This window comes from Trachypithecus francoisi, unplaced genomic scaffold (assembly GCF_009764315.1).
Source record: "Trachypithecus francoisi isolate TF-2019V2 unplaced genomic scaffold, Tfra_2.0 Lachesis_group5, whole genome shotgun sequence".
Classification (NCBI taxonomy): domain Eukaryota; kingdom Metazoa; phylum Chordata; class Mammalia; order Primates; family Cercopithecidae; genus Trachypithecus; species Trachypithecus francoisi.
Window position 1 is genome coordinate 17,851,425 of NW_022681470.1, and position 72,089 is coordinate 17,923,513.

The 72,089-nt window shown below is 41.3% G+C and overlaps 1 protein-coding gene across 2 annotated transcripts; it reads right to left on the minus strand.

Moving 5' to 3' along the window:
* Positions 1 to 4,058: 4,058 nt before the first annotated feature.
* COG2 (component of oligomeric golgi complex 2) lies at positions 4,059 to 56,333 on the minus strand. Of its 2 annotated transcripts, XM_033195681.1 has the most exons (19): positions 56,105 to 56,318; positions 54,624 to 54,732; positions 38,932 to 39,093; positions 37,735 to 37,800; positions 35,318 to 35,398; positions 33,965 to 34,068; positions 29,866 to 29,974; positions 29,114 to 29,293; positions 26,974 to 27,098; positions 23,527 to 23,653; positions 19,593 to 19,732; positions 14,701 to 14,762; positions 13,078 to 13,229; positions 11,191 to 11,388; positions 10,184 to 10,256; positions 9,759 to 9,901; positions 8,138 to 8,277; positions 6,803 to 6,983; positions 4,059 to 4,748 (listed from the first exon to the last, which is right to left on the minus strand). In XM_033195681.1, exons 3-19 carry the CDS (start codon positions 38,986 to 38,988, stop codon positions 4,647 to 4,649), a joined length of 2,040 nt encoding a protein of 679 aa, XP_033051572.1. In that variant the 5' UTR covers positions 38,989 to 39,093; positions 54,624 to 54,732; positions 56,105 to 56,318; the 3' UTR covers positions 4,059 to 4,646. The 2 variants fall into 2 exon arrangements, with proteins under 2 accessions (XP_033051572.1, XP_033051571.1); XM_033195680.1 differs by lacking the exon at positions 54,624 to 54,732 and having other exon boundaries at positions 56,105 to 56,333.
* Between the last annotated feature and the right edge of the window lie 15,756 nt (positions 56,334 to 72,089).

Sequence of the window (72,089 nt, forward strand, 5' to 3'; positions counted from 1 at the left end):
TCGCAATCAAATGAAGGTAACCCTTCCTTCACTGAACAATTCACAGATGTTGACAGCCATCCAACACGAAGCTTAGTGGCTGATCAAAAGTAGCAGGATATTTTCAGGGCAAACACTGAGACTCACAGGCAGCACCAAGACTGTTTGCACATCTCAAAAGACAAGCAGCGTTTCCCTTAGGGCGCTGAGGCTGAGGTCTTACGTGGAGAGAGGATTGCCAACTGGCAAAGGCCTGCTTTTCACAAACTGCTGGAACTGACTGGATTGTCTGGCTGCCGATAGGGAGGGAAAGATCCACCAGATGTATTCAGATGCCATGAACAGAGAAAATAACACTGCCTTCAAACGTGGACCCCTAACAGATCTTGTTTAAGAATCTAACAGTTCAGCATCTGCAGTTGATCACTGCTTTTGAGTTCTGAGACATCAACATACTATAGAGATGTCCACGTTGTCAATGACTCAGCCATGCTGGCTCCAATTACTGTACCACCAGAGCTGTTGTTGCTGCTGGAGTGACATCTAGACCCGAGTACCAGAGAGCTTCATGGTTATTTCAAAAGGGCCCCGCAAAGGAAAATCAGCCCTTACCTCCTGCACCACAGTTCCTGAGTGACGGTGCTTTTATTCCATTGCTGGGATCATTAAGCCATGGGCAGCACTGTTTGGTGCCTGTGGGGTTCCCATATGGGCAACTCCATATAGCAGTGCTAGGGAGCTGCAAGGATTACCTTTATTGATCCCAGATCAGAGATTGGGGAGTTTGTCTGCAGAAGTTCCAAATCCTTTTTTTCTTTCTCTCCTTTCTGGATACACAACTGAAACTACAGTTCCAGGCCCCACATGCCTGAGCTCCACACACTGGAGTGAGGGGGAAGGATTTTTTTTTTTTTTTTTTTTGAGACGGAGTCTCGCTCGGTCGCCCAGGCTGGAGTGCAGTGGCCGGATCTCAGCTCACTGCAAGCTCCACCTCTCGGGTTCACACCATTCTCCTGCCTCAGCCTCCCGGGTAACTGGGACTACAGGCGCCACCACCTCGCCCGGCTAGTTTTTTATAGTTTTTAAATAGAGACGGGGTTTCACCGTGTTAGCCAGGATGGTCTTGATCTGCCCGTCTTGGCCTCCCAAAGTGCTGGGATTACAGGCTTGAGCCACTGCGCCCGGCCGAGGGGGAAGGATTTTGTGCTCATCCAAACTGGGGCCACAGCCACACCCTGGGCGTCTCCGTCATACTCTTCTCTTTCTGGTAGGCTGCAGTGGAGGGGAGTGGGCTGAACGGTGGCCTCCAAAAAGATATGTCCACCTCCCACCCCCGGAGCCTGTGAATGTGAACATATTTGGAAAAGGGTCCTTACAGGTGTAATGAAGCGTGGGATCTCAAGATGCGATCATCCCGGATTAACTGGGTGGCTCCTGAATCTGATGACAGTGTCCCTATCCGTCAGAAGGGGAGAAGGCCACGTGAAGACAGAGGCAGAGACTGGGGTGATGCTGCCATAACCAAGGAACCTCGAGCCACAAGACGCTGGAGGAGGCCAGGAATCTCCCCTAGAGCCTGCGGGGGGAGACACCATGAGCTTAGACTTCGGCCTCCAGAACTGTGAGAGAATACGCTTCTGTTGTTTTAAGCCACCACACTTGTGGGAATTTGTTACAGCAGCCCTGGAAATGAATGCAGGAGGTTCCCCCAGGGTGAACTTGGAAGCCATAGGATGGAGATGGTTGACTTCCAGTCAGCCTGGGTCCCCGAATGACCTACTCACGGCCACCCCAGCAGCATTATAGTAGAACGAAAAAACTTCTCCTGTGGCTAGCACCCTCTTTTAAGTCTATATGTTAGAAAAATTGAAACTAATTACAGGTTTATAGTATATAAGTATTATTTCATCTTTAAGCTTTATTCAATAGTAATTTCTCCAAAGCAAAGCAAATAAAACATGTATCAAAGAAAGGAGAGATGTTCTGGGGGAACCACGGACAAAGGCTCTGAAGTCTTTCGCTTTTTACACAAAGATTCTCGTTTCTTTTTCTTTTTGTTTTTTGAGACGGAGTCTCACACTGTTGCCCAGGCTGGGTGCAGTGGCGCGATCTTGGCTCACTGCAACCTCCGCCTCCCGGGTTCAAGTGATTCTCCTGCCTCAGCCTCCTGAGTAGCTGGGACTACAGGTGCGTGCTGCCATGCCCAGCTAATTTTTTATTTTTAGTAGAGACGGGGTTTCACCATGTTGGCCAGGCTGGTCTTAAATTTCTGACCTCAGGTGATCCACCCACCTTGACCTCCCAAAGTGCTGGGATTACAGGCATGTTTCTTAGAAGCAGGAGTTATGGCATCAAGGCTGTCATTGAGCAAGGCAGTGTGCTGAGTCCAGGGCCAGCGTGGGGCTTGACAGGGTCAAAGAAATTAACAACTTACATTCCAATTCTTGACTGTCAACTTCTTTATTGTAGTGCTGATTTTAGGGATGGAGAATTACCTAACAATTAGTAAACCAGGCTCTGGAATTATCTTGCTTGGGTTTCAACCCTACTTATTAGTTATCTTGATGATCTAAGCTCCGTCTCCTCATCTGTAAAATGGGAATAATAATGCTGGAGTTGGAGGGGCTGTTCAGTCATAACCCTCTCCTTCTATGTTCTAAAACAAATGAGAAGGGCAGAGCACTCAGGGAGATGGGGACAAACATTTGGGGTCTATCAATGAAGGCTGGGGTGGAGGAAGTAGCTTACCTCCATGTGGTTACTGAGGTAGCTTTGCACTGGATCAGCTTAGCTAGGCTGGACCTGTGTTCCCCATGACTCCCTTCATGGATGGTTTGAGGTTGGCCTTGGTCACAGGAAACAGCTGCAGGTGGTGGGGTGGGGTGGCTGCACGCTCACACGCACGTTGACCCAGAGCTGCAGGCTCTCCTGTTGGCTTGGGGCAGGAGGCAGGCATGCAACTTCTCCAGCTCCTGTTGAGTCTCTTCCTTCAGCTTCCCCGAATCCTGGGCCAAGTGCAAGTACAGCTTCCTCTGCACATCACCCCATCACTGAACCGGGGAGACCAGGAGGCAGCAAGAGCCAGATGCAAGCTCCATTTATCCTCATGGGTTCCAGTTCATTCTCGCTCCCCCACTGCAAGCCCGTCTTTACTTCCGATGGCGCTCTGCTGATGGTACCCCACCATACCACAGCCCTGCCAGGTGAGCCGGCTCCCACACCAGGGAGGTCAAGCCCTGAGAAGAAAACCCTTCTTTGTCTCTGTCCCATGGTTCTGTCACTGACCAAATTTCCCAACACTGAACTCTAGAACCGGACACATCCCCCTCCAGGGGCAGGGCCTCCAGTGCTAAGCCCAAAGCAGATGCTCTCTACACAGGGGGCCACTGTCCAAGGTCTGTTACCTGCAAACAGAAAGTGGAAGCCACTCTTTGTGGCGGGCTGGGGGCTGCATGGAAGCCCCTGGGGCTCCACACACACCTGGCTCTTGGTGCTTTCATCACCGCGATTTCCTCTGACTTCTCTAGCCCTCCTCATCCCGGGCTGTGCTAAAAAACTCAAGCCTGCTAACTACAGGACCTGCTCTCATTTCCTACCATTTACTTCCTCTCCCTACGGCTAACCTTTGAACAAAGAAGGGACTGAGATGCACGGGAATGCAAGACTAAGGACTCAACACAGCTGCTTCCAGCTCCTCATCAGGCTGGGAGGGCGGAAGCCACAGCTAAGCAGGGGCTGCACTGTGCTCCATGCTGCCTATGTGAGTTCGAACCAACAAACCAGTCTTGGAGTGCCTCTCCCCAGTGCTGCCAGCTCTTCTCAGGGCAGTCTTCCTTCCTTCTATCCACATCAGCTTGCCAGGAAGGGCGGGAACTGCCGACTCCTAAGGAAGGTGTGTTACCCCTCCAAGGAAAGGAAGTCGCACACATTGAAAGAAAGGGTTGGTGCTGGCCAGGACCCTTCCCATTGGTGCTAAGAGGGGCATCTGCCTGGAAGGGAACACATGTCATTACAGGGCACGAGTGATGAGGAGTGCTTTCCTGGTGCGGAATTCCCAAAGAAAAGGAGCACACACTCCCGGGAGACACTTCTTTTATTTAGGAAGGAGGTCTTTCCCACTGGTGCCGGCCCCTGCCAGAGGTTGGGGTGACAGCAGGATCAGAAGCACTGCTCTCACACACAGTGGGAGTGGAGGACGGCCTCCGGCAGCCTCTTTAGAAAGCCCAGGAGTTCTCTTTATTTCAGAGAAGGGCGTTCCTATACAGGACATCACTCCACTACAGTCGTCACTTCCAACTGCAGGCTCAGGGAGACAACTCTTGACATTCATAGGTATATATTTACTTTAATCATATTTTAGAAATCAGCTCTTCCACACTAAGATTTACAATAAAAATAAAATAATTTGTTCTGTAAACTATAGTAGAAAGTTTCAAACGTCTTAAAAACTATCTTCCATACAATGGAAAAAGGCTTTTGTGTTCTTTTTGGGCAAAGGAAGACCCAAATACGCTGAGAAGACGCATGGGCGTGTTGCTGCAGTGATCTGGAAGCACTTCTTTGCTATGGACGGTTGCGAAGAGAACAGAGTCACTTTCTCCCCTTTCAGCCTGGAAGTCCAACTCTTCTCTTGCTTAAGAATCTAACCTTGAGAGCTTCCAAGATGCTTAAGGCTGCTCTGCTGTTGCCTGGTCCTTGGCAGCAGCAACAAGCTCTGCGAGAGCTGGGAAGCTTTTTATGTCACTTGCTTGCAGTCCCAACTTTTGTATCTGCAAAGGCCATGAGAATGAATTATGTTACTGCAATTCAAGCTGAATGTGGGGGGCGGGAAAAAAAGAAATAAAATCTTCATCCTCTACTAAACCAGAAGACAGTTCCCTGAAGACTTGTAGGATATTTTTTCCTCTAGAGCAAAGGATTTACTTCTTGTAAAATGTGAGGTTTTTGGGGTCAAACACTTAGCATTCTAAGAAGCCAGTAGGTTAATTTATCTTAGTCCAACAAATCAGACAGAATAAGAGCCTCTTTTGTGGGCCTAAAAAACACTAGAAAAGAAAATCCACACTAGGGAAATAAAAAAGTGAACTATTTTTTAAGTAGAGAATTTTCAAAAAAGTACTGGCCTGTGCTCTTAGTTTCTTAACATATTGCCAAAAACCTTTTAGAATCAGATGAGTTGAAAACACTTTGCTTGGCACAGCAACTACCGTGGATTATTTGGTCACCGAGACATGGCACGCCATGTTCCCACTTTTGTTTAAAAATGACACCACCACCACACATACACGTATACATCTATACACACACACACGCACCACACACGCAGAGAAAGATCCAGAAAGATACACACCAAGTATCTGTCAGCATTCTGTGTTTGTTCTGGGGACCAGGACTGCGCGGGCATCTTTTTTTTTTTTTTTTTTTTTTTTTTTGAGACGGAGTCTCGCTCTGCCGCCCAGGCTGGAGTGCAGTGGCCGGATCTCAGCTCACTGCAAGCTCCACCTCCTGGGTTTAGGCCATTCTCCTGCCTCAGCCTCCCGAGTAGCTGGGACTACAGGCGCCCGCCATGTCGCCCGGCTAGTTTTTTGTATTTTTTAGTAGAGACGGGGTTTCACCGTGTTAGCCAGGATGGTCTCGATCTCCTGACCTCGTGATCCGCCCGCCTCGGCCTCCCAAAGTGCTGGGATTACAGGCTTGAGCCACCGCGCCCGGCCTTGCGCGGGCATCTTATCTTTCCCTTCTCTTTCCTTTTAGTTTCCTATCCCGCTCTCCTTCCTTCCTTCCCTTGCTTTTGCTCGTTGGCTCTTCACGTTTCTATAACATACTTTCTTGCTTGTAAAAAGTCTTTAGGTTTTTTTGCCAAATAAAGCAACATGGCCGTTGACTTTTACCAGGATATATCTCTACATTCATCTCAAAGCAGAAAACAGTTGAATTTTCAGTGATGATCATGACGTGTAAAAGAAATTCCTTAGTAAGCTAGAAAATCAAGGGTCTTGTTTTGACCGCTTTTATTTTTTGCTTTTTCTATTAACATTGTCTCAGTTCTCCAAATCAGGACCAAGTGTCCTCTTATGGAAACTTTGTAATTTCAATTTTTTTCCCTCTGGAAAGGCCTCCCTTGAGGACCTACTACTGTGTGGGACGACACTTCAACAGTTTAGAAGGCCAGTTTCTGAACATCTAGAGGTTTTATGAACTGTCCTCACAGTATCAGAACATTTCATTTCATGATGAAATTTCATTTTCACCTGAGTGAAAATGAAAAGACATTCATTGCATGTTATCCATATCACCTCTTAAGTGATAATATCCACATTACCATTCAGCCACATGCCATGATTCTAAAATTTGTGTTTTATAGGAAACCTACAAAAGCCAACCAGGGAAGCAGAGGAGTTGTGCTCAGAGGATTTCTTACGCACCATAGACGGGTAAATGCTTTCAGTTATTTTAAGCTAAACCAGTAAGGATTTCAAAAGCCTGGGGTTAGCACCAATTAAGTATCAGGCACCAGACCAAAAAGTCCCACTGTAGCGAGCTCTGTGAGCATGGGCACTGGGTAAACAAGCAGATGGCAGCACCAGAGAGCACGCCACTGGACTTCAAAATGGGAATTCTCCATTTTCTTCTACCTTTTCCTTCTCATATTGCCTGGAGGCAAAAAAATTTGGGAGCCCCGACTCCTAGTCGTTAACACTTGAGAAGCAATTCCCTAGCCACTGCAACAGCATCTCTGGGATCACGTGAGCCACCAAGTAATTGCCCGGCTCTCAGAATTTGGTTTCAGGCTCACTGGAGCGGCCGGCGGCTGATGGGTTACCTGTTCTCCTAAGTACTCAACGTCTAGGGCCAACTGCAGCCTGATTTTGTCGTCATCACTCATGCCACCACTGGGACCGACGGGGTTGGCGGGAGTGGTTTTTCTGGCTTGTTTCAGCCTTTTCAAGCTCTCTTCCATTTTCTTCACAGAGTTCAATACATCTGACACGGTTTCGTAGTACCTTGAGCAGAAGACACATTTAGTGGTGAAAAGAGGCATTTGTGTATAACACCAAATAGAGTGACTGGCTTTGTGGACCAAAAAAAGAGATTTTTAAGATACAAATTAGTTTCCAACGAAAATTCAGCCATGGTAAGTAATTAAGTTTTTTTAAATCATTTTTTTATATATATACACACACACACATATACAGACACATACGTGTGTATATATATAGTCTTAAGTGTCTAACACAGCATTCCCTCAGAATTTAAGAAATATGTATTTGCATGGATTTTGTTTAACATTTAATCGAAGGTAGACATCTGTAGCTCATGCCCCAGATCCAGTAACAAGTTCATTTCTAATCAGTTCTAGGAACAGTTCATCTTTTAGAGTGTAAAAGTATTTCAGAATTTTCAATAAAGTTCATTGTCTTTAAAATACTCTCAATATAATTTTGAAATTATAAATGAGTTATATTTCAAAGCTTTGTCTACAAGCTGGTTACTCGGCATCTGAAATACATTTGCCCACAAAAACTGTATTAGACATTATTGTTATGTTCTAAATTAACCCATAAATGGCCACTTAAATCTTAAGTAAATAAAATACTACTGCAAAATTAATATTTAATAATTAAAATCAGTAACAAAATTGAATAGCATACTTGTTGATTTAGGAAAAGAATATTTCATTAGAAAGAGACACTCATGTGCTTTATAGGTTTTAGGAATCGAGTCCTTGTCAGCTGTAATTACTTTTAAATGTATGTTTTCTCTTCCCTGATTACCAACCTAAGTTCTTTGATTATCTGTTATGATTAGAGCCACTCTGGACTGACAGGGCTGAGCAAAGAAAGGGCCTCCAAGAAGAATGTGGCTGGACCTTGGAGAACGGCACCTGCAGGGAACGCAGGCAGGGCCAGGAGACACAGGGGCACTGTGCACACGGCCAGCGAGGCCGCGGCCCAGGCAGAGGAAGCCGGCCCACGGGCCGCTCACGGGGGTGTGGGGAGGGACGTAGCAAACTGCGGGACCATACTCTGACTAATCCAGTGAAGAAGTGCTAGGCAGTCTCACTGCCTTATTCATATGCAGTGCTTGATGGCCTCGGGGGTTTCTGCCGCAGACTCTTCTAAGCAAGGCCCACAAGGTCTACTTTTAATTTACGTACTTATGAGTGCTTTCACTGAGAGCGCCTTCTAGCCACTGCTGAATTATTGCCTGTTTGAGCTTATCCTTGTGTCCGTTCTGAAGCTGGAATAAGGGCTTCAGAGCACTGTCCACATAGGAGGAAGCTGTGGTTGGGACCTCCTGGAATGATGTTGGTAGGAGATAAAGATGCACAGGAAAAAAACAGAAAAGAAACAGAGTAAGTTACTCAGACCTCAAGTCCAAAAGGATACTATTAATGTTCTAGTTTTGAGACATGGACAACTTCCATCCCTCCCAAAGGTAACACTGGGGTCCACAGAAAGCTGCCTGGAGAACACGAGGGAATAAGAAGAGCCAGCACAAGAAGGTGACGTCTGGAGCCAGGCTGGGTTCAGGTGCTGGCTGGCACAGCCACCCACGGCTCAGGGCATCAAAACTAGGGCACTGCTTCCTGTGGCTTCATGTCCACATCAATCACCTGGCAATCTCATAAAACTCAGGTTCTAATTCTGTTGGGGGCAGAAAACTCAGGTTCTAATTCTGTTAGTGGAAGGGTTGAGTTCTGGGACTGTGCTTTTCTAGCGAGCTCCCACCCGCCAGGTGATGTGAATGCTGCTGATCATCAGACCACCGTTTGAGAAGCAAGGATCCAGGCTCAGGAATGTAACCTTTCTTAGCTCTGGTTTCTTCATCTGCAAATGGCAATACTAGCACCCACTTTGTAGGAGGATAGTAAGACTATGTGAAGTGTCTAGCACAGGGTCTGACCCTAACACAAACTCTCAGGAAATATATTACTGTAGCAACCTATTGACTAGAAAGAGAGAGTTGGTAGATTACTGAAGAAAAACAACATATTTGGCAACATAAAATAGGTCTCTCTCCCCCACTTCTGACAGGCAGCTTCAAATCAGACAATAAGGAACAAATATAAAATGGCATCATATTTGCATATAACCTATGCACACCCTTCAGTATAGTTTAAATCATCTTTAGATCACTAACATTTGTATTTTTTTTTAATAAAAACTTTTTTTATGTGTGGAGACTGGATGTCACTACTTTGCCCAGGCTGGTCTCACACTCCTAGGTTTAAGCAATCCTCCTGCCTCAGCTTCCCAAAGTGCTGGGATTTTGGTGTGAGCCACTACATCTGGCCTATATTATTTTTTATTGTTGTAGTTTTTTTTTTTTCCCTGAATATTTTCGATCCACAGTTGGCTCTGTGGATGCAGAACCTGGGGACACAGGGGCCAACTATATTTCCAGTAACAATAAAGAGGGAACAAGATATAAAGTGTGGAATACCAGATATGGAGACAAAAATGTATAGGACTTTAAAATGTTATTAAAACGCTTTTTCTGAAAAACATACTTTTCCGCAAGACCAAAAGGAAACTGAGTACATCCTTAAATACTTTTAGGATAGGATGGGAAAGGTCTAACTATTTCGATTTGTGGCCCAGAGCCCCTGATCACCCCTGCCGAACCTCCCTCTCTTCATCAATACTATTCTCAGAACGGGATGAGCTCAGTCTGTCTCAGGCTACCCTGGGAATCCGCCGCTTCCTTCCTTCCTCTTTGGCTTTCCTAATACACACTTCCCCACCTCAGAATTCTCTCCCATGAATGGCGCTGACCTTATTGGTTCTTCGGTAAAGCCTGGGAACCTCCAGTGCGCTTTTTAGGAAACTGAAGCAAGAGTCACTTAAATCCTGGATGATCTTGCTACTCAAGGAGGGCACACAGGCTGACAAAGAGCTCTGGGAGTCCTCCAGGGCTGCTGTTGAGATTAAAGACTGGATTTAATCATCATGCTCAGGCCCAGATGTGACCTTCATTTGAAATACTGTCACAGCACTTACAGTGTGTACCATAATAAATCAGATCAAATGAATTAGACAAAACGTCTTACTTAGGGAAGTTATAATACAAAACAGAATAAACAACCAAGGATTTACAACTACAGAAGAAAATGTCAAATTAAATATACCCTACGGTCTCTGAAATTTTATTTTAAATCATTTCTTATTCAAAGATTTGCTTAGTCAAGATTCATTTTTACCTGTGATAGAAGAAAAATTCTTAAAGCCAATCATTTCAAGTTTTGGCTTGATTATTTCCAAGAGTTCTGGAAGCTGAAATAAATATGCACTTTATATATTCAGTTACTTTTTATAAATCAAAGGAAGAGGCGATTCTATTTGCATCTATAAACGCTAGAATTTGCTAATGAATGGTGAATCTAAAATCAGGAATTTCAGTAATTTTCATCAAAGGAAAGAAATCGTTTTAATGCTTTTACTATAAAAAGATTTCAACAACATGAGAAATCACATGGTTTAATGGCTACTAACAGGCACAGAAAATAAGCAAAAACATTTTCTACTCTATGGCTCTCCATAATACGAAAATAGACACAGCAAAGACCATATTCTTACTGAAAACATACACATTTTAAAATTCAAAACGGTATTTATTCAAGCACCACAAAATATCTAAAGTTGAGGAAAGCCGAACTGTGTATCAGAGGACTTAACCACTACATTCACCCCACAGAGTTAATGTTACAAGCAAAAACATATGGATCTATACAGAGAAAACAGAGGAAGAAGTTTTAATATTTTAGCACTTTCAAGGTATAGCTGAAGATTAAACATCAACAGAAAATACTGGGGTAAATTAATGTAAAGTAACTGAAATCCAGCCCACTAAAGATCATGCCTGAGCAGAATAAGGTGAGCTAATGGAAAAAAAAAAAAAGCCGGGGAAGCATGGCTGCTCCAGCTTGTCCCATCACTACTGAAAAGGAAGCAGGGTGGAGGTGAATACAATACAGAATGTACTCCACGCAGAAGAAGTGCACACCCTTAGAAACCCTATATGGACATGATCTGTCAGGGGAAGCTGGAGAGACACCTAGAAAGGGAGGTGAGGGGTTCTCTCTTGGGGTACCCATGGGCCCCACAATTTAAGCCCCGTAAGGCCCAATGGTGTTTGCCTTTTACACATGCTACCTTCTGTGAAAACATTAAACCAAGCACCTGGAATTCTTCTGGGACACAGGCTTACCTGCTCCTGAAGCTTGTCCAGGTCTGCAACCACATACACGAGCTGAGTGCGGGAAATGGAAACCACAGGCTTCGTTTCTAAAGGACCACTTCCTTGGTCTTCAGTGTTTCCTTGGGTGATGGAAGGTTCTTTGCTACCAGTTACCAAAGGTTTCTTGATCTCCTTGGGACTTTCATTAGAAATGGGCCTGAGTGAAAGCTGAAAAAGGATTTCACTGATTAACTACTTTTACACTAGCAAGATACACGAGCATTTATATATTACATATGTATGCATCAATAACTCACCACTAAATGCTAGCTGTCTACATAGCACTTAGTAAAAACTTACTAATAAAAGTACACTTTATTGTATCTACAGGAAGGAGTGAAGCACTAAGAGAAACAAGGACAAACTACACCCCATGTACATTTACCTTCCGGAACTTGTCTACTTTCTGGTGATAAAAATACCATGTGAAAAATAAAGTATCCAAACTACAATAAAATTAATGTTGGGGACATCACAGGTTTTAAAAAAAATCAATTATGTTAGGCAAATAACATACCATATTTGTAATTATAATTAATAAGGGTAAAATATCAAAATCCAAACCTTCAAATACAAAAAACAAAATGTTCTTTGCATAACATTGTTTATAAGGGAAAAAAATAAAAAAGAAGTACGCTAGCATCAAGAAAAGAATGGGATAGAATGGGATAATGAACATTCAGGGCAAAGTGATCTATTACAGATAAACAGAGAATTCCTGGCTAGCAAGAACGCATGCTTAGCCTAAGTGAATAATTGTCCTAACCCAACTCTGTCAGGGGAATCATACAGCGGTCTTCAGAAACAGCTGACGGCCCAGGGTGGTCCACTAAGACCTTTCTGAGCAGAGGGAAGGCAAAAGGGAAAGACAAACTAGATTTCACTAGACTCCCATTACCTGACAGGAGCTTTAGTCCAAATAAATCCTCACAACAGCCACGTATAGAAGCTGTTTTCCCATTCTCCAGATGAAGACTCAGCTTAATTTCTCTAGGTCCACAGAATTAAAAAGTTCAAGAGCCAAAGTTTGACACTAGCTCCAAAGCTGACACTCTTTCCATTAAAACGCACTGCAAGAGGAGGACTGGGATCCTTTCCTACTCCAAATAACAAAGATTTTATTCAAAGTGTGCTGTTTTCTCCATGTTGTCTTTTTCATTTTTTAGAACACATGTCCTTTGCATACTCCTCACACTGCCATGACTGGTCTAGCTGAGAGTCTGTTACTCACGCGTCCCCCAGAGAAAGGGCAGCACCGCAATCCGAGGTCCTAGCAAGAACCCACGGGGCTGGTGCTGAGCACCGGACTGTACCAACGCTCTGTGGATCAAGAATTTCTGGCTTTTTGTCGAGTATTAATAAGTCACCAAGGGCATGTGGATATTTAATACATCTGATTATTTGAAAAGGGAAAAGGATATTCAAAAAAGAAAAGATAATTTTAATACCTTTTTATGTTGATGACAATATCGTTTTGTAACCTTCCAAATATTAAGTATTAAAATGCACATATTTTTATTTCTAATCATTTTCATAATCACCTTGAAATTAAAATGAACATCTTTTTTTTTAATTTGGAGTCAGTTCAAAGAATCTGGTTTTGAGAAGGGAAAACATGGACTTGCCAGAATGGTGCTTTTCAATAAAACAAGTTCGTGATAACAGACACCCCTAAATGCGCTTGCAGGAGTAAAAGTGAAACAGAAACAGAGCTGCAGATAATCTTGGGAAGTCAGACGACTGTGGTCCTCTGAATTAACCTCTCATGGCATTTACAAAAATCTTACGGAGTTAGCCTAACATATCTTTAATTTTTATCAGTATTGATTATGGATGAGCTCCACGGCCAGCCCTTACCTCATTGACAAACACAGAGTATCGTGCCAAAATCTGCAGAGTGAGTCTCCACAGGCGATGCACCAGCAAGGGCAAGAACATCTCATCTGACCAACACCTCCTGAGGCTGCTCCAAGTTCTATGAGAAGCCAAAAGGCAATATGGACTTTCAGCTAGAGAAAAAACAACCACAACACACATTTAAGGAATTTCAGACAATTTTAGGCTATAATCTAATGTGAGACTTTCGATGTATGATTCAAAGGTAAAGAAAGTGGCCTTCTGAAGAAAACCATGTGGTCAGCAAAGCTGTTGGAGGCACAGGGATGAGGAGCGGCCACAATCCATGTTCCCTACCACATCCTTCATGCCACGCACAGTTTTACATGACACTATCTCCCAGGTGTCTGGATAAACATCAAACATACATTGCATTCAGAAATAATGTTTAATAGGTACTTTATACCAAATCAACAAACATGGGCTGGAGTGGCAATCACTTGCAGAGGTTTAAACTTCAGTTTCAAATTTGTCCTGTTTCACAAGATTCTTCCTCTATCTCAACATACTTCTTATTCTTTTAGAAGAAGTTAACTACATATGACCATTTTTGGCAAAGATAGATGAAAACAAATTCTGAAGCTAAAACTGATTCAAAATGACAGGAGATTTAGCTGCATAAAAGAGAGTGGAAATTTAAGTCGAGGAACCTAGATATAAGCACACAGTATTTCAGTGGTCACTAGGAATAAATATATGATGCAAAAATTAATGAGGCTTTCAGAGTATGCAAACATGTACTGGTAAGTCCACATACCTACAGCTGTTACCTGCCCAGCATCCCAGCATAGGCAGCCAGGGCCCAGGAGGCCCAGGATGCATGCTTCAGCTGTGAGTCATTGTCAGTGAGAGGCAGGAGCACCCTGACCCTCTACCATCCAGACCAGTCCTCAGCCTGGGAGGAAGGCAGATTGCAGCCCATTTGCTAAAAAAAAACAGCTGATCACATAAGCACACCAAGGGGCCATATCCCCTGGACAAGTTATATTCAGGAATGAAAATGAGGTCTGTCTCCTATATTCTTATTTCTTTTTCATCTTTATGAAGCAAGAACTCTATATACCAAAACTATTTGGTTTATTTTTACCTTATTAAAAAAAGAAGGGTTGGGCATGGTGGCTCATGCCTGTAATCCCAGCACTTTGGGAGGCCATGGTGGATGAATCACTTGAGGTTAGAGTTCAAGACTAGCCTGGCCAACATGGTGAAATCCTGTCACTACTGAAAATACAAAAATTAGCCGGGGTGGTGGTGTACACCTGTAATCCCAGCTACTTGGGAGGCTAAGCCAGGAGAATCACTTGAACCTGGGAGGCGGGGACTGCAGTGAGCCAAGATCATGCCATTGCACTCCAGCCTGGAAAACAGAGCGAGACTCCATCTCAAAAAAAAAAAAAAGTCAAACTAAGTGATTTTAAGGTCCAACTTAAGGCATGAACAAACAAACACACACACACACACACACACACACACACACACACAAAACCAGTGAAAGTATGCGCAGAGTATTATGATCTAGCTGATGTGGTGAACTGAATGAACTCATTTAGGATACCATGCCACTTATCACTTTGGGGGAGTTACCTGGGGCATCTTCCAGGACATCTGTAAGTGTTGCTTCTAAGGATCCTGCTATTTCTCTAAATCTGAGATAAAAACAAGAACACAAATTAGTGTTTATGACTCTGACAGATGCCTTTCCCTATCCATCCTCTGTTTTTCCTAAGTAACAGGAACTTTCTCTGTCACTCACTGGTAAGTCCAGCCTCAAAATGCCTGTTCTCCCAGCCTTTTTTTTTTTTTTTTAACTGAACAAGAAATCGTGACTAAGCCACTGTTATGTAAGGGTTCTCTGTTATTTGCAGCTGGTCTGAATCATAACTTACCCCATGTTTCTCAAATTAAACAAACTGCCAGTTAAGTCTCCAGCAAGAAGTTGTCAGGTGAGTAGCACCTGCTTATGATCCTCTACTCACTTCAAGGCCATAAAACTTTGGTTCCTCCAACCCATCTATCTTAACACCATCACAGGTAGGTAAACGTCCCCAGGGTAAGAAAGCTGCATTTTGTACCTGTGTTGGCAGCTTGAGAAAAATCATGGGAAGTAGCCAGTTAAAACTAGAACTCGCTGCTTGGTGCTCTTCTAATCTGCCGACCCTCTCCCACGTCCATGGTACTTGCCCTTCGGGTACTAATGCTCAGTGTCTGTACCAGCGCTTCCTAGATGTGCGTTCTTTTTTTCCTGATGACAGCTGGCTCACCTGGCACCTCAGCTCATCCTGTCACAGACCTCTGTTCTAATAATGGATATGGACATGTTTTTATGACTTTGTAAAAGGCTAATGTGTTATATAGTTTTTTTAAGCTAGCTGCTTCGGCAGGCATTGTTTTCTAACTGTATAACTCTTCCAATCTCATACCTGTCTTTACTAGCACGCTCTTTTGTCACCTGCTAATTGCCTTACTAGTAATGAATTCTGATGCATGCTCAATATCAATTTATCCAACTGATATGAAATTATTTTTTATAGTGCATAATGTGCTTTTAAAAAGCGGTTCAGAGACTGAGCTAAAGGCAACTGTCTAAAGAGTAAAAAGAACAGCTTGACACAGAAAGCTGCAGCCCTACCCAACACAGCTGAGCACTGAAGACACCAAGGCTATCCTGGACCATTACAGCTGGCTGGTTTCCAGTAGCCATCCTGTCTGCCCCATGGAAAGAAAGGAACTCTCTAATTGCCCAGTGAAGCTCACAAAGGCTAGTCTTTTCCTGGTGCAGTTGAGAGATACAGAAGGAATAAGTGACAGATGGAAAAGTGGGATAAGAAAGCACTGGAAACTAGCCCAGGAACAGCAGTAAGAGGAGGCAGTGACACTGAACATGGGAGCAAGGGAGATGGGACTGCTCTGCACCTGGGAGAGCAAACCAGCACCTAGAGCTCAACCTCAGACCCCCAGTCCTGCCTTTCTTCAAAATCTAAACAAAATACAGGAAGTTAGCCCTGATACAGAAAAGGCCTGATAGCTGGCACAGCACTGTTTGTATCAGGGAAAAACTGGAAGCAACCTAAATGGCCAAAAGAAAGAATATGGTTATAGAATCTGTGGTATATTCAATGGACTAGTATGCAGTATTAATGTGGAAGCTTGATGCTATAAACCAATAAGGAAAAATAGGTATAATTTAGTACTACGCAAAGACATAGGACACAGAGTTTTACGTATATTTACGATAATTCTGAAAAGCATACAAATGAAAAAGGACCAAAAAAATGCAGCACAGCCTTGATCCCTGCACTTCACAGAGAGGTTCTGCCTATCTGTGAGCAGGGGCAGTGATGCAGGATTACAACTGCCCGAGTCACTTCGCCCAGGTGTGCTCCCCAGCCAGGGGACCAGCCCCTCACACAGCTCTGCTGTGCGGTAACTGCCAGGAGTGAAGCAATAGAACATATTTCTTCTTGGAAAATGGCCAAAAGAGAGAGGGAACCTCTGCTGCAATCTGAAAAGCTATGCTGTGGTTTTCATGTGCACATCGAATGTCACTCTACTCTCAACAGGATCCACGTAAGAAGGGCAACCCCAAATACAAACATTTCTAAATTCTGAAATACAGGCCCGGGGAAGGTCTCCAGACATATTCCTCCACAAACACCACAGGTCTACAATCATACTTAAATAAAAATTACAATGGCGATAACAATAGTGATGCCTACTGTTTTTTTTCTCTGAAGTATCAGGAACATCGTAAGTGCACCCGTCTCTCGTGGATACACATGTCTGAGAGGAGTGCAGGGACAGGAAAGAAAGGGTTACCTGCACCTTAATATTACTATGTAGATTCCACATCATAAGACTGTGTTCAGCATATACTATGTAATACAGTATATACATGTGAATGTACTAGAAATATTTCAATTTTAAAAAGAACAGCAAACTGAAATTTAGCCTTTGGCATTTAAAGGGCTAACACCTGCAGTTTCCAGGTAGCCACTGACTCATTATAATTTGAGGCTGTTTTGATCACATCTGCATTTAATTTCTTCCTATGAGAAACTAAATCCTCATCTACTTTCCAATATGCCCATAGGAGCAAATGAAATGTAGACGCAGTGGGGTCTCAGGGACAGTGACAGGATACAAAATGTGTTCACAAGAATTGTGGTGATGGCTGGGGTGGGGAGGTGGCCTTTTTCCTGAAGATGATTGGGATATGGGTATACAGTCAGATCCAGGAGCAGAAAACTTTTACTGAGAGCGCAATATTAATATTTCTTCTTAGGAAATGTTCAACCATCACCACCCCACTGTCTTTAGGTTTACTTCAAATGACCTTGAAATGAATCTGATGACAATGCAACTCTGACCCTAACCATGTTTGCGGAACTTTTTGTCATCCTTCAGAGCAAACAACCCAACACCTGATAAAAATCAATAGAAAAGTTCGACAAAGTCTTCATGGAATTTACTTTTTAGATGGAAAAACAAATGTACTAAAAACAAGTTCTACACTTCATAACTCAAACGTATTTTTTTAAATTTCATGAATTTTAAATAAAAGAGGTTTTTTCAAAAAGGCTAATCAACTCCTTTGAAGGCTTAAGGCTGAAATCTGCTGAAGGTAAAAAAGACTTTCAGGGGCCGGGCGCGGTGGCTCAAGCCTGTAATCCCAGCACTTTGGGAGGCCGAGACGGGTGGATCACGAAGTCAGGAGATCGAGACTATCCTGGCTAACACGGTGAAACCCCGTCTCTACTAAAAAATACAAAAAACTAGCCAGGCGTGGTGGCGGGCGCCTGTAGTCCCAGCTACTTGGGAGGCTGAGGCAGGAGAATGGCGTGAACCCGGGAGGCGGAGCTTGCAGTAAGCTGAGATCCGGCCACTGCACTCCAGCCCGGGCGGCAGAGCGAGACTCTATCTCAAAAAAAAAAAAAGACTTTCAGGGAACTGGCTGAGTTTCAATGGAGTTTAAGCCCCAATTACCAGCTTTGAGAGAAACTGAAACGAAGGGAGATGCAGCTGAAGCCAAGCTGTGCCATCACCAAGGGGCCCAGCCTGGCAGAGCCAAGAGCACAGGCTGAAATAGCCCATGGGGGCTGCAGGAGGTGCAGTGGTGGGATGGAAGAGTGAGGTAACGGTGCATGGGTCCCAGGGTCTGAGGAAAAGGACCAGGAAAGAGTTTGGAGGCAGGAAGCAGAGGAGTATGTTTGTGAGGTGATAGCATTAGATAACCACAGTAATCTAACTCCAAACCTGGATGACAGAGAGATGGGGAAATGTAAACCTTATTTCTCCATAGCAGTATCATTTTATAAAACGATGCTTTGCTATTTTAAATCCTGCTCACAAATCAAAAAGGCTTCTTGCCCTGGCTTGATGTTGATTATCATATAACAACTATTTCCAGTGCATCCCATTAACATCTTAGATGAACAAATCCATAATTTCCTGCTGAGAGACAAACTACATGATGATGCAACCTTGGAAAATTTAGCATAAAACACAGTATTGTAAGTGAAAGGGCACCTTATTACTTCATTCTGAGAACTGTGATTTCATTATAAAAAGATGATTACATACATTCTCAATCATCCCAAGCAATTATCATCAGGGGACCTAATTCTTGATCTCCCTCTCTGTAATTATTCCTCAGAACTCTAGGGGAAAGGACTGCATCATAATTAATGAAAGCATCCAGCAATGTAAATAGAAAAGCCTATGATTCTTCAAAGAGCATTTCAGGTAAAATGCCATTCTATGGAAGAATATACCATGACCTCATTCAAGAGAATCTGCAAAAATGGCTATTATCATCTGTTTTTCCAATGCACTGTATGATGTCAAGGGTTCATCCTACATTTCCCGAAGTATTTTATAGAATGGCTTATTGACAAAGGTGAGATCATCATGAAACCTGGAAGAAAAATGTCACCATTTTCCAGAATAGAGGGCACAAATGTCACAAAGATGATAAGGGAAGCCGAAATAATGACGAGGCTTCTCATACACTAACAGATGGAAGCAGCTGTCAAGAACACTCAAGGCTGTGCTTCTCCCCATCCCCTCTAGGGGGCAGGTATCTCAGATGAGCAAAACCACATGGGAGACAGGTTCATTACTTGAGGCAGATGATGAAACAGGGAAAATGGAAAGAAAGAGCTGCTGTATAACTTCTACTTTCTCTTTTCACAGTGAATGAGGATACGGTGGGTGGGAATGAGGCTGGGCTTTGAGTCAGCTCCTTCCAACTCTTGTGTTCTGAGCTCTCCAATTACCAAAAAATAAAACTTATGTTTTTGTCACGCAAGTCAGACTTTGGCAACCATAATACTTCTTATGTATCTTTCTCCACTTTCAATTTTGTCTCCCAAAGCCTATTATGATGATCAGAGAAAAGGAGCCACTAATTGGCACAACAACCTTAATTGGCATTCAAATTCTGTTTTAGAAGGGTGTGTGGTGAATAAACGACCAACCTTATTTGAAAATAAACAGGCAAGTTCCACTTATTATTGAAGCTATGATAGGCAGGATGTGCTCTTAATCTTTTTACACTAGCCTGTGATCCACATTGCCGTTCAAATCTTCTGACAAAATCCATACTTATGGTGTATTTCTAAAATAAAAACAAATGGAAAATTTTCATTATCAGAAAACTAACCAGAACATGTACTGAAAACCGTAATCAAGATAAAGCAGCTTAACACATAAGAATCACAGTTTCCAGAGTTAACAGGGACCTTACGAGATCTTCCTTCCAACGTCCCATTGAAAGATGCATAAATGCCCAGAGTGGTTCTGGGATACGTCTTCCGTGTCTTCCATGGCAAAGCCCATCTGAGAGCCAGGCACTCTAAGTCCGGTGCTCTCTAAATGGTAGTGCTCATGTTCTAGGGCCCCCTACCCCAGCCCACTGGAATTTGAATTGACAGCAGATTAAACGACATAATTCATCATTGCCTCACATAGGAGAAAGAACAGAAGGAGAAAATTCTGAAGAAGAAAGGGAGAGAAGAGAAATAATTGAACCATGTGTGTATTCACATCATTTTTATAAATGAGATAGCATGAAAACTGACAGGGAGATGCACCAAAACCATTAAGAGTGGCAGCTAACTCGTAGCATTTATCATCAACACACTGTGCTTAGAATTGTATTATTTAATTTAACCCACAAAACTACCCCACAAGGCAACTGCTATCATCCTCATCATCATCCCCCATTTTACAAATGACGCTTCTTCTTCTGTTGAGGCTCGCAGAGAACCTGCTCAAAAGACAAGCTAGGAGGTAGAGGAAGCAGAATGCTACTCAGTCAGTAGAGCACAACTGCGACTGCATGTTGCTTTTGTGGGTACTTTATTCCTGAAGCCCCCAGGCTCTAAGAACACTGTTGATTTTTTATGTTCTTCTCAATTAAAAGGGGCTCAATCCAGGGTCACCAAACCATTAATCTAAATATGCTAAAGTCTGTGCTTAGACAGGATTTTGTAGTAGTAAAAACTATAGGCTTTAAATTTCTTTCAAAAGGTTTTGGGCAAACTTCTGTTATCCCAGAGGGTGGTCTAGGTGTGTGGAGTTGAGACAAAAATCGGGATCATTCTTCCCTTTTGGGACAAAACTATACCTCTGCATAAAATGGATGCTAAAAAATATATATAAAGATATTTCCCTCTTACAAGAAACATGTTACATTAAGGCTTAAAGCTGAAAGTATTTCTGGAAATAAATGGATACTATCTGCTGGAAACTATACTCACAAACATTAAGTATTAGCCTAAAATTCTAAAGTCAAGTTCTATCAGAAAGGTTCATTTCTGAGCTGAAACATTTCCTGAGTCAAACATGGTCAATATGAGTCTCTAAAGCATAGAGCAAATTGTAAAGCATCTTTACATTTGCCAGTGCTTAAAACTTACAATTGCTACTGCTTAAAGCCATTACTTCACTCTCCTTATGCTAGCTTAAAAGCCCTGCTTTTTAAAATCACAAATGTTGTTGCTACAAAATTTATTGAAAACAGCACAATCCTGTTATTCAATGCACTGTAACATGCGACAATCAGCCAAGAGATAAGGTAAGTTGCATTTCTGGGATGGTAAACCTCCCAGTGTGTTGTCTTATCTGTGGGAAACCTGCTGGGCCCCAGGCTGTTTACACTTATGTTGTGCCTCTCTACACTTAAAAAATCAATAAACAAATTCACCAGGGAGGCTAGACAAAGAACAAATACAACTTCCAGAAATTAAAAAAAATGACAATTAACTGGAAACTCAATATGCAGGTGGAAAAGAGTTTAGACACAACTAAGGATGGAATTAGTGACCTATAAGACAGACTGTGAAATTACCGAGAACGCAGCAAATACAGAGGATAGGGTGAGTCGGTCTAAACAAGAGATCTAGATGGAGATGATAGAGGAAGGAAAGAAAAGCACAACTGAAGAAATAATAAATAAAAATCTTCCAGAATGGATGAAAGACACCAATTCTCAGATTCAGAAAACCTATCAAATCCTAAGGATAATAACAAAAAAAAGAAGTTCTACTGGACATATCATAGCAGAACTTACTTAGCACACCAAAGTCACACAGAAGATCTTAAAAGCAGCCAGAGAAAAAAGGCATTAACTACAAAGGAATAACAATTAAATTAACAGCAAACTTAATAATGCAACTCAAAAGACAATACTCAAAGTGCTGAGAATTCTATTAATATATCCAGCAAACTGACCTTACAAACAGAAGCAATACAGTTATTTTCAAACACAAACTGAGAAATTATTAAAAAAATAAATTATTATCAACAGAGCCTTACTAAAAAGTCTTCTAACATGAATTTCAGAAGAATGATTCAAGAAGGATGAGCTGACATTCAAAAAGGAACAGTAAGCAATGACAAACATGTAGGGTAATTCCCAGAGGATAATGACTATTTAAAACAATAAAAATGCCCAGTTTTTAAGATTAAAAAAAAAAGAAACAAAATAGAAGTACAAGCAAGGAAACAAAAATATATACTATGAGAAGGGATGGCTGGCGTTAATGTGCTCTAAGTTCCGTGTATTGTCCAGGAGGAGGCTCAAGAACATCAATCAACTTTAGATTCTGTTAAATAACCACTAAGGTTAATCAATTTATGCAGAAATAAAGGGCACAACTTCCAAATTAGTAGAGGGGACAAAACGGAATAAAGATGGAAAACAGATCCCCAGAAGTCTAAAATACAAAGAAGGTGAAAAAAGAAGGAAGGAAGAAAAGATGGGAGGAAGGAAATAAGGGAAGAAAACTGGAACAAAGGGAAAGTACAAAATAAGAGTCAAATGCATTGACAATTAGAATCACTGCAAATTTAATAAAGTACCTAATTAAACGACAAAGATTATCTCATTGCATAAGAAACCAAAAACCAAAATCCAGGGAAGGAGAAGGAAGAAAAGTACCAAGAGGCTGAGCCTTTAAAATGATACAAAGGAAAGCAAATTTATACATTAACTTTTTAAATCCTAACCATGAAATCTTTAAAATAATGATTTCTTTTTTAAGGGGGAAAAAAAGGGTGGGGTGGAATAGGGCTGGACATGGGGGCTCACCTGAAATCCTAGCACTTTGGGAGGTTGAGGGGGAAGGACTGCATGAGGCCAGGAGTTCAACACCAGCCTGGGCAACATAGTGAGACCCATCTCCACAGAAAAAGAAAAAGAAAAAGAAAAAGAAAAAGAAAAGAAAAAGAATAGAAAAATTGACCAGGCATGGTGGTGTGCACTGAAATCCCAGCTACTCAGGAAGCAGCAGAGAGGACTGCTTGAGTCCCGGAGTCGAAGACTGCAGTGAGCTATAATTGTGCCACTGCACTTCACCCTGGGCGACAGACTAAGACCCTGTTTCAAAAATAGTAATAGTAATAATAAAATAAATATAAATTAAAAAAGGAAATAAATATTGGGGCTTTCTAACTTTTCAAATTATAGAGGACATTTATAGTCTATTTTAAAATCCAATCAATTCCTTTGTACTTGCTGCTTGAAAAAAATCCAATGAGTACTCTTTGTTTTCATTCAGAATTATACGGCAGAGATGTACAAACTTAATTTTTCACAGAAAACTGCAAAAACACTAGCTTTTAATGCTGCTCAGGATGTTTTTAAGAAAATAATGTACATTTCTACTCACACTTGTATCTAGACTTAATTATACTTTATATTATAAAATGAAAATGTTCTTATTCCTAAAAGTATCATAGCTCATATCTTGGATAAAGTGATGTGTGTGTTTTAAGGTAAATGTTCACTTAGCAACTCAAATTTTTATTTTTAATAAACCACAGAACCAAGACTAAGCAGAAGAAAACGCGATATTTCTCCAGTCTCCGGTTAACATCTTCAAGAATCAAGAGGATGGGCGGAGATACCTCATGAAATGCATCGGGATTCCCAGGATTAAAAAGCGAGGGTAACTTTTCTTCTAATCCTTGTACTATTTGTGGCCAGACAGAATTCACCAAAAAGTCATATCCAGGAACAGTATTGCCTTTTTCACTGTAAAATAAGGGCACATTTCAGTAAAATACACCATAATCTATTTACAAAGAGCAAATTTCCACTGTGTTTCTTCTGCCAAAAGATCTGCAGTCTAAAACTTATTTCAACTTAAAAAAAAAAAAATATTTGTAATTTAGTTTGTTTCTAGACTCAAATTTCTATGTCACTCCTTAATCTCAGTCTCACCTCACACCCGGCAAATCTCCTGGATCCGGACTCCTCCACCTGGTGTCAAGGCTAATCACCTTGGTACACTTTTCCCTCTAAAATACTTCCCACCACCTTTATACTCCCATCTTGGAAAAAAAAAGTACAGTAGTCTAATATTACAGGAAAAATAACCTTCACGTTACTGAATACCAATAAACCACACAGCATTGTAAATGATGCTAATTTATAAATTAATAACAGCTTTTATTTACTAAGCTATCTCTAAGATTACTTTCAGTTCTAAAATTCTGACTATCAAATGTGAAATCTTATCACAAATTTTGACACAAAAATCTGATAATAGATTATTTTTTTGTGTGTGTGTGCTTGTCTTATTTTGTCTTTGTTTAGCACCAGACTTTAAATTCCAAATTCCCAAATGTAGATGACAGGCAGCACTGAGACAAAAGCATGCGCTTCGGAGCCAGTGTGCCTGATTCAAATACTGGAGCACCGGCAAATCATTTAACTTCTCTGTGCTTTGGTTTCTTCATCTTTAAAATGGTGATGATAATAGTACCAACTTCACAAAGTCATTATAAGAATTAATATTTGTAAAGTACTTAGGATAGTGCCTAACACACAGTAAAAGCCCTATGTTAGTAACGGTTAAATAAGAGAGATTCCTTAAGTCTCTCATGAACTCGAAGACCTGTAAACATACATTCTAGGCAAACACCATTTCACTAATCCGCCCACTTTGTTTCATATTGTGTATTCTGCTCTATTTTAAGGTAATTTTTTAAAATGGCAAACAATTTAATAAATGTTCTTATTTTAGCAAAACTGGTAGTTTTGTAGCTAAGTTGCCATATCAAAATGGGACTTAACATTCTGGTAAGTATTAAAATAAAATTTTTAAAAGTTTTTGTAATTTTCCTGCTTAACAAAAATTATCAAGATAGACAAGTTATCAAGAAAGCTTTGTTTCACTGTCCAGGAAGAGCTAGCAAATAATGTTATTATAGTTTCACCTAAGTATTGTTAAGAAATTACTGGTGGGGGTGGAGGAGGGCCAGGAAGGGGAAAGAAGATGGCTGCCTCCTATATATCCAATTCCACACAACATATTATACACTTTCAAATAATAGTAAGAGCAGGCTCTGTTAAGGTATCTGGAGAAAGAAAGCACAAAATTGAGGACTCCAAACTACAGATATACATAATATAATCACTACTAAATGACAACATTTCCTCGTTCCCAAAATTAATGTCTAATGAAAGCCCCAAAGAGAGAATGTAAAACCTGGATTAGATGGATTAGAAAAGCTCATCTGTATTCTCTGGAGGAGAAATCACAAATGTTTTGGTGTTGCCAGTTATAAAGCTCATGAAGGGTGGCACATGATAAAAGAAAAGAGTGACAAGGGAAGCACCACGCTGGAAATCTGAAGCCAGGAGCCGAGCACGGGAAGGAAAGGGATACACAGAACCTGCAACACAGTGACGGGCTAGCAGCAGATGAAGATGATCTCGCAAGGTACAGTTCAGATTCCTCAAATCTCTAAGCCTTCTACGTGAATTCCCCCACACTAAAAACTGTGGAAAAGATCCCCTAAAGCTTTGAAGCTTGACATCTCTGGACCCAGACTGGCTCTGTCAAATCTAATGACTGATTGTTTCATATCTATGGCTTCATTTTACATCATGATTTCTACTATATTCTTATCCCCAAATCCAACTAAATCCTTATGATTACTAAACAAAAGTAGCAAAACTAGGCTTCATCTTAGGTGATACACAGGAAAGAGAGAGGGTACTGCAAATGCCAAGCAGCACATTAATTACCCCACATTTCTGCAAAGAACAAAAACTCAAGGCCAAATATATTGCTTGCTCCATGAAAACAGAGACCTTATTTGCCTTTTGAGCATTAAACTTAGTTAATTCTTTCATTTTGCAAACACTAACTGGGCAGCTGTTAGCTCTAAGACACTGTGTCAAGAGGCAGGGGAAGGTGTGAGCAGCGGAGAGGTGATCATAATGCAACATGGAAATTAATCAGCAGACACAAAAGCAACACGTCCTGCAATCCAGAGGACATGATGAATGCTGAACATTAGGACAAAGACTGTTTTTTTTTTTTCTAAAGACAGGGTTTTGTCATGTTGCCCAGGCTGGTCTGGAACTCCTGGCCTCAATCGCCCGCCTTGGCCTCCCAAAGTGCTGGGATCACAGATGTGAGCCACTACGCCCAGCCAAGGATGGTCTCTTGAAGGAGGTGGTATCTCAGCTGGAGATTCACATGGAGAGGCAGTTTGACAGGAAAACGAAGGGCACAGGAAGCGCAAGGCAAGCAGAGGAAAAACGCAGAAGCACATGAGTACAAGGGAGCTGGGGAAAGGCAGCTAGCACTGTGTGGCTGGAGCATCCAGGGATACGGAGGGAAAGTTCCACGGCGGAGAGAGTTCTCCAGTGGAGAGCTACCAGGCAAGAACAAAAAGGGCCTTGCCCTGCTTCAAGAAGCCTGGATCTTCCTCCACGTGCACTGAGAAGCCACTAAAGATTTATGAAGAAATCTACGAATCGCAGATTTCTGGGTAAATGTGACAGTCAGAAGCCTAGAGAAGGAGAGACTGGAAGTAGGCAGACAGGGTGGGGAGATTCTATTATTGTGGACAGCAGATGACAAGGCCTGGACTGGGACAATGGCAATGGCGAAAGTAATGGGATATTTATGAAAGAGAATCAGGAAGTCATGGAAACTGAACAAAGGGAGGAAAAATTGAAGATGAGTTCATAATTAGTATAAAACTTGTTGAATTAAACTGAACTGATATCTATAGACAGATTATGACATATTAGAATCATGGAAGGAAAGCAATTCTGACTTCAAACTAAATTTAGGAAAAAGTGCAGAGAAGAAGAAAGGCTAGACTTTGGATTTGGAAATGTGGTCTTCAGTCTCAGCTTCATCTCAGTGTCCACATCTTTGAAATGAGGCTAATGCAACCTGCCTCACAGTATCATAGGTAGAAACAATGAAATAACAAGATTCATAATGGATTCACTTCATACAAGACGGTCATCGTCTGTCGTGCACCTGTGCTTAGCAGGTGCGGCCACTGAAAGGGAGGTGGGGGTCCACACGGGGTCGTTTAAATTACCTGGAGATGGCACCTCCCGTGACTTCTCGAAGAAGGCGGCAATGGTGAGGAACAAACTCCAGGAGTTTATTATACATGACTTGAAGGCCATTGGGATGAGATTCAACAAACTGCTCTATAATCACCTATTAAAAGGAATATCATTTTTTAAAAAAAGCATTTTAAAGGGAAGTACAAACTATATATTTCAGAGAAAACAATAAAGAAAACTTTACAAATCTGCTTCCTCATGCTCACCCTCCTCCCTGTGACATATTTTCTAAACAGTGAAGTAAATAACAGGTCACATTCAAAACTAGTTCCTCGGATTAGGCTGCACAGTTATGACTGTTGGGGAGACATGGGCTGATAAACCATGCACTCTCATATGCTTCCCTGTGAGTTTGAAAATAAAGTAACACCGTTAAAAAAAAAAATTTAAAGCAGAGCACACGATTCTCCACTACAACTCCTCATTGTCTTCATACTGGCCTTTTCTTCTACCATCATGCAGATTAGGGAAGGGTTTGAGGCAGAGAAAGATAGAAAATATATTAGTTTATTATTTTATTTTTGTGTGATAAAATTGGGAGTCAGGAATGATATGACAAGATAAGCTGAGTTTAAATAAAACAGAATGTGGCTACTGAATTTAATATGCCACTGAAAGTTCAAATATTTCTTTAATTTAGCATACTATATTCAGTTCAGTGAAAAAGGAATAGATGAGTGACTAAAATATTTTCATTGGTTGGGCACGGTGGCTCATGCCTGTAATTCCAGCACTTTGGGTGACCAAGGCAGGCAGATCAGTTGAACTTAGGAGTTCAAGATCAGTTTGGACAACATGGCAAAACCTCGTCTCTACAAAAAATACAAAAAAAACCATTAGCCAGGCATGGTGGTATGTACCTGTAGTTCCAGCTACTTGGGAGGCTGAGGTGGGAGGACTGCTTGAGCCCAGGAGGTTGAGGCTACAGTGAGCCATGATCATGCCACTGCACTCCAGCCTGGGCGACAGAGTGAGACCCTGTCCCCCAAACCACACACACACAAATTTTTCACTTATTGACAAAGAAATAATGTACGTAATTTTTTCACCCCCATAGAGACAGCTATGGAATATAACAGGATATAAACAGAACTGAAAGATCATTTATTTTTAGTAATCTTAACAAGGCCAAAATAATTATTAAAATTAGTCCCTAAATTTCACTTTTATCATTGGGAGTCTCAACTTTCCACTTTAAAAAATAAAAGACTTTCACCCTGAAATCATGTGAGTATAATCCTTGTATTTACTAACCACAGTCAGAACATTCACACTGACAGGACACTGGAGGCAAGTCCCCAAACACTGAGGATGGCCTCAGTGACTTCTCTCAGTCTGAAGCAGATGAAGCCGCTGTTTTTGTATGTCAGAAACTGCTGAGTATCAGCAACTTTATATGGCACAATCTATACTCTGGCTGCTCAGAAGCGGGGTACACTTACTTCCTATATTTTAACTATATCCTAATAGGTGAAGGATACTACATAACCGAGTTCTAGATTTAAAGTATTACTCAGCTAATTTGTTATAAAAGCCCTTGATCTTTGAATATTCCTCCTCTCGCCTTCCCGGTCCAGTAAACTCCTCTGTATTTTTCAAGACTTGGGCCAAATGTCATTTATTCCCTGAAGACTTGAGGGTGCCACTGTCTACCCCACTCACACACCTTTCCACGTTCACAGCACTCTCTGCACCTTCCTCGTACACTGCAGTGTTGTCACTGCTTAATTGTCCACCCTGCTTAGTCCACCCATAAGACCAGTGGTTTGAAAACATTCTTTTAACAACTACTGAGGAACAATTGCCTGCCATGAAATTGACCTAAAAACATGTGGATGCACACCTTCTCCCTAGGTGAGAATGTCGCCCTTGAAGCCTGAGCCACAGCATTGCTAGGAAACCTGAGAGGGCACACCCAATTCCTGGCACTGTAACATTACTTCCCAACTGTAACTCACGAAGACCAAGCCTTCCTTACAGCTGGTACTGTAGGAACTGAGAATCTTTCCAGAAAGATCTCTGCTCTCTCTTCTTATCTTCCTCACACCCAGTAAAGAGTCAAAGACAGAGCAGAAGCTCATGAATGTTTGTTGAAGGAGGTGCACAGACCTCATCTATGTATGGTTTCACTAGAACTTGGCCAACTAAGGCCTCCGCGTCCCGTGTCTTGTCAATCGTGGCGTAAGTCCGCAAGCAGTGCCGTATTATGTCGACATCAGACGTCTGAAGGCCTTCTAATAGGAGGCCTTCCAGTGACTGCTGTAACATGGCTGTAATGCCAGCTATACGCTGCAAGAAAAGGTTGGTAAGTAAAAAAAACTCTAGTTAGAGCAATTTCTGAAACTGCAAATAGACACATAACAAGCCTCTCAACACCAATAGATGATGACATATATAAAATCAAAATAATAACTTTTCCTGGAGATAACAATGAACCCCCCCACCCCAATCTCTTTATAAGTAAATTTCTGCTTCATCAAAGAAGAATGTAGACAGAATTACAGAATGAGAAAAAAATTATCTTCCTCTTAAGCTACAGAGTCAATCTTTAGGAAACATCATGGATTTAAAATCCAATTAAGAGCTTTGGATAAATTAATTGTCTACATCATATAATATGTCCAATTCCATGAAATTCAGAATTAATTTTACTCTTATCATCTAGAAAATGTGACTGAGTCTTTACACAAAATCTATAATGTGTGACTCTTAGGAAGCTGGGGCCCAGAAAATTAAAAATTGAAAAAAAAAAATACAAGGCTAGGTTCAAAACCCTTAGATCAACAATATTACTAATTTAAACCAGAATTATTTAGCAAGTTCCTAAACACCAAACTGTGGAAATCCAAAACAACACTTACCGGTCTTACTTTGTCCAAAAGAGGCATGCCTTTGCTTTGAACAGCATGAAACTGTAACTGATTAAATTCTGTGGCAATTCTCTCCAAAATTTGTCCAGTCAAAAGGGGGCTAGTAGAGGAAACAATTACAGAAGTGTAATCCCTAAGGTCTCTATTTCCACGAGAATACATCATACACCTGGCAGTGAGAGGCTTTCACACCCACTATATTTTGACTTTTGTCAAAGTGTTTAACATGGCCACCTTGTTACAAGGTGAAAGCTAAAGCGTCTTTTGTGCCATTAGTCAATGTTCCCCAGGAGCCATATGCACAGCATGTTCTAAGTGCACTGGGGAATCTGTTGAGTACAAGGTGCTGCTGCTGCCTGGCCTTGACCCACAGGGACCAGACAGCAGCAGAGCTGGCCAGGCCTGTGTGCATGCAATTACATGTTTCTGCCACTGACTCCAAGCTCTCCCATTCATGACCTTCTTCTTCAGCTTCAACCTCCCTTCTTCTTCCCTCTTCCTCCCTCCCCCTTTCCCCTCTTCTTCCTTATCCTTTCTTTCTCTTTCCATCCCATTTCTTATAGCTGAATCCTTTCTACTTCTCTGCCTGCCTCACTCCCCTTGCTAAAATACCTCTAAATATTTCTAAAATACCAAATACATTTGTCTCCTCAATAAACGAAACTGACCCTCTAGCAGCAGTAAATATCTCAAAATATCTTATTTTAAATTTAAATAGTAACGACTTACTTTAAAATCACATTTACCAAACAGCAACAGCTGTCAACCTATATGCTCTGGGTCCTAGTGACAGGGCATTCTTCACATATCTGGCACAAAATATAATAAATGTACTCCCCCCCCAAAACATATTGTCAAGTGTCAATATCACTCAAAAAGAAGTGAAATAGCAGAGGAGAAGTATAAAGGTATAATCACCCGCTGTATACACTGAGGCATCCTGTGTATACTGATGGCTCATCAGTGAGTGAGGAAAAATGCCCATATCATAAGGACACAGCAAATGCTGCACTGAGAGCATCAGGGGTCTACCCAGTTCTGTATTTGTAGCATCCAAACTAGTTTAGAGGAACAGGAGCTACCCAGTGTGACCAACCAAAAAGGTTAACTCTTTCTTGAATATCCCTAACTCTTTCCTGAATAATCTCGTGTGAATTGATTATTTATAAATTATCTGAATGTTTCTTGGCTTAACAAGCATGGTATATCTACTATTCAGTAATATTGCCCTGGTTTTACCTTCTCTACAGCTCAGATTTGCAGATTTGAATTTAAGAAAAGCTCCTCAAAGATGATTCAGAGCAAGGAAGAATGCAGTGTCTATTATACTGAATATAACATACTGAATATAATATCATAATATAAGAGTATGTCTAGAAACAGACATCACTGAGGTAATCAGAAGCCCATTTCCCACTAGTGGGGGACGTTTGGTATCTTTTCTTAGGTACCTACTAGTTCCAGACACTGTGGGTGTAAAGATGTCAGGGGCCTTATAGACTGATGGAGAAGGCATGCAAGTCAATCAACAGTTCCAGTCTCAATCGTAAGTTGTCTGGTGGATGACCCGGAGGCCTGATGAATGCATGGAGATGGAGCATCTAAATCTGAAAGGTCAGGGAAGACTTCCTAAAAGAGGTGGTCTTGTAATTGAGCTTTATGGAAGGGAACTCTTGCAGTGTCTTGTTTATACTTTCTCTCACAGAACTGAGCGAGACAGGTTTAAAGAAAGCAGGAGGGATCAACAGTATCTCACACAAGAGAGAAGAATAAATTTTTACAAAACAAATCCATATCGTTTTATAACCTGCTTTTTTTCCACTTAGCACAGTATTTTGAACCTTTCCATACTTTAAGCATGTTTTGGGCTAGATTTGGATGGACTAAAGAGAAATCAGGCAGGTGAAAGGGAGGTAGAAGTTAAAGGAAGGGCTTTTAGTATAACAAATGGGCATACATAGTAAAATTAAGGAAGGATAAGTCAGCAATGTTCAGGGCAGTCAGGGAACCATAAGTAGTTCCGAATAGCTTTAGTGAAGAATACAGAAGTGGCAAGGAGCAGCTTGGGAGTTTAAGATTTACCCTAAAAACACTGGGAAACCATTGCTTCCCAATCACATAGTAAGATGTGATTAGACAAATCTAAAAGATCCATTTGACAGCTGCAGAGTTAGTTGTCCTAGAGAAAATGAGAGGTCAGTCAGGAGGTCACTGCCTGAAACGAGGCAATGGGAGAACCAAGAGGGAGAGGCAGACATCTCTCAATCTCAGAGATGCTAGAGCAGCAGACTCTCCAGGACTTGCCTAGTGAATGAAAGGAGGAGATGCAGGGAAAAAAAGGAGACAATGACTCCCCCAATATGTTTAGCCTGGTTAGTGAAGGAAATGAAGGCACTGTTTCCTAAGACGAGGAATGAAAGGGAGGAGTAAAACGTTTTTGCTGGTGGAGGCAGGGAAAGAAGATGAGAGCCCAGTTTTCAACATGATGAATGTGAAGTGCCTGTAGAACGTCCACTAGACTCCCCGCAGTCATCAGACTGATGAGTCTGAGGACTACAGAAGTTCGTCTGCAGATAAAGACATCAGCATCCAGGAGGCCCCTAAAACCATGGGGTTGGATGAGGTTACCCAGAAAGTGCTGATCAAGAGCACAGGGCCAAGAACAGTGCCCTGGAGAAAGCTGGCATGAAAAAGGGCAGTGGAGTCCATCAAAGGAACAGAGTAGGAATAAGGAAGGAGGAAAAGAAAACGGGGAGGCAGGTATCACAGATGCCAGGTGAGGACACTGTTGGGAGTGGCTGTCAACGCTGTTGAGTGGAAGACAGAAGCAGAGCAGTTAGTCGAATAGGGCTCCAGTGGGCTCTCAGAACTGACACTGAAGGGGACTCTGATGAGTGCAGATGAAGGGGAAGAGAAGGGACAGAAGCACAAGTACTATAGGCTGAAGAAAAAAGATGGCAGCGATTGACCACTTATTTAACATCTCGATCAGGAAAGAAAGTAGAGACCTAGGACATGAGAATAATTTCCTCTTCAGATGCCTCATCTCCTCATCTATAAAATGAGAGATACAGAGCATACTGTTGCTACAGTCTCTCCAAATCTAAAATTCTGAAATCCTAAATGTAAGAATTTAAGGATCCTAAATCCTAAAATTAAGAAATCCAACTTGTCTTGATAGTATGATCAGGACTTTGAACCGCAGGTATATTCCATTTGGTCCTGGTTGGTTTTCCTGTAGCTTATCCCATATTAGTCAAGGAAAAATATGATGGCTATCAACGTGGCTTTCAGAGATGCTTGTGTTAGGCCCAAACAAGACATGTATGAGGGTTTACTCTATGGCTACCAATCCTGCAAGTGAAGTTCCTATTAGTCTTATATGAGAGATGACAATACCAACACACAGAGTGAAGTAACCTGACTCAAGCTACCCAGCTGGTACAAGCAACATAAGCCCATGCTCTTTCCACTGCACCATGGGGCTTCCCATTCGTGTTCATAATGATACATTCAATTCATTTTCTGAGTCACTCAACGATCTGACTGATTTTAAATTCAGTGTGGGAAGGTAGTAAGACACTACAATATAACAAAGGAAACCGTCATCTTTTGCTTATTTCCTCAGTTTTTTCTTTGCTGTTTATAAATTTCAGCGAAATGTGTCCTGTACTATTTCTTAATGATATAACACTCGTGTATTTTGAACCTCAAGATACATCAACTGGAATACTCTGGGCCTGTCTAAATAATCTAAGATGACTGCTCATCCACACCTTGAAGGTCAATAGGGATTTTACTAGTCCATGGGTAAGGCAATTTCAAAAATAAAAACCTTCCACAGAAAGTACACGTTCTCTGACTCCCTGAAAGGTGCCGTGTTGGAACAGTGGTCTACGACCATCAAGGCTATATAATAACATGTATAAGCTTTACCATTTCATGCACTCTGCTTTGCTTGAGCTACATTTAAAAACACTAAGCCACAGACTGGGATTTTCTTCTTTATCAGAAATGAGTTCTAACTAAAAAAATTTTTACCCTGGATGTAAAGTATTAATTTATGAGTTATTTAGTAAAAAATACTTACCTGCTTGCTTCTAGTGCAGATGTTTCTTTAGAACTTTGAGAGTTTAAGATTTTTTCAATTTTCTCAACTGATCGAATTACTTGTATAAGCCTCAATACACACATCTATAAATAAAAATTAAGAATAAAGCTATTGTCATGTTTAATCTTCATTATCTTATTTTGTCATCCTAAGTGCAGGAAAATACAAAGTCAAAAGTCAGTGTAAAATTACCTATAGCATTCTACATTTTTAGCATTTCTACATAACACTAAATTCCCAAGAATGCAAATCTTTTGGCTTTCCAGAACAAACATATTTCAACATTGTATCACAATTTTAGAATTTAAAAAAACTTATTTTTTTTTGGTTTCTTATATTATATCCTTATTCCCTCTTTCTTTTCCCCATCTGTTTTAGGACAGGGTCTCGCTCTATCACCCAGGCTAGAGTGCAGTGCTGTGATCTTGACTCACTGCAGCCTCAACTTCCCAGGCTCAAGTGATCCTCCCACCTCAGCCTCCCAAGTAGCTGGGACTACAGGCACACACCACCATATCTGGCTAATTTTTTTGTATTATTTGTAAAGACAGGGTTTTGCTATGTTGCCCAGGCTGTTCTCAAAGTCCTGAGCTCAAGTAATCTGCCTGTCTCAGTCTCTCAAACTGCTGAGATTACAGGTATGAGCCATTCCACCTGGCCTCTTTTCCCCATCTTAAATAAACCTTTATTTTGGTACTACATTTATGTTCTTAAGATCCTTTTTTCATGTTTTTAGTTTCCAATCATATCTGTCCTCTTCATTTACATGTGCATGATATACCGATAAACCTAAGTGCCAATTTATTAAAGACATTTATTACACAAGGCAGATATTATTATCAGGGAACATTATAAAAACTCATTGTTAAAATAACAAAAATAAAGTCATTCATTAAATAAATAGTTACAAAGCATCTATCATGAACCAAGACATTCTTCTACACATTGGGAATATAAGTGGATAAAACAGGCAAAAATCCCCTCTCTCATGAAGTGGACAATCTTTTCTAGCAATGCACTACATTCTTGAATCTTTGGACAAAAGCTGAGAAGGGATCTAAAGGAGAGTTAAACAGAAGATCTCTAAAATAGGCTTCTCTCCCTTGAGATTTTAAAAAGTGTGCTTGGGTACTAAAGTTATCAAAAGAAAAACAAATACACAAATACATCTAATAACTACATTTAGAACACACTTTAATATAAAAGAGAGACATCATGCTCCTCTCTGCAAAGGTATCAAGCAGAGTAAATCATACGGTACGCCTGAAAGTGCCTGTTACTACAAGGTGCTACAGTGAATCAATGCTTTAATATTATAATATTTGAGTATACCTTTTTTTTCCTAATGTCCTCTTGTTTAGACACTCGTTCATCAACTGCCCGAATTCCTTCACTGACAGATGATCTAAGGCTCTTTAAAAGAAAAAAAAAAAAAGTACTGCAGAGATTGTTTCATAACATTATGAAATTTACACATTTAATTCAATTCCACAGGACTGAACACCTACAGGCCAGTATTACACAGATATTGACAAATTACAAAATATTAGACACAATTGCTGTTTGTGTCTCAAGATTTAGGGGAAAAATGACATATAAAGCTAAGGTCATGCAGGATCGGCTGCCGAAAGAAAATTAATGCATACACAACGAGCATCACAGGTGGTCAGGGTAAAGAAAGGATAACCTGAGTCAAAGTATAAGGGTGTCTGGTGGAGGAGATGAGACTTGAGGTAGATTCTAAAAGTTTGTGGATGCTGACAAGCATAGAGAGAAGATTATCAGAAGACAAGGCACGAAGATAGAACAGTTATGACATATTTCAGAACCAGTGAGGAATACATCCAGGGGTAACTGCAGGCTTCAATTTGGGCAAAAGCAGAAATAAAACAGGAAGGGTTCATTCAAGAGGGCTATGACTAGATAATACTTTTAGACTAGATTCTACACATTTTAAGTACTAATATATCACGAAAAAGTTGTTTTGGGAAAATTCAGAAGCAAGAAGTCAAGAACAGGAGGCAAGGAAAAGGGAGAGGTAATAGGTGGAGAAACATGTCCAGAAGCTAATGAATTCATCAGAAATTAGGGCCAAAATGAAAGTAATGGAAAAACTAGAATAAACTGGAGAAATCACAAAAATTCTATAGAAAAGTGAATTCATTCATCCCACAAATGTTCTGAAATACCTATTAAATGTCAGCTATTGTGCAAGCCAATGAGGATGCAATGGTGAAAAAGATAGAAATAGTCTCATAGAAAGAGTCTCATTTCTCAATGACTGCAGAATCTCACAGAGTAGCTTCATGAGTTGGAGGTCAAAAAGGAAGAACAGGTCTATTGCTAAACCAATCAGGAAAAAGATGGCTATAGAGACAGCTGTGGAAAGAAGGAGAGCATATGGTACTGGCAGGTGGCAAGGTAAAGACTAGAGCCTGCAGGTGACAGAGCAGTCAACAATGACAGAGCAGAATTCAGGAAAGTGAACTCACCTCCATGGGAGGCAATTTGGAGAGGAGAGGAGAGGACAGGACAGGACAGGACAGGAGAGGAGAGGAGAGAAGGCTGAGGACTGAGGCTTGGAAAACGCCCTATCTCCAAGGCTGGGGGTAAGAAGAGGTACACTGAAAGGAAGGCAGAAGAGCCACCCGAGAGCCATGTAAAAGCCACCCAGAGTGTGGAATCCAATAGTGGATCACAAAAACAATTTTCCTTCCATGGCAAGAAGAAGTACTTTAAAAGCTTTTTGAAAAAATCAAACAAGACATAAACATCTGAAAATATTTGCTAGTTTAAGGCACAACTCGAGACCTCTCTTTTAAGAATTATTTCTTGCCTGCCATTCCTATGGACTTCTAAACACTGACATTGCTATTATTCTGCATTTTTTTTTTTTCAGCACTACACATGCACTGAAGGTTTATGTATGTCACCTACTGTGAGCCTACTATGTGCCAGGGACTGTCTTAGGGGCTAAGTGCATAAGGCTACACAAGCTGCGCATGATCTAGTGGTGACATACACAGGTAATAATGGTGCAATGAACCAAGTTTATGACAGTTCCTCAAGGCTAAGACAGCATGGAAGTCACAGTGCCTGACACAGACTGTGGGGTGGACCAGCAGGGACAGGACAGGGTAGCACACTTTTCTGTTGAAAATGATGTCAAAACTTCCTTCTCTACTGTTCATCTGGATGGAGTCCCTGTCTCCAATGGCTTAGACATGGGAGTCCCAACTCATTACAGCAGACATTATCTCATAGGAACATTAAAATAAACACAATTAGTTATTACATTAATTGTATATTATCCTTCAGTTACATTAGGGTTTAAAGAGCTTCTGCGGATAGTCTAGGAACCTAACAATATATAAAATATTATTTGAGAAAATATTTGTAAAACTATAAATTTTTAAAATAGAAGCTATTCTTAAATTAGTGACTACCTACATATGAGTGACCTAACAGTAACAAGTTGAGTTTTTAAACAGCATTCTCCTCCCCCAACATTTTAAAGTTATATACTCCAAGAATCTGTCATCTTCAAATCAAACATAAATTTTTTTGGTTATAGTATCACACGCAAAAAATAGAGAATGATTTACAACTTTTCTGAGGGTATTATAATTACTAAACATTCAAAAAACAAAAAACAACAATCTAAGAGATTAAAGGAATTCTTTTTTGGAGGGGCAAACAAGCATATCATGCTTTATGGTAAACTGTTTAATGTTATTTGGGAAACTTACCAGAACCTCTTCTCGTAATTGTCCCAAAGGCACAGAAAGCTGGTTGAGGGCTTTGTCCATGCCAACCTAAAGGCAGAGATCATGTTGGCACACACACTTCACAATCAAGAGTAATAGCTAAGTATCTATTTAATGATCAATGCAGTGCTAGACTTAGGTTATTCCTTCTGTACAACAAAATGAACAACCATATTTTGCTAAGTAACTAAATAACATGTTATTTTACAATAAATATTGTTGATAGAATGTGAAAAAACCTTTGATGTACATGAAAACTATAAAAATAAAAGAAGTCATAATAAATAAAAGCTTTCTTAGGCACAATTTGCCTCTGAATAAAATATTTTAATGAATTTGAGAAATTTTAACTGGAGATAAAGAGCTATCTGTCTGTAATTTACAATATTCAACCAGCTGATGTGAAAGTCTCAAGGACTCTATCTGTCCTAACCATTATAACCCTTGAGAAAAATCCAAATGAAATATAATGGAAATAAAAATTTCTAGGTTTCTAATCCCACCACAACATTTATCTTAGATGTACATTTCCCAAATGCAAATATGGCTCATTAATTTTAATGCTTCTTAAAATTTCCATGGAGATGGCTACTTTCTGTACTTCTTTGGAGAGAGTTTTAAAAGTAAAATAAAATAGGAATAGGATGACCAAAAGGCAAACTTTGGGAGTATTAAAACATAAGCACTTCTAACCTACTTTTATAAACAGCTGATATGCTCAAGGCAAACTATTCTTACATTTTATAAAACCAAGCCTCGTAAAGATCAATATTGGCCAATGTTCTCTCAATCTAGCTCTGGCTAGCATATGTATCTGAAAGTAAATTAAACATTTCCTTAAGAACAGCTGATATTTGCTCTTGCAAATTGGTCTAAACCAGAGAGATTTCACAGTAATCAGCAGCTAACAAAAACAACCACTCTGCTATTACTAGCCTTTGCTTTTTAATAATATCAAATTCAAAAAATATTCAATCTAGAATAGTCTTAAATAAGTAAAAAAGCAAAATTGTATATCAAGAAAGTTTGGTTATTTTATTGATGAGATTAGTGATCTCTTCAAATTTCTGTGAGGATCTCAACTAAAAGGTTTCTAAAAACACACAACACTTCTAAGAATAAGTATGAGTAAGAAAGAAATTGTATGTGTGTAAATGGGACCGTGGATTGAAAGTTTACCAGGTTTGTTGAAAGATTGACAAAATCTGCATAATCCTTGTTGATGAGTTCGACCATGGCTGTTTTAAGAAGTTTATAGTAGAGCTCCAGGTCATCTCTCAGTTCTTCCAGCTGGACCCGCTTCCTACAGTCAGACACAAAATGATCAACATCGAAATCTTCCTGAAAAACAAAACCAGAGAAGAAAAAATTATGGCAATGACATCACAGTGACATATACAAATGAAATGGAAGAAAGAGTAAGAAAGCCCATTCCCTTCGTTTACAAGGCCATGCTGCTGCAGGAAGAAAGTGTCTTCATACATGAAAGTATGAAGGTGTTTGTCCGCTTTATAAAGGTGCCAAGAAGGGTGGCCCCTGACGGACAACATCCTCTCCTGTTGCCTAAAATTCTAAAAGTGAACTTCTTTTTCAAAACAACACAATTCAGTCAGGTTCTTCTCAAAATAGAAACGTTTCCCTTTAATTTTAAAGTAATAAATGTTCAATGTAAAACTTTCAAACAACAAAGAATTATATTAAAAATCTCCATCAGAGTAAAAAAAAAATCACCCAAATTCTCATGCTGTAGAGATAAGCACTATTTTTTTCTCTACTTAACACTGTGATTCACATCCTTCCAGATGTTTCTTTATGTGTCACATGCACACACAGAATCTTAATATTCATGCTGTATGTAAACTGCTTTTCCCCATATAACAATATAACTTGGATGTCTTTTCATAATCCATATAAATTTGCATTCATGTTTTACATGGATGTTGAGTATTCCACCAAACAAGATGTTCAGGAGCTTGTGGAGCACACTGCAGCTCAGCAAGGCCGCTGTGGTCAGACTGCCAGATTTCTCCTCTCTGGGCAGGCCATCTCTGAAAAAAAAGGCAGTAGCCCCAGTCAGGGACCTACAGATAAAACCCCCATCTCCCTGGGACAGAGCACCTGGGGGAAGGGGTGGCTGTGGGCACAGCTTCAGCAGACTTAAACATCCCTGCCTGATGGCTCTGAAGAGAGCAGTGGACCTCCCAGCACAGCATATGAGCTCTGGTAAGGGTCAGACTGCCTCCTCAAATGGGTGCCTGACCTCCATGCATCCTGACTGGGAGACACCTCCCAGTATGGGCCGACAGACACTTCATACAGGAGAGCTCTGGCTGGCATCTGGCAGGTGCCCCTCTGGGATGAAACTTCCAGAGGAAAGAACAGGCAGCAATCTTTGCTGTTCTGCAGCCTCCACTGATGAAATCCAGGCAAACAGGGTCTGGAGTGGACCTCCAACAAATTCCAGCAGACCTGCAGCAGAGGGGCCTGACTGTCAGAAGGAAAACTAACAAACAGAAAGGAATAGCACGTCCACTCAAAGACTCCATCCAAAGGTCACCAACCTCAAAGTCCAAAGGTAGATGAATCCACAAAGATGGGGAGAAACCAGTACAAAAATGCTGAAAATTCCAAAAACCAGACCACCACTTCTCCTCTAAAGGATCACAACTCCTCGCCAGCAAGGGAACAAAATTGGATGGAGAATGACTTTGACGAACTGACAGAAGTAGGCTTTGGAAGGTGGGTAATAACTAACTCCTCCAAGCTAAAGGAGCATGTTCTAACCCAATGCAAGGAAGCTAAGAACCCTGAAAAAAGGTTAGATGAATTGCTAATTAGAATAACCAGTTTGGAGAAGACTATAAATGACCTGATGGAGCTGAAAAACACACCATGAGAACTTTGTGAAGCACACACAAGTATCAACAGCCGAATCAATCAAGCAGAAGAAAGGATATCAGAGACTGAAGACCAACTTAATGAAATGAAGTGAGAAGACAAGATTAGAGAAAAAAGAAAAAAAGGAAAGAATAAAGCCTCCAAGAAATATGGAGTAGATGAAAAGAGCAAATCTGCATTCGATTGGTGTACCTGAAAGTGATGGGGAAAATGGAACCAAGTTGGAAAACATTCTGCAGGATATTATCCAGGAGAACTTCCCCAACCTAGCAAGACAGGCCAACATTCAAATTCAGGAAATATAGAAAACACCACAAAGAAACTCCTTGAGAAGAGTAACCCCAAGACACATTATCGTCAGATTCACCAAGGCCGAAATGAAGGAAAAAATGCTAAAGGCAGACAGAGAAAAGGTCGAGTTACCCACAAAGGGAAGCCCATCAGAATAACAGCAGATCTCTCTGCAGAAACCCTACAAGCCAGAAGAGACTGGGGGTCAAAATTCAACATTCTTAAAGAAAACAATTTTCAATCCAGAATTTCATATCCAACCAAACTAAGCTTCATAAGCAAAGGAGAAATAAAGTCCTTTACAGACAAGCAAATGCTGAGAGATTTTGTCACCACCAGGTCCTGCCTTACAAGAGCTCTAGAAGGAAGCATTAAACATAGAAAGGAAAAACTGGTACCAGCCACTGCAAAAACATACCAAATTGTAAAGACCATCGACACTATGAAGAAACTGCATTAACTAATGGGCAAAATAATGACAGCGTCAAATTCACACATAACAATATTAACCTTAAATGTAAACAGACTAAATGCCCCAATTAAAAGACACAGACTGGCAAATTGGATAAAGAGTCAAGACCCATCAGTGTGCTGTATTTAGGAGACCCATCTCACATGCAAAGACACACATAGGCTCAAAATACAGGAATGGAGGAATATTTACCAAGCAAATGGAAAGCAAAAAGAAGCAGGAGTTGAAATCCTAATCTAAAACATACTTTAAACCAACAAAGATCAAAAGAGACAAAGAAGGGTGTTACATAATGGTAAAGGGATCAATGCAACAAGAGCTAATTATCCTAAATATAGATGCACCCAATACAGGAGCACCCAGACTCACAAAGCAAGTTCTTAGAGACCTACAAAGAGACTTAGACTCCCACACAATAATAGTGGGAGATTTTAACACGCCACTGTCAGTATTAGACAGATCAACAAGACAGAAAATTAACAAGGATATTCAGGACTTGAACTCAGTTCTGGATCAAGAGGACCTAATAGACATCTACAGAACTCTCCACCCCAAATCAACAGAATATACATTCTTCTCAGCAGTGCACTGCACTTATTATAAAATTGGCCACATAACTGGAAGTGAAACACTCCTCAGCAAATGCAAAAGAATAAAAATCATAACAGACTCTCAGACCACAGTGTAATCAAATTAGAACTCAGGATTAAGAAACTCACTCAAGGCCGGGCGCGGTGGCTCAAGCCTGTAATCCCAGCACTTTGGGAGGCCGAGACGGGCGGATCACGAGGTCAGGAGATTGAGACCATCCTGGCTAACACGGTGAAACCCCGTCTCTACTAAAAAGTACAAAAAAACTAGCCGGGCGAGGTGGCGGGCACCTGTAGTCCCAGCTACTCGGGAGGCTGAGGCTGGAGAATGGTGTGAACCTGGGAGGCAGAGCTTGCAGTGAGCTGAGATCCGGCCACAGCACTCCAGCCTGGGTAGCAGTGCGAGACTCCGTCTCAAAAAAAAAAAAAAAAAAGAAAAAAAGAAAAAAAAAAAGAAACTCACTCAAAACCGCACAACTACATGGAAACTGAACAACCTGCTCCAGAATGACTACTGGGTAAATAATGAAGTGAAGGCAGAAATAAAGATGTTCTTTGAAACCAACGAGAATGAAGACACAATACACCAGAATCTCTGGGACACATTTAAAGCAGTGTGTAGAGGGAGCTGTATAGCACTAAATGCCCACAAGAGAAAGCAGGAAAGATCTAAAATTGACACCCTAACATCAAAATTAAAAGAATTGGAGAAGCAACAGTAAACAAATTCAAAAGCTAGCAGAAGACAAGAAATAACTAAGATCAGAGCAGAACTGAAGGAGATAGAGACACAAAAACCCTTCAAAAAAATCAATGAACCAATGAAACCAGGAGCTGGTTTTTTGAAAAGATCAACAAAATAAACAGACCTCTAGCCAGACCAACAAATAAGAAAAGAGAGAAGACTCAAATAGATGCAATAAAAAATGATAAAGGGGATATTACCCCCAATCCTACAGAAATACAGACTACCATCAGAGAATACTATAAACACCTCTAGGCGAATAAACTAGAAAATCTAGAAGAAATGGATAAATTCCTGGACACATATACCCTCCCAAGGCTAAACCAGGAAGAAGTCGAATCCCTGAATAGACCAATAACAAGTTCTGAAATTGAGGCAGCAATTAATAGCATACCAACCAAAAAAAGTCCAGGACCAGATGGATTAACAGCTGAATTCCACCAGAGGTACAAAGAGGGTACCATTCCTTCTGAAACGATTCCAAACAACAGAAAAAGAGGGAATCCTCCCTAACTCATTTTATGAGGCCAGCATCATCCTGATACCAAAACCTGGCAGAAAGACAACAAAAAAAGAAAATTTCAGGCCAATATTTTTGATGAACATCAATGCAAAAATTCTCAATAAAATACTGGCAAACCGAATCCAGCAGCACATCAAAGAGCTTATCCACCACAATCAAGTTGGCTTCATCCCTGGGATGCAAGGTTGGTTCAACATATGCAAATCAATAAATGTAAACCATCACATAAACAGAACTAATGACAAAAACCAAAACATTATCTCAATAGATGCAGAAAAGGCTTTCGTCAAAATTCAACACCGCTTCATGCTAAAAACTCTCAATAAACTAGGTCTTGATGGAACGTATCTCAAAATAATGAGAGCTACTTATGACAAACCCACCACCAATATCATACTGAATGGGCTAAAACTGGAAGCACTCCCTTTGAAAACTGGCACAAGACAAGGATGTCCTCTCTCACCACTTCTATTCAATATAGTATTCGATGTTCTGGTCAGGGCAATCAGGCAAGAGAAAGAAATAAAGGGTATTCAAATAGGAAGACAGGAAGTCAAATTGTCTCTGTTTGCAGATGACATGATTGTATATTTAGAAAACCCCATTGTCTCAGCCTAAAATCTCAAGCTGATGAGCAACTTCAGCAAAGTCTCAGGATACAAAATCAATGTGCAAAAATCACAAGCATTCCAATACACCAACAACAGACAGAGAGCCAAATCCTGAGTGAACTCCCATTCACAACTGCTGCTAAGATAATAAAATACCTAGGAATACAACCTACAAGGGATGTGAAAGACCTCTTCAAGAACTACAAACTGCTGCTGAAAGAAATAAGAGAGGACACAAACAAATGGAAAAACATTCCATGTTCATGGATAGGAAGAATCAATGTCATGAAAATGGCCGTACTGCCCAAAGTAATTTACAGATTCAATGCTATCCCCATCAAGATACCATTGACTTTTTTCACAGAATTGGAAAAAACTCTTCTCAAAGAAGAGCCCGCATAGCCAAGACGACCCTAAGCAAAAAGAACAAAGCTGGAGGCATCACACTACCTGACTTCAAACTATACTACAAGGCTACAGTAACTGAAACAGTATGGTATTGGTACCAAAACAGATATATATATATATATATATACACCACTGGAACAGAACAGAGGCCTCAGAAACAACATCACACATCTAAAATCATCTGATCTTTGACAAACCTGACACAAGCAACGGGGAAAAGATTCCCTATTTAATAAATGCTGTTGGGAAAACTGGCTAGCCATATGCAGAAAACTGAAACTGGATCCCTTCCTTACACCTTATACAAAAATCAACCTAAGATGGATTAAAGACTTAAATGTAAGACCTAAAACCATAAAAATCCTAGAAGAAAACCTAGGCAATACCATTCAGGACATAGGCTTGGGCAGACTTCATGTCTAAAACACCAAAAGCAATGGCAACAAAAGCCAAAACTGACAAATGGAATCTAATTAAACTAAAGAGCTTCTGCACAGCAAAAGAAACTATCATCAGAGTGAACAGGCAACCTACAGAATGGGAGAAAATTTTTGCTATCTATCCATCTGACAAAGGGCTAATATCCAGAGTCTACAAAGAACTTAAACATACAAGAAAACTGAATCTCCAATACAAGAGTTCATGAGAGGAGACCTTTAAGAAGTGGTCATGAGGGCTTTGTCCTCATGAATGTATTCAAGCTGTTACCATGCAAGTGGATTAATTTTTGAGAGAGGGTTATAAAAGTGAGTTCAGCCCTCTCTTGCTCTTGTATGCTCTTCCCATCCAATCTCTGCTACATGATACTCTACACCCCATTTTGACACAGCAAGAAAGCCTTCACCAGATTCGACCTCTTGATCTTGAACTTCCCAACCTCCAAAAATACGAGCCACATAAACTTCTATAGTTTATAAATTATCCAATCCCAAGTATTCTGTTTTAGCAGCACAAAATTAGACACTCACTAATATGGAGTGTCTTCATAGAATCTAAAGTCAAACTCTGGCTGGGCATGGTGGCTCATGCCTGTAATGCCAGCACTTTGAGAGGCTGAAGTGGGTGGTTCACTTGAGGTCGGGAGTTCAAGACCAGCCTGGCCAACATGGCGAAACCCCGTCTCCACTAAAAATACAAAAATTAGCCCAGCGTGGTGGCATGCACCTGTAATCTCAGCTACTTGGGAGGCTGAGGCATGAGAATCGCTTGAGCCTGGGAGGCAGAGGTTGCAGTGAGCCAAGATGATGCCACTGCACTCTTCCCTGGGCAACAGAGCGAGACTCTGTCTCCAAAAAACAACAACAACAACAACAACAAAATAAAGAAGTCAAACTCACTGAAACAAAAAGTAGAATTGTGATTACTAGGTGCTAGAGAATGGGGACTGGGGTTGGGAGTAATGTCAAATGATATAAACTTGCAGTTATAGTATAAATAAATTCTGGAGTTCTAATGTATAGCATGATGACTATAGTTAATAATATACTGTATTCTTGAAATGTGCTACGAGAGTAGCTCTTAAGTGTTCTCACTATAAAAAGAGGGGGTTAACTATGTGAGATGATGAATACACTACCTTGATTATGGTAATTATTTCACAATGTATACACATTATCAAATCATCACACTGTATATAATTTTTATTTGTCATACAATTTTTATTTGACAATCATACCTAAATAAAGCTGGGGTGGGCAAGCAGTATGAAATCAAACCTAATTTTAAAATGAGCAAAAGATCTGAAAAAATGCTCAACATGAGTTATTATTAGGGAACTGCAAATTAAAACAAGACACTAATGAACAGAATGACTAAAATCCAAAACATTGACAATACCAAATTCTTCTGAGGTTATGGAGCAGTAGGAATTCTGGGAAGAATGCAAAATGGAAGTCACTTTGGAAGACAGCTTGGCAGCTTCTTACAAAACTAAACAGAATCTTACCAACTGTGCTCCTTATTTAGCCAAATGGGCTGAAAATGTATGTCCATACAAAAACCTGAATGTGAATGTTTATAGCAGCCTCGTTCTAACTGCCAAAACTTGGAAGCAAATGTGATTTCTTTTAATAGGTAAATAGATGAACAAACTGTGCTATATCCACACATGGAACGTTACTCAGCAATAAAAAGAGATGAGCTATATCAAGGCACAAAGACATGGAGGAAACTTAAATGTATATTTCTAAGTGAAAGAAGCCAATCTGAAAAGGCTATATATACTATATGATTCCAACTACATATACGATATTCAGGAAATGGTAAAACTATGGAGACTAAAGAGATCAGTAGTTGCCTGGGATTAGGGATGGGAGGGTGCTGGGGGTGCTGAGCGTGCCGAGAGATGGGGAAGAATGGACAGGCAGAGCACAAGGGATTTGTAAAGCAATGAAACTGTTCTGTATGATACTGTAATAGTGGATACACGACACTATGTACTTATTAAAATCCATCAAATATAGAACACAAAGAATGAACTCTAATAAAAACTATGGCACTTCAGTTAAAAATAATGCCTCAATATTGGTTCATCAATTGTAACAAAGGTAAGATACTAAAGCAAGATGTTACTAGGAGAAACTGTGAAGCGGGACGGGATAGATGGGACCTCTGCGCTTTCTGCTCAATTTTTCTATAAAACTAAAACTGCTCCAAAAAATAGTCTATTAATTAAAAAATACTAAGGTAGATAAACTTTTTTTCCTGAATAGAATAGTATCCACTTTTTGAAAATAAGCTATTTTAGTTAAAAAGCAATATTTTTAAAAGTAGACTTTTTTCTTGTTAAAATATATATGCCTATGTCTGAAAAAGCTGGAAGAAGTCAAGAATTATGGTCTGTAAGCCCAGAAATTAAAAGAAAAATCATTTCTCTTTATACTCAGAGATATTTCTGACTTAAATATCAGAGATATTTCTGACAGGTAAAGTACAAATGCCCCAAACAGCTAGAAGTTGACTAACAAATCAAATACAGGATAATAAGACAGCAAAACAAACCAGCTGCGGAAAACTTAAGAACCATTAACTAGAATAGTAGTGACAATCAAATTTAAAACCAAATAAAGTTTAAAAGTTTAGCTGTTTCAATAACTAGTTGCACACAAGGATGGCAAACAATGACTGACACAAGATAACTGGGGAAGTAATCATTTAAAGCTTGCCTGAGACCCAAATATCAATATCCTCAACACTGAGAAAATTTCATAGAACTTTTAACAGAAGAGCAAAATTCTCCAAGCTGCCTCATGCTGAATGCCAAAAAGTAAAATGTTCCCCAAATATAGAAAACTATCAAATCATCAGCTACTGCAGCTGTGACAGAACCCAAATCCCCCAGACATCATTCTGTATTCATAATGATGGGAGGTACTACTAAGAGGGAACACCAAGCTGAAGACACGACCTCTGCCCTCAAAACATGTTCAGTCTCATTGAGATAAATACCAATACAAAATATTATGTGCTAAACTGTGGATTAAATAAACTATAGGTGGAAAGTCATAAAAGATTAGTATGAGCTCCTGTATGTCTGTGTGTTTCAAACCATTCTTTAAGACAAAGGACCAACAGATAAGAATAAATGCCCCTGCATATTCGATAAACATTAAATATTCACTACATGCAGAAAAATGAACCTGGACCCATATTTTTCACCATATGTAAAAATTAAGTCAAGATGGATTAAAAACTTAAATGTAAGACTTGAAACTATAAAAATCCTAGAAGAAAACCTAGGAAAAATTCTTCTGGACATTGGCCTAGGCAAAGGATTTATGACTAAGACCTCAAAACAGATGCAACAAAAACAAAAATAGACACATGAGACTTCATTAAACTAAAAAGCTCAGCAGAGCAAAAGAAACAGCAGAGTAAACAGGCCATCTACAGAATGGGAGAAAACATATGGAAATTATACATGCAACAAAAGACTAATATCCAGAGTCTACATGGAACTTTAACAAATCAAGAAAAAAACAAGTAACTCCATTAAAAGGTGGGCAAAGGATATGAACAGACATTTCTCAAAAGAAGACATACAAGCAGCCAACAAACATATGAAAAAATGTCCAACGTAACTAATCATCAGAGAAATGCAAATTAAAATCACAATGAGATACCATCTAACACCAATCAGAACAGCTTTTATTAAAAAGTCAAAAAACAACACTGGATGTGAGAAAGAGGAATGCTTATACACTGTTGGTAAGAAGGTAAAAAGAAAATGTGGTACATATATACCATAGAATACTATGCAGCCATAAAAAGATGAAATCATGTCTTTTGCAGCAACATGGAAAGAGCTGGAGGTCACTACCCTAAATGAACTCAGAAAGTCAAATACCACATCATCTCCCTTCTAAGTGGGACATAAATGATGGGTACCTGTGGACATAAAGATGGAATTAATAGACACTGGGGATTCAAAAGGGGAAGGGTTGGAGAAAGATGAGGGCTGAAAAATTATCGATTGGGTACAACATTCACTATCTGGGTGATGAGTACACTAGAAGCACAAACCTCACCATTACACACCACAACCACGTAACAAACCTGCACATGTACTTCCTGAATCTAAAATAAAATAAAATAAATAAGTAACAAAAATAAAACCACAATGAAATAAACCCAATAAATCCAATAAATAAATAAATATTCACAGTGTGACTCAGGCACTACTGTAATTACAGGAGACACAGCAATGAAAAGCAAAGACAACATTCCTGTTCTCAAGGAGCATATATTCTAATGGAGAAATGAGAACATCAACATGTAAACAAATAAACATTATGAATAGTGGTAACTGCTACAAAGGCAATAAAATGGAACCCTATGAAAGTGCGGGGTGAAAAGGGGATAGAAGACCCTTACAAAGCGGTATCTGAGCTGAGATCTGAATGCCATGAAGGCACCAGCCACGGGAAAGACTGTGGGAAGGGAACCCTTCCTCACAATAGCAAGCTACGGGCAAAAACATCCCTGGGCTCTTCCCTCCAGCCCCTGCCCTCAACCTAGTGCTGTCCCCGGTGCAGTGTGGCCCCACTGACACATGACCCAGTTAGTCTGGAACTCGTGTCTCCCAAGGCTCATTCTAAACCTTTATTTGGTTACCAAATTACTGAAGCTTGAGAAATTCAAAATGTATGCTAAAGTGCTTTCCAGCATCTATGGACAGATGATCTTAGAAGTTTTATGAAAGAGTAGCACTTAAGTTCTAAATAACTTATTATGTTTAAATGGATTCATCAATTTTATGTCTAAATCTTCTGTTCAATACTGTACCTGTGTTTGACGTATTTATGAGAAGGCAAAGAAAACCTATAACCTGTCCCTTCCCTTTAACAAATATTTGTGCTGTGTCCCAGCTGATTTCTTCTCTTTCTTTCTCCTTTTTACCCCAATTTAACACTAATGATAATCTGTGTGGTCTTTTAGCTTACTTTCTCAACTTAATTTCTTGAGCGCTTAAGCAGAATGATCTCATTCTGAAGTGCTCATTGCTGCGGGTATTTTAGGGACACCTGAGGAAGCCCAAGCCCCTGTTTGTGATTAATTTGTTTAGTTAAATCTTCAAAGAAATTTGATGTTAAATGCTATATGACTAGTTAAACAACAAAGATCTATTTACATCATGCTTATCTAACTTTGAACAACTATCCCAAGTAATAAAAACTCAAGGGACCACGAGTTCAACATTTTATTCAAGAAATACATTGTATAATATTGCAAGAAGTGACTTAGAAAATCGAAAGCCACAACTGCTCAGAAAGCTTTTTCTTTCTTTCTTTCTTTCTTTTTTGCATACCAAAGAACTTCTTTTTACCAAAGGCCAACTGAATAAACTGTATGTCCAATGGTACTGATCTCATACCATCGAGAAAAGTATTTCATATTAGGAAATTGCTCCATATATGGGTAATTAGAAAATTTTGTGACAATCAGTCTCAAATATATTCTTCATTTCTGTTGCAAACTGAAGCCAAAGAGAATTCAAGTTTTTCATGAAGACTGAAAATGAAACCATGAACCTGTCAGGTCAGCACTTTAGTTGCTGTGAAATGATGGCACACGCTATGCCGGGCACTCAGCAACACTGGGCTGTGCAGCTTTCACACTCACATCTGCTCTTCTGTATCTCATCAGGCCAAGAGTCCAGATCACTAGATGCGTTACGATTTGTTTTAAATAACTGATGACCCTCAATCTTGTCCCTACTGATAAAATGCATGTGCTTTAGCATAGGGACTATGTGATATTTTGGGGCTGTTCTTAGTATTCAAAATCACACATTCCAAAGTTCCTACCATCTAGAAAGGAAAGCATGACATGATTATTTTTCCAGCCTGGGAGTCAGGAGATAAGGGCCCTGGGTTGCCCCAGTTAGTTGTGTGACTTTGGAGGAAGTCACAACTCTGGACCTCAGTTTCTTTATCTGCAAACGGGAAGAATCTACTACAATTGTACCTCTGTATCCAAGCATTCCACACCCTCTAATTCAACCAGCCATGAATTGCAAAGATTCTTTAAAAAAAAATGTAAAAAATAAAAAGTAATGCAAATAAAAACACAGTATAACAACGATTTACACTGTATTAGGTAGTGTAAGTGATCTAGAGGTGATTTAAAGTATTCCAGAGGATGTAAGTAGGTTATATGCAAATACCACACCATTTACAAGAGGGTCTTGAGCATTTGCAGATTTTGCTATCTGTGAAGGGGTGGGAGATGTCCTGGAATCAATCCTCTGCGGCTACTGAGGGGCAACTGTAAGTTTCTTTATTCGCAGAAACATAAAATGACAAGAGCCAGAAGCACTGCAAAGAGTACTGAGATAAGCATCACCCCATGACACAAATGAGGAAACAAGCTCATGGAGGCCAGTGATTTTCACAAAATCACATGTGAGTGGTCAGCAGAGCTGAAACTGGGGCCCACATCTCCAGGTCACTGCTATTCAATCAGCCAGGCATTATTCTCTTGGATACACTTCCTGTTTCAATATTCCCTATTCACACACTTAGAATACAGAGGAGCCTCAGAACGACAGTAAGGGGTCCCCTTATCTGAGGGAGATACATTCCAAGACCCCTGGTCAATGCCTGAAACCAGATAGTACCCAACTCTACATACACTATGTTTTTTCAATCTGATAACCAAGATAGCTACTAATCAATAGAAACTGTCCATCAATGCAATAAACTGCTCTGGAATACTTCCAAATGTTCTGGAAAATGCTTTCTCATGTCTTCATGGTGTACACAGGTGGCAGTCTGATTACATACAAGCACCTGTTACATAAAAGCACCGAGATGCATTTAGAAAAGAGCACCCTGCCTGTGATGTAGAACATGGACTAGAAACAGGCAAGAATGGATGCCAGGGGACTATAGTAAGAAGCCACTAGATTATAATGGCCAAAGATAACGATGAGTCAGAAAGTGGGAAAAGAGGAGACGGAGAGAAGTAGACAAATTTCAGAGATATTTGGGAAGTGAAATCCTAAGGCTTAGTAACAGATTGGATTTGAAGAATGTGAAGGAGAGAGGTGTTATCAAGGATGACTCCTGGTTTTCTGACTCACAACCAGATGGATGGATTACCTCAGGTCTAGTATTACCTGAGATTGGTAATACCAGAAGAGCGCTAGGTTTGAGAGGAGATTGGTTTTTTTCATCTTCCCCCCAACAAATTCAGTTTTAAACATGCCGAGTTTGAGGTGCCACAGAGATAGCCAAGAAGAGATGTCAAGGTGCTGTGCACATGAGGTTGCAGATCGAAGATATTTGGGCCAGAAGTATGAATCTTTCACCTGTCTACACGTGGTCACTGAAGCTGCATGAAGTGGGTCACCTGGGGAAAGTGCACAGCATGTGAAAAGGAACAGACATGTGGCTGAGTCCATAACCCACCAGTTAATGGTTATGAGGAGGAGAATGATTATGCAAAAGAGACAAGGAGACCAGAGAAGCCAAAAGAAAACCAGAAAGCACCAAGTTTCAGAAAGCAAATGAAGGGAGCATTTGGTCTACTGAGGTCAGGGAAGGAGGCAGAAAAGGGCTGGTGTATCAACTTCCATCTAGTTAACTTTGGTGAGAAGTCTTTAGTGGAATGATGGGACCAGAAGCCAGAATGAAGTGAATTTAAGAGTGAAGGGAGAGAAAGGAAAGACAACCCATAAGCATTTGGCTGTGAGATAGAACAGAGTGAGGGGCTTTAACTGGAGGTTGGAGGGTCCAGTAGAAGAAACCAAAACAGGAGTGTGTATGAAAGCCAATGGGAAGCAGTGTGGAGAGGGTGGGAATAACAGGTCCTGAGAAGGGAGAGGGCACCAGATCCAAGCATGGGAGGCAGACCTCCGCAGGAAGGAAAGACCCCTACTGCGGTCCCGAACTACCTGTCAGGAACCGGATGGCACAGCAGGAGGAGCGCAGGGTGTATTTACAGCCACTCTGTTTCGGAGCTCCGCCTCCGTCAGATCAGTGGTGGCACTAGATTCTCACAGGAGCGTGGACCCTACTGTGAACTGCACATGCAAGGGGTCTAGGTTAGGCACTCCTTATGAGAACCTAATGCCGAATGATCTGTCATTGTCTCCCACCACCCCCAGATGGGACTGTCTAGTTGCAAGAAAACAAGCTCAGGGCTCCCACTGATTCTACGTTATGGTGAGTTGTATAATTATTTCATTATGTATTACAATGTAATAATTATAGAAATAAAGTGCACAATAAATGTAATGTGCTTGAATCATCCCAAAACCATCCCCTGCACCCCTGGTCCATGGAAAAATTGTCTTCCAAAAGTGTCAAAAAGGTTGGGGACCGCTGCCCTACACAACAGGTTAACGATGGGAGTGAGAACAGGTACAAACGCAAGAATGAGGTTGTTGTCAGCAAGATGAAGGAGGTGCCACTTGATGGCCTCTTTTTTCTGTAAAACAGATGAAGTCATATGTGAGACAGAAGGATGTCATTTCCACAGCACACCTAGGTAAGTGGGTTTAAGTTATCCCTGTTAGCCTACAATCTCTCTCCTACTAACAGTAACTTACATCCTAATTCATCTACTGATTGTCAACCCTCTCTAAGAGGTTACTTTCTCTTTTCTTTTTTTTTTTTTTTGATGGGGTCTCACTCTGTTGCCCAGGCTGAAGTGCAGTGCTGCAATCCTGGCTCACTGCAGCCTTGACCTCCACAGGCTCAGGTAATCCTCCCATCTCAGCCTCCCAAGTAGCTGGGACTACAGGTATGTGCCACCGCGCCTGGCTAATTTTTTAATATTTTGTAGAAATGCACTCTATGTTGCTCAGTGTGTATACTTTTATTAAGCTGACAAAGTCAACAGCATCATGCCACCACCACCTTTGACCCCTCAAGTGATTTGCTGATCTGCCACTCGTGCTTTTTGATCATTTACGTAATATCTTTCACAAACTATCCCCTCCTGTATTTCTCAGATCTCATAAAAACCACTGAAATAACTTTTTAAGTAGCCTCCTGCCACCAGTCAGTTCCAACTGCAACATATATGATCATGCCATTTAACCTGACTATATATGATCCTGCTTTTAACCTGACTATAACTCCACAACGAATACTGCATCAAGGGCAAATTCGTCAGTGTAGTATACAAGGCCCAATGCAACTTGCAATCAATCCCATCCCATCTAACTTTCTACTTTCCCAGTCTGTTTCCTGGCCATCCTTCCACATGCTAGCCACTGTGGACTAAGTGCTGTTTCTTGGCACACATGTCCTTCCTATCTACCATGCTAGAGAGCTAAAAAACGTATCTCACTTATCTCTATACCTTCATGTCTAGACTGCTGCCTGGCACATAGCAGGTGGTCATGGAATGCCCACTGATTAAACAACTGCTATGATCTATGGCAACCTAAACACAGTTTCCCATCAACTGACTGGATTTCCAAGCAGTCTCAAATCTCCCAACGCAAATGTCATATCCCAACCTTCTCACACGCACAAAACCTATCCAATTACAAAATGTGTTGAATGAGACACAAACACAGAAATGTATCCTGGACAAGTGTTCCAACCATCCTTTCTGCCATGGAAGTGTAACTTATATATAGTTACATGTGTTTAAGGAAACACAAATTGCAAATAACCTTTATCTTCAAGCTCCACCTAAAAAATCAACAACATTTTACACAGAACAGCTGTTCTATGTATTTTCTTCTATGTATGTTGTCACTTTTATAAGCACTATAAAATGTACGGCATATTCATAGAGCCATGAAATATGCAATTGCTGGCATTCCAGCCACCCTCCCCCATCCTGTTTGCACTCTAAGTTCTATTTTAGAACTTACATTTCTGTGATTTCACTTACTGAAGCTGCATATACCAAAGGCATTCTGTCAACTCAAGAGTGGGAAAGGTGGTGGGGTTAGTGGGTCAGAGAAGATGCTGGTGTTGCACCTTAAGAAATCAAGAGATGGACAAGTTGAGATTATTCTGTACTCCGAGATTCTTGACGTCAACAACGCCCCTGATCTCTGTGTGTGGCCTTTCCTCTTCCAGGGCACCTCTCCCCAGCATGTACCCTTAGCTATTTCTTTCCACCCTCATTTCAGGGTAGCTCTTATCCAGTGGGCGAAACAAAGGGTTTCTAGATCAATGAGTTGATTCTGTACATTCTTTCAAACATCCTAATGAAGTTACACCTTTTAGTACAGTGGTCTAATAGGAATATCACTTACAAGAATAAGGTACATTATTCCTGGGTATAGATAAGTCCTACATATTAAAAATGATATGGTCACACTGGAGAAGATACAGATATACTTAAAAAAAAAAAAAAACAGAGCTTTGGAGATGTAATCTGAATGCAAATATTATCAAAAAGAGACAGGCTAATCCAGAAAAATAGAAAACATTTTAAGTCACCAAGAAAGGCGGAGTAAGAGATTTCAATTCACTTGCTCAAAACTGTAGGTATCTACTAACAAGCTAAAACTTTTCGCTTTTTAACACTGAAAGCAGCTACTAAACGGTGTCAAAACTCCTAGTCCTCAGAAAATTAAATATAAACATTTTTTGAATGGTTTAAGTGCAGACCCAGAGGGTTACACCAAATAGATAGGCAAAGCTCCTCCTAGCTCTCACTCAAAGCCTGGCCATTTTCAAGGTTGTGCCTGATGAACTTTATCATCAGTGAAGTGTTTTCAGTTTATATTTATTTTCTCTAAGTTTACGACCTACAACTACCAACTTCTTCAAATGCATCATGTACAAAGAAGTAAAGCAACTTTTTTAAAGAGTAATGGTTTGCTTTGTCGTACTGCAAGTCAGTAAGAATGTTCTAAGCTTCTAAAGATCCCATTCCGGAAGCTTTAGCTGAATGTTAAGCAAAACTTCAGGTTAAGTTCTTTTTCTTTCCAACCGAGTCCCTAGGAAAGTACGTGGGCTCAGAGATTTATTCAACACACACTTAATGAGCTCCAAGACCCCGGTCAACAAGCTTCTTTCCGACAAAGGGATTGGCAACCTGACTGCACTGCATGGTAACAGGAACGGGTAACAGAGGCTTTGACATTCAGCTCAAAACCACTTGCCCAGAACTTTCAGACCTTTTCATGTAACATGCACGATTTTACAGAAGTGCTTTCTCCAGGCTGCACCTGCCAAACCTGAGGCCAAAAGACTCGTTGCGAAGTGCAGCGACGTCTCGGAGGAGGACCAGATACTGAGCGTGCGCGGGTAGGAGCAGCAGCCCGAAGAGAGGGCCCTAGAGGGCACAGGGCAGAGGCACCCCCATGGCCCGGCTTCGGGGAGCGGAGGCCGCGCGCACCTTCATGAACTCGTCCTTGTCGAAGCAGAGCGTGTCCGGCCCCTTGGGCAGGTTCATCCTACTTTTCTCCATCCCGCCGGCCACCGCCTCTCAGTGCCAAGATCCAAGCGAGAAAACGCAGGAGACTGCGCAGAAGGACTCGGCGGCCGCGGCCGCGGCCACCGCCAGTTTCCACGGCACAGGGGGGTCCGCTTCCGCCAACATGGCAGCGCCCGCTCCGCGGCCAATGAACGACGGCACCGCAAGCCGGCCTGCGCCTGGCTCTGGCCAAGAGGGCCACGGGGGCCGCCGCTGCTGCGCCGGCTAGGCCGTGCTGCCCTCATGCGGCGGAGGGCGGCACTGCAGCCTCGCGCGGGCCCCTGCGAGGCTGCCCACCTCCCTAGGAGGCGTGGCTGAGCTGCAGGGGTGGGTCAAAAGGGGTGAGCGGGTCTCCCTCCCAGCCTACCGTTTCTACTCCAGTGCCTTCTCCCCTGAGATTGCTCCGCTTCGTTATGCATGGCCAGAAGTTGGCCCTTTGGTTCTCAGGCCCGTTTTCCAGGTTGGACGTATCACTGGTCGCATTCTTCACCTCCCTGTGCGAGGTCACTGCTGCTGGTGGGCGCTGACGCCTCTATGGAGACCCCTGCCCTTAGCCTCTGCACCCACAGAGAAGTGTAGCGTCTCCTCCACTGGGCTCCATTACTGGGAACTCATAGAGAAGAATGTGGTCAGCTAGGCAGCTTTGGGTCCTCTGAGCCGCTCCCTGCTCAACCTCGGGCTCCGTTCCAGGTGGGCGGTCTCTGAGCCCAACTTTGGGTCTTCAAGGGGCTTAAAGGAGTGCCTCGCTGTCTGATTAAACAAAGCAGACAAATACATGTGCATGCATATTTATTTTTAATTTCAACCAGGAATGGACAAATTTTTGTGTTGTGGCCAGTACTGGTGCAACCAAACCAATTTCTCAGACTGTCTTCCTCCTCCTCCCCCTACCCACCCCAATTTTATTCTGAGATGTTCTTCCTTTTTCTCCTCCCTTGCTTTTTTCTCCTCTTGTCCCTTCCGCTAGCTGTAAATACCGTGGTCAAATGATGATGATTCATTTTTCTTCTTTTCTCCTTGACATTCTGATGACTCAAACCACAAACCTCACTTCACACTCTTCATTCTGCAAACCTTCCCTTCCTGCTTCTGTTGAGGAATCTAGGCCTCTCCTCCCAATTTTTCTCCTTGGAGATAAGATTAACGCCATGATGGCCCATAAAAAGGAATGGGACAGCAGAGGAGAAGACCTCACCATGAGACTTTGTATTTCAAGTATCTCAACTGGAAAACTGGTCACTTAAAAAAAAAAAAAATGTGGGCATAGAATCCAAAACGCTCTACTCCCTGGCACTGGACCTAGCAGGCCCTGTTGAAGAGCCTATTTCCTGCCAGTGGCTAGAGAACAGATGAACAGGATGAGAGCTGGAAGCTAGCTGGAGGATCAAACTATTCTGCTAGAGGACCAACTGGGAAAAGTGCATCCTAAGTCCTGTTATGTTTGTTTGACTGGAGGAAATGACAACCTCATTTTCTGTTTAATTTTTTGTTTTCTCTTGTTATGAAAATTTTCAAACACACAGAAGTTTAGAGAGTGCAAGAACCTCACCCTAGGTATTTAGCACCTCACTTCAACCATCATCAACCTGTCTCCTCTGCCCCTCCCCACCCACTGCATCAAGACCTTGTTGAGATATATATATATATACATACGTGTATATATATATATATATTTTTTAGATGGAGTTTTACTCTTGTTGTCCAGGCTGGAGTGCAATGGCATCATCTCTGCTCACTGCAACCCCCACCTCCCAGGTTCAAGCGATTCTTCGGCCTCAGCCTCCCGAGTAGCTGGGATTACAGGCATGCACCACCATGCCTGGCTAATTTTTGTATTGTTTTAGTAGAGAGGGGGTTTCACCATGTTGGCCAGGCTGGTCTCGAACTCCTGACCTCAAGTGATCCACCCACCTCAGCCTCCCAAACTACTGGGATTACAGGCATGAGCCAATGTGTCTGGCCCTTTTGTTGGAATATGTTTTAAAGCAAATTCCAAACACCACATCATTTCCTATCTCCTGATACCTCAGTTTACACATCAAAAGAAGAAGAAGAAAAAAAAAAACCCTGACATTTTGTAACACCTAACAAAACCAACAATTCTAATAACCAATCTATACTGGCTCTGAAAGGTGGGCCTTTATCCCAAGGTCACACTGTTTTTTTTTTGTTTGTTTGTTTGTTTTTTGTTTTTTTTTGAGATGGAGTCTCGCCCTGTCGCCCAGGCTGGAGTGTAGTGGCCGGATCTCAGCTCACTGCAAGCTCCGCCTCCCGGGTTCACGCCATTCTCCTGCCTCAGCCTCCAGAGTAGCTGGGACTACAGGCGCCCGCCACCTCGCCTGGCTAGTTTTTTTGTATTTTTTAGTAGAGACGGGGTTTCACCGTGTTAGCCAGGATGGTCTCGATCTCCTGACCTCGTGATCCGCCCATCTCGGCCTCCCAAAGTGCTGGGATTACAGGCTTGAGCCACTGCGCCCGGCCAGGTCACACTGTTAATAAGTGGCAAGTTGCAAACCCAGGCAGCCTGCTTTCACAGCCCAGTACCAAGACACAGGAGAGGATGCTGGACAGATGAAACAAAGATGTCTGCAACCCTGCCTTCTCTTTTGAGGCTCTGCAGGAAGTCTAGGTAAGCTGGAACTTGAACTCTTTCTTTCTTCACTGTAATTCCCTTCTGACATTGTTCAGAAATAAAATGAACCTGAATTTGTACAGACTGGTGGACTTATCTTGAGGATGCTAAAGGGATTAAGTGGCAAAGGTGATTGAGGGTCCCTGCTGCCTGCTGTCCTCCGAAGATTCAGAAGGGAGCCATCAGGACACCATGGAGTGGGATTCCTCTTGGAGACACAGAGAGTAATGCAGACCACCACAGCCAGGAGCAACAAGAAAGACTTCAATGCTGGCATCATACTCTACACAGGTCAAAGGCAAGACAGAAAGCCTACAACTGCCCAGAGGACATGGCCCTGGGTTTCCACTCAGAGCTGATGTTCAACTGGCACACACTATTTAGCTGTGCTACTTGGTAAATATTGCAACACCTCAAAGGTTGGTGAACCGCCTCTGTACAGAATCTGCTGCTGCCCTGACCCCTACCTTGGCCTCATGATCCAGCCAAGGAACCACTAGAGGGTTAGTGCCTGGCTTAGCAGGGCTCCTCTAGCCAGCTTCTGATTGGCTAATGTCTGTGCTGTTAAATATTTGTCTGCTGTTAAATATTTGAATGTCATCTCTGGTAGTGATACTTATTTCATAGTATTTGCAGGAAGAGTAAATTTAGAAGTGCATATAAAGCACCTACCTAATCAGTGCAAGACATAATATGGAGTCTTTGTACCTGAGTTTTTTTCCCCCTTTGTTGATCTGTAACTTTCTTCAAAATGAGACTTTAGTTGACACATTTTTCCATCTTTTTAAGTCTCTCTTTTATATCCCCTAATTTCATCCTTTCTTGGCATTTCTTTATAAAGCATGCACCTGCTACTTCATTTCTAAGTAAATATTAATCCCCCTTTGACTTTGCATCTCTGGAAAATTTTTACTTCCCTATTTTCAGTGGCATTGTGACAGGTCCCATTTTTTTCTTCCCACTCTCCCCTATTTATAGGCTCCACATTTTTGGCAGGTTTGCTATAGAACGCTCAAAAATTGCAAGGGGAAATATTATGCTCAGGAAATCATAGGAGCATTTTATCTGGTAATCATCACCAAGTTCTTATGCTGATCCTCTCCTGAACTGTTGGACTAAAGCAACTGAATTTTCCAACAGCAACCAGAGTCGCCCTTGTTCACTACTGAAGGATAGGAGGGTTTCCATTTTTAAATGGATCATGTGCTTGACCTGAAGGCTGAGGATACAGTTGGACGGTCCTGCATTCCTAGAGGAGGGCAGACATGGGGGTAGGGGTGGAGCAGGAGGGGACAAGGGAGACAGTCACCACCTTCAGGACTTGCACTCTGACTTGGAAAGCTCAATGAACCCAACTGGGCTATTTCAACATCTCCTATATTTTGTTTATAACTCTGCCTCATTCCAGAGTGGGTTTGAGGTGGTTTGGTTTGATTCCTGAACATTTCCCATGCCAATTAGAAGAGATTATGTTGGGGGGGGTCCCCAGTTCGGCCTCGTCTCCCTAATCAACTAGTAAATGTTATAGTAATATCCAAATATACTTCCATCCATGTTTTGTAATACACTCCACTCATAGAAATGGTAGGGATAATATCTTTTTCTTTTTAGCATTCCAGGGGAAATTGTGATTTTGAAATGAACCAAGAAGGTTACAGTTGTCTTCAAAGGAAAAAGAGTCAGCCTAGCATGCCATCCCAGATGTGACTCTACGGTGTATCCTGTGCCTTTCTTGACTTGAAGCTATTTTGCAGCTCTGTAAGTTGTAGTGGATAACTGATAGCAATGCAAATAATAGTAACATTTGCCTATAAACATGCAAATAAATTTTATCCTGTGAAAGTACAGTTGACCCTTTTTGCCTCAATTTCCTTTGGAAAAAGTCAGTTTTGCATATCTTAGGGAACTTCATTTGCACATCCCTGGCTGTATATTTGACTGGTCTTTAGATTGTCTCTTGAAGTGGTGGTAACATTTTACTAGTTCTCTTGTTAAGTACTGAGTTCAAATCTTTACAAGTATTCTTTTTATATTTGTATGAAAGTTATGATTTTAAAAAAGTATCCCTTAGCAGCATTTCAAATCATAAACTGTGATAGGATCCTCATAAATGAAAGTGCAGAGAAATAAAATCAGTGAATTGTAGAACTGTCTTCTGTGTGGCCAGCACTATGACAGGGGCTAAGAATGAATGAAGCTCAAGACTCAGCCTTTGACCCTGAAGAGCTCAGAATCTGCTTAGAGACACATGACCTTCAAGCATGATAAATGTATGTGACTCTTTCACATTAGTGCTCCTCGGGATTCTGCTAACCTTTCTCTTCCATGCTACCCTCTCCCACAGTCATCTCAGCTGTGCCCTTAGGGTTTCAGCCCTGGTCCACATACTCACAATTCTCCCATCACATCTTCACCATATGCTTCTTTCCCCCTCCACGAGACCCACGTATAATACTACTTCACTTTGATGTCCCACTGATGCCTCAAACTCAGCGTGTTTGAAATTGATTCATTATCTTTCCTGAAAGGCCTGCTTATCCTCCTTCATTTTGTTTCTTGATAAATGGCTCCACCAAATGCCAGCTGCATAAGCCAAACACCCAGAAATCAATCACAGAACTGAGCCAACTGGTTGCACTTTAAAATACTCAGCCACAAACCTCAAATGGGTGTAGAGGCAGAAAAGGAGTGATCCCTTTCCTCCCCATCATAAAGGGTCAAGGCTGACACTCCTATAACAAAAGACAGGTTAACAGAGAAAAGCATCAGAAATTTATTATGTGCACACATGTGCACTGGAATCATACAAAACATGAAAACTTCAAAAACAGCCAGCTGGTTGATGCTTAAGTATGCTCTTCATTGGGAAGAGGGGAGATAGGGGTGTAGGAGTGAAATAATTTACAGGGGAAATGAATGGACCCAGAAGACAGAAATTAACCTGAAAATGATTCTTTTTGGAATTTAGATGAGCCCTAGAGGCAGACAGTGTCTTGTGGAAAAGTCCATCCAGATGTGGTTGCACTCCTCAGTCTTCTTTCGGGCCATAGAAAATGAGATTTCAGGGAATGAGGGGAGGGCAATTGTGTTCCTCTTTGGAAGTCTGGTTTCCAGGTATATGAGGAACTTCAGAGAAGAACCTCATCCTGTGCTTTGTGAGAGACAAAGAACTGGAGCCAGAGAAGAGGATGGGGTGGTAGAGATCTTGAGGCTGCTTCTCCAGTTCAATGTGTCAAAGTGCCGTATGTCAGGGCACCGGTTTCTGAGCCCTGGCAGGATACTTAGCAGTGACTGCGAACTCCCTTGTCTCTCTAGTGGGCTTGCTTTCCCGCTAATGAAAATGACTAGCTCATGCCTTCAAGACTTGCCTCAACTTTCTCCCCTACTTCTTCCCCACAGCGCCCCCTTCCTCTTAGCTTATGCCCTTATGTCACCTACTGTTGGGGAAACAGAAGCAAATTGCACAGGAATTCTCACATGTTCTTACCATCAGATCAAATCTATAGTACATCTGTGTCCAGGTATTTTCATTTTTTATCATTTATTCCACACACATTTATTAAACACCTACTCTATGGTAGGCAATACACTGAGAATTGGTAATTCAGTAATGAACAGTACAGAAAAGTCCCTCTCATCATGGAATTTCCATTGTAATTGAACAGATGCACAATAAACTAATAAAAACTAAAAGTTCACTAAAGATAAAGCTGAGTTAGTGAGAAGAGCAGTGAGAGACTGTCATAGGGGAGCAAGTGTCCCTGCTGTCATGCAGCCAGGTCCGTCCACGGGGGCTTGGGACTCATTCTCTCCAGCCCTTTCCAGGACTCCACTCTGGGAGGTAACTCAATGCCTCCTTTCTTTTTTTTTCTTTTCTTTTTTTTTTTTTAAATGGAGTCTCACTCTGTAGCCCAGGCTGGAGTGCAGTGGCGCAATCTCTGCTCACGCAGCCTCCACCTCCCAGGTCCCCTTTCAAGCAGTTCTCCTGCCTCAGCTTCCCGAGTAGCTGAAATTACAGGCATATGCCACCATGCCCAACTAATTTTTGTATTTTTAGTAGAGATGGGGTTTCACCATGTTGACCAGGCTGGTCTTGAACTCCTGGCCTCAAGTGATCCACCCTTCTCGGCCTCCCAAAGTGCTGGGATTACAGGCATGAGCCACTGCGCCTGGTCTCGATGCCTCCTTTCTAATGGATCACTCCTGTCAGCAACCTCTGTGTTTCCTGCACTGCTGTCATTCACAGTATAGCTTATAAAATACTTCTTTGTAACCTGGCTTGGTTACCATTCCCCTGGGGATACCTGAAATCTCTGTATACAATCATGTGCACAGATCATCTTAAGAGAATCCCTTTCCAGATCCTCTCCTTCCATACACACTCTTTAGTAAAACTGATATGCCTAAGAATGCATCGGATATCATTAGTGATAGATCTAATTTCCTTTTATTTGGGATTCATGGATCAGGGCAGCCACCATCCTACAAAACAGAACAAGAGGACTGGACACAGCAGCGCATGCCTGTAATCCCAGCACTTTGGAAGGCTAAGGTGGGCGGATCACCTGAGGTTGGGAGTTCATGACCAGCCTGGCCAACATGGTGACACCCCATCTCTACTAAAAAATACAAAAATTAGCCAGATGTGGTGGTGGGCGCCTGTAATCGCGGCTACTCAGGAGGCTGAGGCAGGAGAATCACTTGAACCTGGGAGGTGGAGGTTGCAGTGAGCAGAGATCGCACCACTGCACTCCAGCCTGGGTGACAGAGTGACACTCAGTCTCAAAAAAAAAAAAAAAAAAAAATAGAACAAGAGGTCCCACTGGGAAATTGCAGAACAGCGGGGGTTTGGTAAGGTGTGAACAAGGAACCAGAACAATAGAAAAAATGAAGCTGATTGGTTAACATCAGGTTACTTCAGGTGACTTTTCTTAGGGGTTAAAGCAGGGGAAACTTCCGTATGATGCTGACACAAGTAGATTGGAATCTCCTGTTTTCAAGAAAAACTGGTCTGTTTGGGGATCTATCTGCTCCTTAAAGTTTCAGTTTGATTAAACAGCAGTTAGTACGAGTGACTCCATTTTCCTCTAGCCTGGTCCATTAAGGCCTACCGCAGGAGCTCAGCCCAAAAAACTGGTCTCCCTTAATTTTTTAACAGAAACTTCAACACTTAGGACTTGCTTTCTTTCTTGTTAAGAGGGAAGGGTATCACTAGAAAAAGAGTCTTTGGGTCAGGCGCGGTGGCTCAAGCCTGTAATCCCAGCACTTTGGGAGGCCGAGACGGGCGGATCACGAGGTCAGGAGATCGAGACCATCCTGGCTAACATGGTGAAACCCCGTCTCTACTAAAAATACAAAAAACTAGCCGGGCGACGTGGCGGGCGCCTGTAGTCCCAGCTACTCAGGAGGCTGAGGCAGGAGAATGGCGTGAACCCGGGAGGCGGAGCTTGCAGTGAGCTGAGATCCGGCCACTGCACTCCAGCCTGGGCGGCAGAGCGAGACTCCGTCTCAAAAAAAAAAAAAAAAAAAAAAAAAAAAAAACCCGGGAGGCGGAGCTTGCAGTGAGCTGAGATCCGGCCACTGCACTCCAGCCTGGGCGACAGAGCGAGACTCTGTCTCACAAAAAAAAAAAAAAAAGTCTTTGGGTTAATGTTAACATGCTCTGAAATCAGAAAAGCAGAATCCCTTTGGGTTAGTGACATTGATTCTTTTAAATTAAACTAAATTGCTTTGAGGGACTACCAAAAGTGTCCAGATACAATGGGGGTAGAAACACAAATCAGCATTTTAACAGATGTTTTTCAGATTCAGTATGGTTAAGTAAACAAAATAACTGAAATCTAGGGTTTTTTAAGAAATTAAATTGTATCAGGCAAGCTTTATTCCAATCAAGTCAATCTTTTCCTATATTTTTAGAATACTTAATATTTTCAGCCTATAATTAGTTTTAAAACATATAGATTTATGATGGAACTATTTCAGGTGTCAACTTAAAAATGTTCAAGATGGTACGTAAATTCTATCAGGAGGTGTGTGAGCAAAGACGTCTACTCCTGACAACATGTGCTCAGGGTCTCCTGGTTCTCATTTCCTGTTCTTGTCTCAGTTCACCGTAGTCACGTAGGTGTTCTCCCTACCATTCTGGATCTATATCCTAAATCTCCCTTAAGGGTTACCCTTTCTTATCTGATCTCCATATTTTCAGATTCCCCAGAGTCTCCTTCTATAACCACGTGCTTTCTAGACCAGGATTTCTCAACCTTGGCACAACTGACATTTTGGGCTATATTATTCTTCATTGCGTATTGTAGGATATTTGGCAGTATCCCTGGCCTCTACACACTGGTTGCCAGTATCACTCCCTGCCTGAGTTGTGACTATCAAAAATGCCTCCCAACATTGCCCAGTGTGCCCTGGAAGCAAGATCGCCACCTCCTATGTACCCTCATCTCTCCGTTTCAGAACCACTGTTCTCGATGATTCTAGACAGTATCATTGGTTTAAGTACTTTCTGTAAATGGAAGGCTCTGAAGTTCTAATCCTGACCTGTTTATTGAGCTCAGACTCATATCCAGCTGCCTATGGAATTTCTCCATGGAAATATGTTACAGACACCAGGTTTTTTAACATAACTTTAACCGGTTCCCTCCTCTACCTGTTCCTCTCCTGGTTTTCTCCCACTGTAGTAAAGGGCATTCCCTCCTACCTAGTGGCTAGGGCCTCCACCTTTGGGATGACTTTTCCCTTCCCCTATTCCCATCTGTCAGCAAGTCCTATTGATGTTACCTCCAAAACAGAATGCAGACTTGATCGCTGCTCCCATATGAATCCAAATCCTGACGTGTGTGTGTGTGTGTGTGTTTTAACCTCAGTTACTGTCATCAGGCTTCCAGTCCCGCGACTCTACAGAGACAGCTGTTTTTCAAGGTCATTTCAAGGTCACTCATAATCACCACATTGCTGAATCCCTTAAGTCATTCTCAGACCTCAGATTACTCAACCTGTCAGTCCCAATTGACAACAGTAGTCCCTCTGTTTTTCTCGAAATGTTTCATTTTTATTCACTTAGTTTCTGACTCTGTCTTTGTTTTCTGCCGGTCTTTGTTGGCTTATCCTGATCTCAACTTTTTAGCACCAATGTGCTCATGAACTCAGACCTGTTTTTGCTTAACTCAGAGTCTCCCTCAAGGCAAAGATGAAAGCATTGACTGGGCTATGTTCTTATCTGCAGGTTCAGCTGGGGAAGAATCTGTTTCCAGACTCATTTAGGTTTTTGGCAGAATTAATTTTCTTGCACCCATATGTCTGAGGGCCCTAGCCTCTTTTTGGCTAACTGTTGGAGTCTGTCTTCTGCTTCTAGAGGCCTCCTGCAGTTCCCTGCCACAAGACCTCTCCACAGTGGTTGACAAGAAGCCCTTTACTTCTTCAAAGTCAGCAGGAGAGCCTCTGACTCCAGTCAGCAAAAAAACAGACTTATGTAACATGGTATATTTGTAGTAGGGATAACCCCTTATCTCGCCATATTCTACTAGTTAGAAGCAAGTCTAGGTCCTGTCTACTTTCAAAGGACATAACATAGGTCAGATGTCAGAGGGCCACCTTAAAATGCTGGCTAACACACCTTCCCTATCTCTACTCCCTGCACCGACAAGCTCTCCCAGCCTCAGGGCTTTAAGTAACACTTCTATTTTAATGACGGTGACATTTCTGTCTCTAGCCTGGACCTCATTCCTGAACTCCTGTCTTGTATATCCAACTGCCTACTTGTCATCTCCATGTGGATTTAAGAGGCATCTCAAATTCAACACATCCAAAACCGGACTCCTGATTTCCTCTCAGACTTGCTCCTCCTATAGTCTTTCCCATCCTAGTAAAGAGCAGCTTTATTGTTCCAGTGCTTCAGGCCAAAAATCTTAAAATCTTGCCAATCCTTATCTTGTTCACAGAATCCACACATAAAATTCTGTGTGTTTTGCCTTCAAAACACATACAGAATCTCACCACTTCTCCCCACCTGCCCATCTACTGCCTTGGTCCATGCCAGTGCCATCAGTCATCTAGATCAGTGGTTCTCACCTGGGTCCAGCCAGTGTCATCAGTCATCTAGATCAGTGGTTCTCACCTGGGGAAGGTTTTGTCCACTCTTCTCCCCATGGGTTTTGGCAATGTCTGGAGGCATCTTTTGTGGCACCACTGGGGGAAGGGTCACTACTGGCATCTAGTGGTTAGAGGACAGGAGTGCTGCCAAACACCATACGACACACAGGGCAGCCTCCACAACAAGGAATTATCTGGCCCCAAATGTCAATGGTGCAGAGGCTGTGAAACCTAATCTAGATGAACACAAATAGCCTCTAAACTGTCTCCTTGCCTTTACCCTTGCTCATCCTCCTGCGAGTCTATACTCCACAAAGCAGTCTGACGGATTCTTTTCAAATCTAAGCCAAGGCAGGTCTCTTCTCTATTCAAAACCATACAATGGATTCTCAGTGGTCACAGAGGTAAGGATCAATCCTAACGAAGGCCTTTGAGGACTTACATGATCAGGTCCCCACTACCTCTCTTCCCTGTCTCCTACCACTTCCCCTCTTGCTCCATCCCTATTGATCCTTGTGCCTTTCTTCAAACACAACAGGCACGCTCCCGTGTTCAGTTTGCTGTTCACTTTGTTTGGAATGCTCTTCTGCAGATATTACTGCTGCTCACACTTTTATTTCTTCCAGGTCTTTGCTCAAATAAGAGAAACTTCCCTGACATAGCCCTAATAAAATAGCAACCTGCTCCTATAAACCTCCACCTGCCATGCCCCATACCCTGCTTTACCTTTTTTCCTAACATTTATCAACTCCTAAGATAGATAGATTGATAGAGAGATGAACAGATAGATAGATGAATAGCTAGATAGATAATAGATGGGTAGATGGATGGATACAAAGATGATAGAGATAGATAGGTAGATGAATAGATGCATAGATGGGTAGATGGTAGAGATAGATAAATAGATGATGGAGATAGGTAAGTAGGCAGATAGATGACACATTAGATAGATAGATATAAATGGATAGATGAAAGAGATGGATAGATATTGGTAGATGGTTGGATAGATAGATGATAGAGATGATAGGTAGGCAGATAGATAGATAGATAGATAGATAGATAGATAATTTGTCTGCTTATTGTCTGACTGCCCCACTAAAATAGAAGCTCCATGGAGCCAAAACCTGTATCCTTCTTATTAACTATTCTGTCTCTAGGGTCTAGTATGGTACCTGGAACATAGTAGGTGTTCCATAAATGTTGAAGAATGACTAGTTTCCTCATTTGTACTTTCACCTTCATTCTAGCCATTCTCCACACAGCAGTCAAAGGATATTCTTAAAATGTGAGAGGAATGTTATCACTTCCCTTCACCTACCCTTCCAAACCCTTGAATTGCTTTTTATTGCTCCTGGTTTTTTGTTTTTTGTTTTTTTTTTTTTTTTGAGATGAAGTCTCGCTCTGTCACCCAGGCTGAAGTGCAGTGGCGCAATTTCGGCTCACTGCAACCTCCTCCTCCTGGGTTCGGGCAATTCCCTTGCCTCAGCCCCTCTGAGTAGCCGGGATTACAGGTGCACACCACCAGACCTGGCTAACTTTTGTATTTTTGGTAGATACAGGATTTCACCACGTTGGCCAGGCTGGTTTCGAACTCCTGACCTCAAGTGATCCTCCCGCTTTGGCCTCCCAAAATGCTGGGATTACAGGTGTGAGCCACTGTGCCCTGCTTATTGCTCTTAAACTCTATTTGATTATTTACAAACCAGGCCAGATTAAGATTTTAATCTTTAATCACTGAAAAGATTATAGTATCATCACCAGTAGAGACAATTTTCTAAACATGATAATGTTAAATCCTAAAAATAAGTTTATTAGAAGCCTAACAATTTCAGTTTTTACCAAAATCTCATTAATCATCCCGCCTCTGTATCTATCTAATCTTTTCCAACTGCCCGGTTTTCCCTTCTGTTTCAGACCTTCACCATACTCTGCCAAAATTACTACAAAAGCTTTCCAATTTGTCTTCCCACCTCCAGCCAGATGTCTCCTTCCCTTCTCTCTCCACACCAATTCATCCTCCACATTAACTCCAAAATGATCATTCTAAAATATATATCCCCTTACATCCTTCTTCTACTTAAAATTACTCAAGATCTCTAAATTTCCTTAGTGAAAGTTTTTTTAAGACCCATTAGTTGCAAGTGGCAGCAATCCAAAGCAAACCGGATTGAACAAAAGGGAAAAAAATACAAAGCAAAACTTTAAAAAAGGAATCTTCATGTTCACATAGAAAAAGATTCTGTGGTAGTTCATAGTATTCAAAGAAGAGCAGAAAAAATAGAATTTCAGGATCAAGAAATTGGGAGTTAAAAATCAGTGGAATTTGTTTTTTTCTCACTGTCTGTGTCTCATGTCTACTTGTCTCCATTGGACTGCTTTCTTCTTTAGTCAGCATCTTTTCAAGTGTCAGGGAAGACTGCCACTGCCAACTCTGTAATCACATCCACCAAAGCCACTGGCTTCTGTGGAAAGACAGCATCTTTCCCACCATTTCTATATCAGTCCCAGGGAAGATTCTGATTGGTCAAATTAGGTCAGGTGGACCAATCAAATGTCCCCAACCAGACAGCATAAAGTGTGGGAGAAGTTTCCCACAGACATTAGCAGGCTGTCTGCAGAAGAAGGAAGATGAGAAAACGTAGTGGTCAGGCACAACTCAGTAGCTGATGGTTTCTGCAGTTTATTAAACATGGTACATAAAGACCTTCCAGATCTGGTGCCTGCCAACCTCTTCAACTCCACCTTAACCCACATCTTCCTCATGTTCTGTGATCCAGCCACAGTCAGCTACTTGAATTCTTGGGTGGCTTTTGCCTTCTTTTATCTCCAGCACATACCGCTCTCTGTACCTAAAACACCATTTGCTGCCTCATTATACAAAGATGATACTTCCACATTCTTCAGACCTTATCTCATACATTACCTCCTTCAGGAAGTCTTTGTTTTAACATGTGGATTTTATTATTATTCAAGTGTAATGAGACCAGCAGATCAGGAGATAATTATACTTGAAAAGATCATTTATTACTCACAGTTCCCAAGAGGAGGGGGCATACCACATCACAAAGGGCCACATGGGAAGCACCGGGGTTGGTCAGGAGACCCAGGGAGAGAGCTTTTGTGGTGGTTTTGTGGGAAAGAATGGGTGAGACAGGGAAGCAACTCTAGGATGGTCTAGTTTGAATAATTTCAACAGGCTCTGGGACACAGAGGTCATCTGTAGTTGTCTTGCACCTGGCCATGAGGCGATTAGGATAGGAGAATAGTGGCCCTACGTATGAGAGCCCAATAAGAAAGGAGGTTGTGGAGTGTGGGCTCTGGATTGGTTGGTTTTCATATGAAAGGCACACTCCGTGGCAAGTCATTTAATATCTCTAGGAATTAAACAGTCCTGGAGGGGCAATCCCTCCAGAGTCAGCAAGGCCTCAGATATAAAAGCATCAGAATACAGAAAGTAAGTGGCAGGGTTAATATAATCTTTCCTAGTGTTTTTTTCAGCATCTTCTCCTAAATCAGGTTTAGGCATCTCTTTTTCACGATTCCATAATACCCCTTGCACACTTCTGTGGTTGCAATGGCAGCAGTACCAGCAAGGATATCTTAACCAACAGCCCAGTGATCTTTGACCTTCAAACTACATCTAGGGAAGTGGGTAAGAATTTTGAAATAATTTTGCTTGAATTGGGGTTTCACTCATCCATGTAACCTCAACACTTTGGGAGGCTGAGGCGAGAGGATTGCTTCAGCTCATGAGTTTGAGACCAGCTTGGGCAACAGACTGAGACTTGTCTCTACAAACATTTTTAAAAACTTAGCCAGGCATGGTGGCATGTGCCTGTAGACCCAGATGCTTGGGAGGCTGAGATGGGAGGATTGTTTGAGCCCAGGAGGTCGAGATTACAGAGAGCCATAATCACAACCCTGCACCCTGCACTCCAGCCTGTGCGACAGACCCTGTCTCTAGTAAAAACAACAACAATGAACAAAATTTTTAAGCCATTTAATTTCAATTTAATGGATATGTGACCTCATTTTTATTGTCATAGTTTTTGAGACTACACATTTAGTTTTCATTTAAATGCCTTTAAAATATTTATTCAATTTCTTTCTACTAAAATGATGCAAACAATACTCTTAGGTGTATTATATACTGAATTTTGACACTTTGAAGAATACCACCACATTAACGTACGTAGCCATGATTAATTTATCTCTGTGCAGACTATTGAATAAATGTTTCTCATCTTTATTGTGTACATAGTTGATCTTCCAAATATGTAATTAGTTATAAAAATTGAAACTCTTAACTGCTCTTTTAAGATATTCATGCCTGTGCATATTCATGCATATGAAACTGAAATGCGTGAATACACAACTATTCCTCTCACTGCTGACTCTCTGACTCTATAATGCCTTATTGTCTTTATAAGTCACCTGCATGTGAATTAGGAAACAAAACTCCTTCTTCTGGGCAGATGCAGCTCTGTGTTGGGTGCATGACTTGGGGGCAGAGCATGGGATGGCTTTTGGCTCTCCTTGCTGCCTGGTCAATAATGCCTTAGTCTGCACTAACCTGCAAGAGCTTAGACAAAGGTGTTAAATGCACACTAGCTTTGCTCAAATGGGCAAGTCTCAACTCATCTTCCTCCCTGAGATCCTCATGCTATCCTCAGGACAGGATAGCCAGCCATGTAACAGCACACTATGGTGTAAAACTATACATCATGGTGTAAATTTGTGTACTCCTTATAAAATGTTTATGTTTGCATTTAGGAATGTAAGCATGTATTAGACATTCTTAGTGATTCAACTTTGAAGCAAAGATTTTCTGTCACCTTTTCTTCAATTTAAATTAAAGAATACCCTGAGATTTCAAGGCAAAATATTATGAGTCAGTTTTTATTTGTAATTATTTACCTTTGCAATCAAAATTTTCTCAAGGAACAAAATACAAATGAATACAACATAAAATATAGATATAATTTGGATGCTGACTCTCTAATTGTCAAATATAACTCCTCATTCCATGTTTCTTTGTATCACCTTATGATTCCTATTCATTGACTAAAAATTAAGTAAATATTATAAATTTTCAGTTACAAATTTATGGTAATGAAATATAGTTTTATCAATTTTACATGTGATGGATCTTGGATTTTTTTCCCCCATTTTAAAAAT

Excerpts from the sequence above, each read along its gene's own strand:
- COG2 (XM_033195680.1), bottom strand. The coding sequence starts at position 56,176 with ATGGAGAAAAGTAGGATGAACCTGCCCAAGGGGCCGGACACGCTCTGC. Across the intron at positions 37,801-38,931 it reads TCAATCTTTCAACAAACCTG|GTTGGCATGGACAAAGCCCT; the intron begins GTAAACTTTCAA and ends CTCTGCCTTTAG. Across the intron at positions 34,069-35,317 it reads AGGACATTAGGAAAAAAAAG|ATGTGTGTATTGAGGCTTAT; the intron begins GTATACTCAAAT and ends TTTTATTTATAG.